Raw genomic sequence first — 72,089 nt, 5'->3', positions numbered from 1 at the left:
AGTGTAAATTAAACATAATCTCCTATCAAAAGAAAATGAAAACCGTTAACAAATAAAACTTTATAGTGAGCTATAATTGAAAAAAATATATAATATATTTGTTCCATTTTGTAAAATATACTCCGTCCGTCTTACATTTTAGGACTACTATATATAGTTCCATATTTTCTTTATAATATTTTTTGAATATAAATTTAAACCCTTTATTTTTATTTGAAAGAAAAAAATTAAAATAATTAATGAAACTATACTTTATAGTAAATTTTAAAATACGTGGCCAGACCCTAAAAACATGTATCGGTGATTAAAATATGATATCAATTTGGTGGTGAACTATTATTCTGTATAGATACTAACATATAACATGAGCGGTGCGATGCAAGGATGAGTTATACATTTATAATTTTATTATTTTATAAGAATAATTTATAAAACACGGTAATTATATATTATTGAGATTAACGGAGTTAAACTATTTACGTATTATTTTGTATGTATTATATTATTGAATGATTCAAAATTTAGATAGTTAAAATCTTAAAATGTCCTCCTGTACCTTGTACCTTATAGGTCGCTTCGCTACGCGGGTGCAAAACCTATAAGAAAATGTGAAAGTCTTGAATAGCAGTGGTGTATGTGCATGATTTGATATTACTTTTTGTAATTTTGTTTTTTATTTTTTATTATGATTTATTAATTAATTTTGTTATATTATAATTTGAATTACTAAAACTAATTTTGGAAGGTTTTTGTTTCTATACAAAAGAGATAGAATAGAAGTTGAGTGTGATTATAAATTAGTTGAATAATAATTCATGAAATTTGTAGTTATATTAAATACATGATTTAAATTTGTAAATAATTTATAAAAAATAATAATTATATATTATTGGGATTAATGAAGTTAAAATATTTACGTATTATATTGAATGTATTGTATTATTGAATACCTACAAAATGAGATAAAAAAACAAGTTAAGTGCGATTAGAAATGAAGTTGGATAATAGTTTATAGAGTTTGTGGTTATATTATATAATTTTTTTTTAACTAAATTATATTTGTATAAACTTTATTTTGGAAGGTGTTAACATATTTTAGGAAGTTGTTCACCGACCAACAAAACGAAACCATATTTCGATTATAATAGTATACTATATATGAGAGAATATTTTATCGAAATGAAAATATACCCGAAAGGAATTCCAATAATTAGAAACAAGCATGTCATGAATCGTATAGATTTTTTTAACAAAAAAAAAAGGTGATAATTTTGAACAACTTGATATGAACAAAAGAAGAAGAGCTAAAAACAAACAAATTGGGCCTGACCTGAGGGATATGGGTGCCCATTTTACTCACCATTTCATTGAAGCTCTAAAATCATAAAGAATCCCCCTGATGTTGCTTCTGCTTTATTTATAAGCCGAAACACTCGCACACATATACAATACAATACATACATGTTTTGTTGTATGAGCTTATCAGCGTCAGTCTAAATGTCCAATAACAACACACAGACTAATTATTATCAGTTAATTTGTATTTGTATTTGTATTTAGATTATTTCATAATTACTAGGGTTTTGATGGAAGCTACTGCTATTTCAACTGCAGCCTCTTTGTTTAAAGTATCCAACTTAACAGATAAACACTCATTTGCAGCTCCTCCGATTAAATCGGTGCTTTTCACTGCATCTTCATTCCCTGAAGCTGCTTCTGTTAATTGTAGCTTCACCTGTTTCACTAATAATGTTACTTCGGCGTCTCGAGTTTTCGCGATAGCTGGTGATGGCGGTGGAACAAATGAAGATGAAAGTGATGAATTACAAGGGTTAAGTCCTAATGGAACTGGATTGGCTCCTCAAAACATTGTTTCCGCCCCACAGGTGATGAAGCCATTTCCCTTTTCTATACACCTGTGTTCGTAATTAATCTCGTAAACAAACTATTTTAGCCTGTCAAGTATTTACCCAGACTCATGATTTGTAGTACTGTAATTTAGGATGCAATGTTAGCAATGGTGTACTCTTAGGTTGTGTTCAATTGGAGAGAGCTGAATGGGAATGGAATAAATAATTAGAAACAAAATTTTAGAAGAAAGGAAGGATTTAGGAGAGAATAGTGATAAACACGGGGAAGTAGACATTTTTATATGATGAAGATTATGGAAGAAATAAGGATAATGGTGCATTTCTTCCAGAATTGGCGGATTAGAGGTCTAGTTTAAATACATAGGTATTGAATGAAGGACGGAATAAAAATTATAGACATAAGAGAACAAATCCGATTTTATTCTCTCCTAATCTCAATTCATTGAAGTGAACACGAACTTATGCTCCGTTTGGTTGGGGAGAATGGAAGAAAATGGGGCGAAAGTTTTTGACTTAAGGTAAATGAGAAATAATCATGGGAAGAGTGAAAAAAATGTAGTGTTTTTTTCCCATTATGAGATTTGTGCATGAAATTAGCAGGATGGAATGAGCATTTATTCTCAATTTGTTTTGTTGGGTTTGATTTATTGTTTAGGTTGTTAGGAAATGGGATTATGGAAGGAATTAATTTACAAAATACTAGTACTAATTACATCCCATTCTCCCTCAATTCCCTTCAACCCAACCAAACACAACATATGGTTGTGAACTGGATAACAACCTTAATTTAAATGTTTCAGGTTAACTATTCGAGCTTACTGGACTTATCACTAAACAGTCATGGTTCACAACTACATGTGAATAGAGGAACACTTGCAATATGTGTCATCAAGTTTGGTGAAGACTACAGATTGTGTTGTGTTTAAATTGTTAATGTAATTGGAAAAGGAGGAGGGGATTCTATTCCTATGTATTGGTGTTTGGTTGCGGTTAACTATTCGATTTGGCTGGACATATAATTAGACAGTCATGGTTCACACCTGTATGTGATTGTGAATTAAGAAACCCTTCCGCTTATGTGTCGCTGATCATTTATAATAAATTTTACATTGTGTTCTTATGCTAATCATCTCAACAATGAAATGAGTGTGTGCTTGGCACTTTATCTTATGAAGCAAAAGTGACATACCAGTACACTAATGCAGAGTCTGTTATTAAACTTTTTTATTTACCTACTCTATATATCATGGGAAAATTGTCTTGAACTCTATAGGTTGCTTGTTTAAATGCATAGGATTTTTCGATAATGGTTTGTGCAATATGAGATAAACGTATCTTTCCTTGACAGTTTATGATTAAAATCATCAAATGGCTACTTCAGGGTTTTTCTTCTGACCATCTGTCTTATCTTCTGAAGGGCAAGTCAGATCGCAACTACTTTGAAAATGATATAGAGAGGAGATCAGATATTGTGACACCTGCAGTGGCATATGGAAGCGGAACTGGGGGAAACTCAAGGGCTGGACTCTTTAGAACTCCAATATCTGGGGGAGTGCAGAGTGCAACTTCAGCTCATGGTCTACCTAGACCAGCCTTAGCAGTTCGCAATTTGATGGAACAGGTGAACCCTTTTTCTGTTTTTGAATTTTTGTCACGACTTTAAAGCCGTGTAAGAATTGCCTTGTACTCTATTTCAATTTCAAAAGTTTTGATCTTGCTCTTGCTATTCTACAATGTAAGGCTAGGTTTGCTCACCTCTGCACTGTGATGTCTCGAATGCATCATCGGCGAGAAGGATACCCATTTGGTTCTCTAGTTGATTTTGCACCTGATTTAATGGGACGTAAGTCATTAACTTACTGGAGTTTACACATTTGTTTTCTGGTACTTGGTTCATTTTAATATATTATTAATATTATGCTATATTTAACACTTCAAGTCTCAGTTGAATATTTTGGTCTTTTAAGTTCTAGTCTTAAAAGACACCTTCGTAGTACTTTCTAAATGTTTCTCTGTTTTTAAAGATAGATGATAGATGTTAGAATTCTTGTTATACTTATTATGCTGTGACAAGTTTTGCTTGTTATACCATCTATTCAAGTTAAGTTATGGATCTCTTGACTAAACAAATGGTGACAACCGAGAAAATAACCAGTTATCCCTAAGGGTGTGCATTGGGTTCGGTTAACCGGAAACCGTAACGAATAACCAAAATAATTTCGGTTCGGTTAACCAAAATATGTAATTCGGTTCAGTTTTCGGTAGCATTTTTCCGACTATTTGGTTTTTCGGTTATTAACTGTGGTTAACCGAAAAACCGAAAAGATAACCGAATTAATATAATAATAAATATTTAATATAATATATATATATATAAGTAAATATAGTTGCAGCTCAGGGATATAACTGACTAATGTGCACCAGATGTGAATACCTCTTATGTGTTACATTTATATAAACTCTTCTTAATAATAAAATTTGTTTGATATTATTTAGTTTTATAGTTTTATTTTGTAATTATGCCTGCTGCTGTTACCTGATTCTCTGGCATTTATTTTGCTAACCCTCACTGCTTGTTTGCTCCAAAGTCTAAACCACGAGACCAAATGATGCAATGTGCTAGTAGAAACTTAACATTGATTTGTTTAAACTTAAAAATATTTATAAAATAGATTGGATTTAACAATTAGTAAATTAATTTGTAATCTATTAGTTTTTGTCTGTATTATCAAACGTCAAATATCAATTTCCAAGGATTGAACCTTTGTTAACTTAATCCTTCCAAATTAATCATTTATAATTTATTTTGAGTTTTTAAAAAATTAATTAAAAAGACTATGTTTGTTTTTTTGCAATTTTCTATAATTTGAATAAATTTCGGTTTTTCATTTCAGTTTTCGGTAACAACCACTCTTCTTACAACCACATTCTTGCCTAATGATAATCAGGACTTAATGTGCAGATCCAATATTTTCATTCTCACCATTAGCTATACACACAAGAAACTTATTAGCTGACCCAAGGTGCACACTGGTGGTTCAGGTCAGTGACTTTATAAGTTTATCCTCTTTTAATCAATGACTCAATGTTTTACCTGGCAAGCATTGTGTGTCTGCATAGCTAATGAACAATTATCTATTTTTAGATACCTGGATGGAGTGGGTTATCGAATGCAAGGGTCACTATTTTCGGTGATGTGTTTCCACTTCCAGAAGATCAACAGGTGATTATTTACTGTATATATAAAGAGGAACTAATGCGTAGTACAATCTGTTGGTTGTCTTGTCACAATGTCAAATATCCTAATTGAAACTATATATGGCATTATTTCCTGATATATCTCATCTATTGCCAGGAATGGGCTCATAAGCAATACATAGCCAAACATCACCAGGGACCTTCTCAACAGTGGGGAAACTTTTACTACTTCCGGATGCAGAATATAAGGTGTCACTTTCATCTTGGCTTGGTGAATGTTGATATATGTCTCTTTTTTTTGTATGCAAGCACAAAGATATATTAAACATACTTGAGAAAATGATATATTTTTGTGGGGATATGGGGTTTGTCACTTGGGCAGATACATGCCTATATTGGGTCAGTGGATGCACCTCTCGTAGAGCCTCACAAAGATCTTCCTAATTAATGAACTATATTTGAAAGTATAGAATGCAGGTTCAAGTAAATATCGATATATTTGTGATGTTTATTTCGATGCTTCTCAGATATTTTCTCACAATACATTGACTCAGGACTCAGGAGAAGACTAACTGGCTTTCTTGTTTTCTTTGGTCCCTTTATTCTACTTTAAAGCTACTAAACTGTTCTTTAAAAGTAGCTTCAATGTTATCTTCTTCTTCAGGGATCATATATGTAATTAGTTTTTTATAAATAATGTTTGTTCATAGTTCTCATGTGCTATCTTTTTTATATTCTTATATTCATTTTTTTTACAGTAATTCTATCTATTAAATCGTACTGGGTCTGAATTTTAATAATTGATTTTTTTACATTTACAGTTCGTATGTAGGTTACTAGGTTGTAATGTATGTTTCATTTAATTTAAACCCTTATGGGTTTAGTTTGATTTGTAATATTCTAGTCTGGTTTCTCTATTTTAATTGGTTATGACTAATGTAACATACCTTGATTTTTCATATATATGATACATAAAAATTGCCCCCACCCCCTCTTGCAACATAATGCTGGATCTGCCTCTGTATGATTCTTAATATTGTAAATAGTAGTAAATACATAGTCGATACAATGGTCATAATTGTAAAGTGATTGCCATTGTAAAAAAGTATAGGTGTGTAAATAGGAATCTTTTCAGTATAAACTTAAAAGCGAGTCAAATTGATTTCAGTGTTTTGATTTCAGTGTTTCATTAGCCACAATAGCCTCCTTTTTTTTGGAATTGAGGCAACTGGCAGATTTTAAAGTAAAGTAAGATGTCAAAGTTATGGCCTCAATGTGAAATTAAAATGATCTTGTTGCTAGTCAATTTTATATTATGTGTGGCATTCTTTTGCCTGCAGTGATTTTACTCTGATATATTTAATACTCCCTCTATACCATATTAATTGGCATCATCTTTATATTTTGTTTGTCCTGAAAATGTTACACGTTAAGCTAATATGGTAAATTACATTATAATTTATCAATTTATTTATAACGCATATATTAATATTAAGTAATTATCAGCATATTTAGTTATGAATGAATAAAACATGGAGTTTTCCCTGTGGACAATAAAATTGGGAGTATTGGCTCGCTCTTTACAATAGCATATTTTTTGGATCATTACATTTCTAATTTAAAGTTATTTAACATCAATATATCATAATTTATATGTAAAATTAAAAATGTGATTATGCATTGCGGCATTTTTGCTGTTTTCTGTTTGTTCAGGGTTGTTTTGAGATACATGTATGAGATATTAGCATCGAATAACAGAAATTAGAGGATGACAATAGAAGAATTGAGATAGAAGTAACATGAGTTGCGGAGAGAAGAATAAGATAAAGAGGCTGTTCTGATAGCAAGACCTGTACCAAACTGTTGGATACCTGGTGATTCCAAGAGAGAGACATATCCAGGAAGGATAAAATAAGTATTGAAAAACCATTGCTGTACTCAGTTTACCACAATTTGAAGTAATAAATAAGAAAGAGGGGAGAAGTGTACATCATATTACCACTATTTAGTTGTATTTTATTTAATCAAAAGCATAGCAATTATAAATATACAACTTTTGAACAAGCATCAGTAATGGACTCTCATGAAACATTCTCTGCTGCACTAATTACTGGATTGCCACTATAATCTTTACGGATCTTTAACCGGATATAACTGACAATAAAATATAGATGCTCATCTATGATCTAACCTTCTAACTAGTTATCGTTTAACCTGCAGCGATATATATTTTATTGGAGGATTTGGCACTGTTGCTTGGGTTGATGTCAATGAATATGAAACTCTTCGACCTGATAAGATTGCAGTTGATGGAGGGGAGCAAAATTTGAAGGTATGTTTTTTGATGATGGTTAATATAGCTTTTTCACTCCTTGTCTGCATAAGTTGTGTAAAAAAATTGGGTTTTTTGTCAAATATGTCCATTTAAAAAACTGATTTACAAATATGTCCCATTCTTAATGCTAATTACAAATATATCCTAAATCAATAAATTTTACTAATTCAAAATTTAACCATGATTAACTTTATAATCACACATCTTTAAAGACCTTTTTATCCATCTTTAATTTAGTAATGATATACAATTATGGCTCTGTTTGGGATTGCTGTTAAAAATTGCTGTGCTGGTAGAAAAAAGTACTGTTGAAAAAAGTGCTGTTATAAAAATTAGATGACTGTTTGGTAATTTTTTTGATATGTATATGTTTTGATGCAAAAAATTAAAAATAATAATGTTTTTGCTAAGGTTTGATCGTGAAATCAGCATCTGCTTCCCGCAAAAGCTGAAAAGCAGCTTTTTCCAAAAGTATGGGGGAACTTTCTCTAACAGCAGTTTTTAGGCCAAAAACACTTTTCCGGAAAGCAGATTTTGAATTTTACCAAACAATTTTTTAACTACTTTTCAGCGAAAAAAGCTGTTGCTGTCAGCAACAGCAATACCAAACACACCCTATTAATTTTTTTGATATGTATATGTTTTGATGCAAAAAATTAAAAATAATAATGTTTTTGGTAAGGTTTGATGGTGAAATCAGCATCTGCTTCCCGCAACTTTCTCTAACAGCAGCTTTTAGACCAAAAACACTTTTCCGAAAAGCAGCTTTTGAATTTTACCAAACAATTTTTTAACTACTTTTCAGCGGAAAAAGCTGTTGCTGTCACAGCAACAGCAATACCAAACACACCCTATAACTTATTTATAATAGCTAAATAACTTGAAAACGTTACAACAGTGTTGTTAATCAGAGTTGAAAATCATAAACACTTTAAGTATTAGTTATTTGATACTGACCATTGCAAAAATAAAAGATATAAATAAAATAATAAAGCAAGAACAACAAAACAAGTATGCCAATGTATATTAGGCATAAAACATATGTAAGGAAGAACAAACTATATTGAGCACCTTAGTTGTAGGTATTACAGCCTCAGCTCTACATTATTCTGCATTATTACCTGATGACTATACTTGTTTAAACAGAAGAAATACTTGGGCTGCTTGTTAATATAATTTTTGGATAACAGACGTCTCGTGCTAGCGCATGATTGTCTAGAATTTTATATTTTAAGAGTAAAGAAACTAAGTAAATAGTACTTGAGCTTTTGGCTATTTCAATTTTCTAGCATAAAAGATACGAGGACGAACTTACTGGTGATTTCATCATAATCTCTTAAAACTTATTTTCAATGCCAATCTATCTAACCTTACGGGCATTTTAGAAATATTTAGTAAATGTGTATCACTTTTATATCTTAAATACACGTATATGAGTTACATGTGAGTTAAATTTTAACTAGAGGACATATTTATTATTTTTAAATAAAAGAGGACATATTCATAAAGTGTCCTATTAAATTGGGACATATTTCACAAATTTCCCAAAGAATTCTCAGCAACAGTGCAACAATTATATTTTATGCGAATCAACTAATAGGTATATAGGTTGGCTTATGGAGCTTCATACTAATAATAGATGTTTATGTATGTATGCGTTTTTGAAGCTGAAGTAATTGGAAAGTTGATCTATCTCCTCTATATCTAACTTCTTTGTACAGGAACTCAATGCATTATTTTCGAAGCCCTTAAAAGAACTTTTATCTTTGGAAAACGAGGTTGATGATGTCGCTCTCATCTCAATAGACAGCAAGGGAACAGATATTCGTGTCCGGCAAGGCGCTCAGGTCCTTTGCCTTGCAGCAGCCATCGTACTATAAGTGTGTTCATTCAAATTTTAGTGCTAGTGAGTTAACCAATTATTCTTTCTCATTGCAGTTCAACATACAGAGGATACCATTTGAAGATGGGCATGCAGTTGAAACACTCGAAGAAGCCAAGGCCGCACTCTGGCAACTTATAAACAGAGGTCGAGTTCACAATTTGCAGAAATAGACTTGAATTGGTCGGACATCTTATTTCTCGAGTGATGGCACACCTAGTTAAAACAAGATGACATATTGTTGAGTTTGCCAACTCCTAAATTTGAGATATGATCATCTTTTTAGCGTTTAACTCTGGAAGGTTATACCAGACCTTAAAGTTATTACCCAGTCTATATATAGATGATGGGTAAAGTGTAACATAATCCTAGACATTGAAAAATCGGACAACAGACTGGGCTTTTACTTGAAAATGTAACTTGTGCAATAAACAAACATGTATGGTGTTGAGTGAATTATCACCGGCATATATATGCGAGTCTGTACCAAAGATATGATGGTGTAACGAGTTATGTGAAAATTAATGGAGGTTTGCTTAGATATCTCTGTTGTAAGAATTATGGATTATATATATTATTGTTATGAAAGGGCTAACCACATCAACCAGTACATTTTGATATCAGTAAATCGGACCATTGCTTGAACAAAAAGTTAATATTGAACAAATATATTATACTTATCACAAATATTAGTGTTGTGTTTTGTGGGATGATGGAATGAAATGAGTAAAAAATTTAAAATATATATATACGAGGTATGAAGCAAGACTCGTGAAAAGGCAAGTGTTAATTTATTAATTTTTATTTTTATTATGAGATTTGGTTACAAAACGGTGATAACTCGCCACTGTGGGGTGTAGCTATGATGGGGCTCCTACAAAACAACACCGGAAGGGGGTTTAAGTCTCACGCCGCCTCCGGTGTGAGAGTAAGAACTCGCTTTTGGGGAAGATGAAGATATAAAGATGGAAAGTAATGAGAGATGGTTATGTGTGTATATGGGTGTGAGAGAGTGATTAACCCCAAAACCTCACATTCTTGGGCTATTTATAACCCAAGGGTAGGGTTTTGGGGCTGTTACCTTTAGATCGTGGCCATTGATTCTGGGAGCGGAGGACACCTGGCTGGAGTGGATGCTTTACACGTGTCAGCGCAGGACTGGCCGATGAATGTTCTGAGTATCCTTTGACACGTGCCCCGATTATTCCCATGATTGATGTGTGACAGTTGTCCTCATCATGTGCTTGGGCCAGTGTCCCACGTGCTGGGATTTATCAAGGTTTGGTTTGCGGCACTGGGTCAGTCAGGACTAGTAGTGTGCAGGACTAGTACTTCCAGAAGCTGCGTGGAGTTAGGAGTCTAGGAGTAATCCTTTCAGGATATATAGTTAGGAGTCTAGGAGTAGTCCTTCTAGGAGATATATAGAGTTGGGAGTCTAGGAGTAGTCCTTCCAGGAGCTATATAGAGTTAGTAGTCTAGGAGTAGTCCTTGCAGGAGCTGTATGTACTATCATGTGCCTCCCCACTCCCTGATGCATATTTTCTGGATGGGGGAGTAAATTTGGGCTTGTTTGTAGAACATGAGCGTTTGATTGTTTTGTAATCAGGACTAAAGTGGTTGTCTTTGGAAGGAGTTGAGCTTTTCTTGTCCCCTATTCCGGATTGCTTTGAGTTCGGAGAATCAAGACTAAGGTGGTTGTCTTTGGAAGGAGTTGAGCTTTTCTTGTCCCCTATTCCGGATTGCTTTGAGTTCGGCGAATCAGGACTAAGGTGGTTGTCTTTGGAACGAGTTGAGCTTTTCTTGCCCCCTAGTCTGGATTGCGTTGAGTTCAGCGAATCAGGACTAAGGTGGTTGTGTTTAGCAGGAGTAGAGTTTTTCTCGCCCCCAGTCCGGATTTCTTTGATTGTTGTAGTCCGGACTAAGGTGGTTGTCTTTGGAAGGAGTTGAGTTTTTCTTGCCCCCAGTCCGGATTGCTTTGATTGCTGTAGTCCGGACTAAGGTGGTTGTCTTTAGCAGGAGTTGAGCTTTTCTTGCCCCCCAATCCGGATTGCGTTGAGTTCAGCGAATCAGGACTGAGGCGGTTGTGTTTAACAGGAGTTGAGTTGTTCTCGCCCCCCAGTCCGGATTGCTTTGATTGTTGTAGTCCGGACTAAGGTAGTTGTCTTTGGCAGGAGTTGAGCTTTTCTCGCCCCCAGTCCGGATTGCTTTGATTGTTGTAGTCCGGACTAAGGTGGTTGTCTTTAGCAGGAGTTGAGCTTTTCTTTCCCCCAGTCTGGATTGCGTTGAGTTCAGCGAATCAGGACTAAGGCGGTTGTGTTTAGCAGGAGTTGAGTTGTTCTCGCCCCCAGTCCGGATTGCTTTGATTGTTGTAGTCTGGACTAAGGTGGTTGTCTTTGGCAGGAGTTGAGCTTTTCTTGCCCCCCCAGTCCGGATTGCGTTGAGTGGTGTAGTCCGGACTTGGAAGATGAAACAGTTTTGGGGATTCCCCCCCCCCCCAGTGATTTGAATTTTCACAACTGTTGGTGGTTAAAAGACGTGCCGTAATTATGAATAACATTAATAACCGTGTGCGATAAGCGGTCAGGATTGTGCCACGTGGCGCGTCTCTTCAGTTTTTCACCGCCCATATAAAAGGAGGTCCTGCCTTCTTTCTTTTTCTTTTTATTGCTTCTACGATTCCTTCTCTTTTTCTCTTCTAGTTTTCTTATTTCTCCTCGTTTTTCTTGTTGTTGCTGCCGTTCGTCGCGGGAGAGTTCTTGGAGTTCACAGCTGTTGATCGAGCATCCTCAATCTCTCCGTAATCTCTAATTTATAAGCTTTCCTTTTTTCCTTTTCTGTCTTTCTTCTTTGTATTTGCTTCGATATTGTTTTGTTCGGTTGGATTCTGTTTTTGTCTCTCTAGTTTGGTTATTTTGTTGTGTTTTGGTTTTGTTGAATGTTGTATATGCGTGTATGTATATAGTTTTGGGCGTGATTTGCTTTTTGATTCTTGTTGATAGTGTTTCTGGGTTTAGGGTTTTTTGGTTGGGTCCGGACTTGGTTACCTAGTCCGGACTAATGATGTTGTTTTTGGAGTTTGTAATTGGTTACTGTTTTTTATGTTATTGTGACCTCTGGGTTCGGAGTAATAGGCTAGGTTTATTGTCCGGAGTGTTAGTCTAGTTTCAGGGTTTTATAGTTCCGAATGGTTGCTATGTTTTGGGTTTTTGTTTTGTCTTTTGGGCTTGGGTCTCCGGACTGTTTGCTTTTGACTTGAAATAAAATTGATCATAGGATAATCCGGACCATGTAGTTTCAAGATAAATAAACTGTAGGGATTTAGACTAACCTTTATCACTTGTTTTAGGTTTATGGTCCGGACTAAAGCTCGTGCCAAGGCCTACATAACTTGCTACTCGGGGCCGTCCGGTTCGGAATTGGAGTCTTCCCGTGAATCTGAGCGGGTTGAAATGAGGAAGAAGGCTTCCACCTCCGACTCTGAAGCTATAACCAAGCTTTTTGTGGCTAAGATTTCTTCTAGAAAGGTACCTTGCAGTCCGGAGGGTCTATGGGTTAAGACTTCGGGGTACTTCATTACCAAGAGTGATGAGATCGACAATAGCTTCTATTATAGGAGTATCAGGTCCGGGTACGCTAGGCAGCCGAACGCGACTCTGGGGCCTTACAATAAGGATGAGTTTGATAGGAAGTTCGTGGGTAGCATAGTGGCCAAGGAGCCCTATGAGTTGAAGGACGAGTATGCCGCTTTAGACCATGCGGCGCAGGACTCGTCGGTTCGGGCTGCTTTTCAACTGGACCCCCGGGTTGAGTGGAGGTGGCCGACTCCGGATGAACGGATTTATCACCGACCGGCCGATGGATTCGTTCCGGTGTGGTTGGAGAATCTCCGGTCCGGGTGGAATCCGCACTGGCACTTGTTCCTTAAGCACCTGTGCAAGTACGTTTACAAGATCTCTCCGATGCAGATAATGCCTAATGGCATAAAATGGATGACCTGGTTTATTGCTTCCTGCAACCAGTTCAAAGTTCAGCCGACTTTTAAATTGTGGCATCATATTTTACACTTGGACCGATCCGGCCAGACTCCTCTTTATGAGCTTCGGTTCCGGGCTACTGAGTGCGGTTACGGGGGCTCCTATAGGCCGGTGATTCAGCAGTCTTCCCTGAAGCACTGGAATGGAGAGCTTATCATGCTGAGAGGGCTGGATTTATTTTATCTTCCGTACATTGCTGCTGAAGGAGTCCAGACTAGGTTCCGAAGGGATGTTCTCCGGGGAGATGCCATCCGGATGATTTTTGCCTTTTGTAAATGCTTGGGTTTTCAGATGACCCCTGATACCTTTATGATGTATAGGACTATGCATAGAATAGGGTGTAAGTTATTTATTTCTTATCTCCGAACTGTTTGTTTATTTTCTGTCCGAACTGTCTGGGCTTCTAGTACCTTTTCTTATGTTGTATCTATTTGTAGTTTCTGAGTTGTGTTTTTATTTTGCTTTTTGGCAGGTTTGCCGCACTATAATCCGGATATGTCATCTTCCGCATACAGTGATGCACTTAAGGGTTTGGGCAAGGCCTTTAAGCTGCCAAAGAAAGCTGCAACTGGTGGGTTCGGATCCAACGCTTCGGCGGAGGAGGGGTCTCAGAGCAATGCAGTTTCGAGGCCGGAGCCCGATGTGAGTAAGCTGCTCCGGAGCCTAATGCTGAAGTGGAGATTGATGATGAATATGCTAACTTGGAGGATTTGGAGCCTCTTGGAGAGGTTCCCGATGTTGAATCCGGACGGAAGAAGAGGCTCCGGACTCTTGGCTCCAAACCTCCCCGGAGTAAGAATTTTGAAGCTGGTGGTGGTTCCGGTGCTGGTAAGGAAAAAGCTGTGGATGGTGAGAGTCTGGATGTCGGCCGTCCAGAGCTTGAAGATAACATTGCTCGTTTCTGTTGGATTTTAAACGCAGCGGGGGCATGGCAAAACACTTCTACACATACAAAATCCAAATAAAAGCATATAAATCGTGAATAAAAATTCGAGGGATCGAATCTAACCTTTTAAATTAATTCGGAGACAACGATCAGAGATCCATAGCATTTGCTCCTCAAGTGTGAAGCACTCCACCGGTATCCACCAAGAAAACGATGTTAAGGAGGAGGAAGGAGGTGGAGAAAATTGGGTTTTCCAAACTTTTTGGGTTTTCGGGTTTGATGTGGGTTGGAATAAAATAGGGTCTATAATAGTGTATTTATAGGCAAAATTTTCAGCTGAAATTTTCCCATAAATAATATTATTATTATCCCATTTATTATTCTCATTAATAATTAAAACACCTTTTAATTATTAATCCTTTTTCTAAACACTTTAGAAATAATTCTCTCTCTTGATTTAATTTCCAAAAATTAAATCCTTAATTAATAATATTAAGAACTTTTCTTAATTAATTTATAATCAATTAAATCTCATTTAATCAATTATTAAATTTGCCAATTAATTATTTATTTCATAAATAAATAATTATTAGCCATTATTAATTAATTCCTCCACCATTAAATCATTCTCTTTTTATGGTGTGACCCTGTATGTTCAATATTAAGCCGAGAGTAGAAATAAATAATAATAAAAACTATTTTATCATTATTTATATAAATTCTCTAATTTATTAAATATGATTAATTAATTAATCACATTTATTCTACATCGTGAGGGATACTTCTCAGCATATCGCGACTATCCGGATAATATGAATTCACTGCTTAGAATACCAATAACCTATTCAGTGAATAGTTACCGTACAATAAACTCCTTCTACCCTACAATGTCCCGATTAAATATAAGGCATGGATCTCGTGTCAAGCCTATCTAATTCAATCACTTGCTTACCATTTACTATGCGTAGTTCTATGCAAATTAGAAACTCCTTTCTAATTTCATTCACTCTGGCCAGAGATTCCTGAACTAGCATAAGTGGATCAGCCTTGAACATTCGCTTCCTTCACCGGAAGGGGTAGATCCTTTATTGATCATACACTATCTTCGTGTACAAATTCCTATACCCAGAAGAGCCCTAATAATTGTCCCTGGAGACTAAGAACTAAACCAAAGCATAGTTCAGTGTAAACAAGATGACTATGATGACCTCAAGTCTAAGGATACTTGTACAACTATCACTATGTGAACAACTGCTGACACGTGAGTGAACTCCATCAGTTGTTCAGCTGTGCGAGTCATGTTCAGTGAACTTATTCTATAATAAGCACCTACATACTAGTTATAGTGTCACCACACAAATGTCTATGAGAACAAACATCCTTCATAATGAAGCAAGCATAGTATGTACCGATCTTTGCGGATTATTAATTACCAGTTAGTAATCCTATGACCACGAACTATTTAAGTTTAGAGTTATCATCTTTTTAGGTCTCACTATTATGATCTCATCATCATCCATAAAAAGTTTTACTCTAAACTATGGTATATCTTATTTAAACCCTTAAATAGATAATGCCCGTAATAAAAAGAAAACAAGTCTTTTATTAATATCAATGAAATCAAAACAGATTACATAAAAGTTATTCCTAAATCCTAATACATGATTGGACTTAGGACATATTCCTTTCAATCTCCCACTTGTACTAAAGCCAATCACTCTGGTATCTAATACCCATCTCATCTTTATGACGATCAAAGTGACTTTCAAAAAGTAGCTTTGTGAGTGGGTCTACTATGTTGTTATGTGTGTCAACTCTAATTCAATACAATACAAGAAATGTTACCGCGCTCCCACCAACCCTTTTGTAGACGCATGGTTCATCTTCGTTTTTGATAAAATCAAACTCTTTGATTGTCTCATCAAAACGAATGTTCCATCTTTCGAGAAGCTTGCTTTAAACCATATATGGTTCGCAGCAGCTTACACACTAGGTTTTAATTTCTCTTGGAAATAAAACCACCTGGCTAATTGCCAGATCTCATAGTCGTAGTAAGCAACAATCGCAAGCAAAATCCGAACTGATTTTAACAGGGTTACAGGTAAAAAGTTTCATCAAAGTCAATCCATTGCCTTTGTTTGAATCCTTTTGCCACAAGCCTGGCCTTATAGGTCTCCACCTGGCCATCTGCTATAATCTATCTTTTGTATACCGTATACATAGATTCCATTCCGGATTTCATGGCACTATGTCATTTCTCTGAGTCAACACTACTCATAGTCTCATTATAGGTCACAGGGTCGTCATCATCAATGATCGACAACTCATTGTCATTCTCAATGACAAGGCCATATTACCTCTCAGGTTGGCGATACACTCTCCCTGATCTATGGATGGGCTATTCCACAAAAGGTTGTTCAGTCAGAACAGGTGTTTCCACTCGATCTGTAGTAGTTTGTGCTTCTTGAACTTCATCAAGTTCAATTTTGCTCCCACTGTTTCCTTCAAGGATAAACTCCTTTTCCAAGAAGGTAGCATGTCTGGAGACAAACACCCGATGATCGGTGCAAAAGTAATACCCTAAAGTCTCTTTAGGATATCCCACAAAACTACATTTTCCGGATCGATATTCCAGCTTATCTGTGTCAACTTTCTTGACATAAGCTGGACATCCCCAAATCTTAACGTGTTTAAGACTCGGTTTCCTTTCTTTCCATATCTCATACGAAGTTTGAGGAACAGATTTTGGAAGGCACCTTATTCAGTAAATATGCTGAGGTTTCCAATGCATAACCCCATAGGAATACTGGAAGATTTGCATAGCTCATCATGGACCGAACTATGTCTAACAAAGTTCGATTTCTCCTTTCAGATACTAATCTGGAGGAGTCCACTGGGAGACTATACCATTTACTTTGAGATAATCCAGAAACTCTCCGTTCAAGTATTCACCACCTCGATCTAATCGAAGAGTTATAATACTATGTTTGGTTGTTTCTCCACTTCATACTTATATTCTTTGAACTTTTCAAAGGCCTCAGACTTGTGTTTCATCAAACACATATCCGAATCCAGATCTATCATCTATGAAAGTAATGAAGTATGAAAATCCACCCATGGCTTGCGTAGACATTGGTCCACATACATCTGTGTGTACCATTCCTAGCAAATTTGCAGCCCTCTCTCCATGTCTACTAAATGGAGACTGCAATGCCACTATAAAGTGAGATTTTCATCATCCCTTTTTTTTATTAGTTTGTTCAATCTGAAATAAATTATGTCACATACATACAGACCATTATTTAAAGTACCACGTCCATAAAGAATATTATCTCTAAGAATAGAACATTCATTATTCTCAATAATAAATGAAAAATCCAGCCAAGTCTAACATGGGAATAATATTCCTCACAATCGAGGGAACAAAATAACAATTATTTCAAACAATAGTCTTGCCCGTAGGCCTATGTAAATGAAATGATTCTACATCTACAGCAGCAACTCTTGCTCCATTTCCATCAGTAGAATCACCTCCTCTTCCTCAAGAGTCCTACTTCTCCTTGGTCCCTGCAACAATTGCAGATATGAGAACCACAGGCGGTATCTAATACCCAAGTAGAAATTTAATTTAATGACATATTTACTTCTATCATGAACATACCCGAATCAGAAGCGGTAGTCTCACTACCCTTCTTCTCCTTCAATTCTGCAAGGTAAACCTTGCAGTTCCAGTGCCCCACCTTGTTACAGTGAAAGCAAACAACTTTGCTCTTGGGGTCTTCAGCTTTTGGTGGAACCGGCATTTTCTCACCTACTTTCTTCTTCTTGGAAGAGTTCCTCTTCCATTTCTTAGGATTGGAACCTTCACCAATTAGAAGAACATAACACTTCTCAGGGGGAAAATTCGATTCCGCAGTCTTCAACATGTTGTGGAGTTCAGGCAGGCTGACATCCAACTTATTCATGTGAAAGTTCACAACAAACTGCGAGAACGAACTCGGAAGCGATTGCAAGACCAAGTCTTGGCTCAGCTCCCCATCCATGGCAAAACCAAGTTGTCCAAGACGTTCAATCAAATTGATCATCTTAAGTACATGGTCATTCACAGATGTTCCCTCAGACATCCTACAACCGAACAACTCCTTCGATATCTCATATCGAGCTGTCCTCCCCGCCACATCATACAACTCTTGTAGATGCATGAGGATAGTGTGAGCATCCATATGCTCATGTTGCTTCTGTAGCTCAATGTTCATGGAAGCTAGCATGATGCATTGAGCAACATTTGCATCATCTATCCACTTACGATACACAACATGTTCATCATTATGTGCATCACTAGCAGGTTCAGTAGGCTTAGGTGAGTCAATCACGTATTCCAGCTTCTCAATCCTGAGAACAATTCTCAAGTTTCGGAGCCAGTCAGCATAATTAGGACCAGTCAATTTGTGAGCATCCAGTATGCTCCTGAGTGATAGTGCAGAAGACATAATGTACAAAGTAAATCTGTAAATGATTAAACACATAACAACACTTAGCAAATATTCGATTTCATTTCAAAACACTATATGAATCGGGTCTTTATTCATAAGTGGCTCCCACTAGTTTTCCAAATTTATTCAACCCCCTACGTGAAAAATTAAGCATTCATAATGCTAGTGGGAATAGGGATCCTACATTCCATTACACAACCCCGGCTGTGGCACGAAACGCCATGTAATGTTCAATAGGCAGACAACTCTTGTCAATTACATCTAATATTATTCCCTAATCAAACTTTAGCCTCTTGAATAATTGAGTCACGACTGTGGCACGACAAACTCAATATTCTAAGTCAAGTCAAACCCAACATTCCGTACAATTGAATCAGTCCCCAAAGGCCCACGGCTGTGGCACGTAACGACCTTTAGATTCTTATTCAATGTACACATCTCTATGTAATAGACAAGTATTTCTTATTTCGAAATCAAAGCCCTCGGCTGTGGCACAAAACGACAATGATTCAAAAATAAGAACTACTTTTCTATCATGTTGGAAGGCTATGACCGACACAAGCCCGTTGTGTCATTGGCCAATTACTACTTGATATTATTTAATTTTAGAGGGATTATATTACGTTACAATCATAATCATATTATAAAGAAATTCTTCCTTTTAAATTAAATATGTCAAATCAATAATCAATAATCAGATGATTCCCAGATCGGGTAGAGCATTGTCAAGAGGCGTCACTTAATAACCCTTTCTTACAGATAGAAATCTGTTGTTTACAGAATCATCCTTTCTCTCATATCAAAAATTCATATTCAATTACGTGTTTCATAAACACAAGAATCTCATGATTGTATTCATAATATTGTTCTTAAGGTTATGAAACAATTTCACTATACTAGGTTGTCTAACAAACGCCTTATGTTCATTTAAGTTCACCTAAATCTATCATCGCATGATAAACTAAGTATATATCACATATATAAACATGAATAAACATCAAGGTAGGCATGTTACATCATCTAGCATACAGGTCTAAGCATTATACATCTCTATGTATCACATGAAGCATTTAAAAGCAACTAAAACAGTTAAAAATAGCTTTAAAACACTTCATGGAAATATAAACAGTTCAAAACTTTTATATAAACTAAAAGTGATCACTCCATTAGATCCGTCTCGAAAAAACGAATCCAACGGTATATTGCACGCCTAAAACGGAGTTACGAAACTCCCAGAAAATCAATTTTAAAATCAACAGAAGGGCTGTAACGCATTACAGGAACGCGTTACAGGACCTGTAACGCATTCTGGTGATGCGTTACACCCCTTTTAAGCCATTAAAGGGTGTAACGCATCCCATGAATGCGCCACAGGTGTGTAACGCATTCCCGGAATGCGTTACACCCCTAATTTTTTTTTTGTTTTGTTTTTCTGCAGCAGCCGCCTTTTCTCGATACCCGTGCCGCCGCCTGTCCTTCCTCCTCCTTCCGTGCAACACAGCAGACAACAGGCAGATGTATTCTTTTACAGCAGTACAGCAGATGCAATATATATATATATATACTTACAATTTATATATATATGATTATTTAATTACGAATTTAATTGTAAGAACTTCAAAAATTCATAATAAAAAATCTATACATCATAAAATTATGAAAAAAATATCCAGACGATCTACAACACTTGTAGAACCCAGATCAACATTCAAAATTATTCTGAGAAACGATTTCTCATCAGACAAAATTAATCGATAATATAACTTGTAAAAATCATAATTAATTCATACAAGCACATAAAATTCTGAAATTTTTACCACAGATCTATATGCATACAACCTATGCTCTGATACCATTGTTGGATTTTAAACGCAGCGGGGGCATGGCAAAACACTTTTACACATACAAAATCCAAATAAAAGCATATACATAGTGCATAAAAATTCGAGGGATCGAATCTAACCTTTTTAATTAATTTGGAGACAACGATCAGAGATCCATAGCAGCTGCTCCTCAAGTGTGAAGCACTCTACCGGTATCCACCAAGAAAACGAAGTTAAGGAGGAGGAAGGAGGTGGAGAGAATTGGGTTTTCCAAATTTTTTGGGTTTTCGGGTTTGATATGGGTTGGAATAAAATAGGGTCTATAATAGTGTATTTATAGGCAAAATTTTCAGCTGAAATTTTCCCATAAATAATATTATTATTATCCCATTTATTATTCTCATTAATAATTAAAACACCTTTTAATTATTAATCCTTTTTCTAAACACTTTAGAAATAATTCTCTCTCTTGATTTAATTTCCAAAAATTAAATCCTTAATTAATAATATTAAGAACTTTTCTTAATTAATTTATAATTAATTAAATCTCATTTAATCAATTATTAAATTTGCCAATTAATTATTTATTTCATAAATAAATAATTATTAGCCATTATTAATTAATTCCTCCACCATTAAATCATTCTCTTTTTATGGTGTGACCATGTAGGTTCAATATTAAGCCGGTAGTAGAAATAGATAATAATAAAACTATTTTATCATTATTTATATAAATTCTCTAATTTATTAAATATGATTAATTAATTAATCACATTTATTCTACATCGTGAGGGATACTTCTCAGCATATCGCGACTATCCGGATAATATGAATTCACTGCTTAGAATACCAAGAACCTATTTAGTGAATAGTTACCGTACAATAAACTCCTTCTACCCTACAATGTCCCGATTAAATACAAGGCATGGATCTCGTGTCAAGCCTATCTAATTCAATCACTTGCTTACCATTTACTATGCGTAGTTCTATGCAAATTAGAAACTCCTTTCTAATTTCATTCACTCTGGACAGAGATTCTTGAACTAGCATAAGTGGATCAGCCTTGAACATTCGCTTCCTTCACTGGAAGGGGTAGATCCTTTATTGATCATACACTATCTTCGTGTACAAATTCCTATACCCAGAAGAGCCCTAATAATTGTCCCTGGAGACTAAGAACTAAACCAAAGTATAGTTCAGTGTACACAAGATGACTATGATGACCTCAAGTCTAAGGATACTTGTACAACTATCACTATGTGAACAACTGCTGACACGTGAGTGAACTCTATCAGTTGTTCAGCTGTGCGAGTCATGTTCAGTGAACTTATTCTATAATAAGCACCTACATACTAGCTATAGTGTCACCACACAAATGTCTATGAGAACAAACATCCTTCATAATGAAGCAAGCATAGTATGTACCGATCTTTGCGGATTATTAATTACCAGTTAGTAATCCTATGACCAGGAACTATTTAAGTTTAGAGTTATCATCTTTTTAGGTCTCACTATTATGATCTCATCATAATCCATAAAAAGCTTTACTCTAAACTATGGTATATCTTATTTAAACACTTAAATAGATAAAGCCCGTGATAAAAACAAAACAAATCTTTTATTAATATCAATGAAATCAAAACAGATTACATAAAAGTTATTCCTAAATCCTAATACATGATTGGACTTAGGACATATTCCTTTCAGTTTCATGGCTGGGATTCCTACTCAAGCTGGCTGGAGGAGGATGAACCAGGCCGGATTCGATGCAACAATGAAGGAGTGCTCCCGGGTCTGGGGCCAGGTACACTTTTCTTCTGCTTCTGTTTTGTATTTATTCTTTTGCCTTTGAATACTTTTTTAAGAAATACCTTTATCGCTTTTCAGCTTGGTTGTTATATGGCCGGCTCTGCTTCCTTGGCTTATAATGAGCTCAAGGATCTCCGGACTGCTATTGCTGACAAGAACTCTGAGATTGGTCAGCTCCGGGATCAGATTATTGTTAAAGATACTTCTTTGTCCGGACTAAACAAGCACCTTACTGATGTCACTACCCGGGATGAGAACGCTAAAAGGGAAGTTGCTGACCTGAAGTCCGAACTGTCTGAGCTCCGGAGGTAGATGTCTGCTGTTAGGCCGGAGGCTGAAGTTATTGCGGAGTTCAAGAGATCCGAGGAGTATGATAAAGCTCTTGCTAATGCTGGTGCTCCAGAGATAGCTCGTTGCTGGTTGGTTGCGGAGCGACATATCAAAACCAATCTGGAGGCCGATTGGGACAACTTCGTTAATGAGTTTATTAAGGCAAAGGAAGATATTGAGCTCGGACTAGGGGAGCCGGAGTCGTTCGACGACCCTTGCCCCAGCTTCCTGCCTCCTAGTGCTCCAAAGTCCTGATTTTTCTTTGATTTGTAACTTTGCTACTGATTTAAGACTTTTGGTAACTTTGATATTTGTAATATTGGTATTTTGCACCGGGCTTGTTATAGCACGGTGAATTCTTTAATGTTTGCTTTTATTGCTGTTATTTTGCTTCATTTTTGTAGCTTGTTTTTGCCTTAGAAAATTATCTTTAAGTTGCCTTAGTCCTGAATAATAGCTTGTCCGGACTAGTGGTGGCTTTTTAGTTAGGAGATTACTTCTAAGTACAAATGGTTGCTCTAGTCCTGACTAATAGCTTGTCCGGACTAGTGGTGACTTTTAGTCAGAAAATTAATTCTAAGTAAAAATGGTTGTTCTAGTCCTGACTAATAGCTTGTCCGGACTAGTGGTGGCTAATAGTTGCTCTAGTCCTGACTAATAGCTTGTCCGGACTAGTGGTGGCTTTTAGTTAGAAAATTAATTCTAAGTAAAAATGGTTGCTCTAGTCCTAACTAATAGCTTGTCCGGACTAGTGGTGGCATTTAGTTAGAAAATTAATTCTATGTAAAAATGGTTGTTCTAGTCCTGACTAATAGCTCTTCCGGACTAGTGGTGGCTTTTAGTTAGAAAATTAATTCTAAGTAAAAATGGTTGCTCTAGTCTTGACTAATAGGTTGTCCGGACTAGTGGTTAGCTTTTTGCTTAGAAAATTAATTTCAAGTAAAATGGTTGCACTAGTCCTGACTAACAGCTTGTCCGGACTAGTGGTTAACTTTGATAAGTATATAAAGGGGAAATGCTTTTCATTGATCATTCATACAAAACATGAGGGGAAACAAATTGGTTGCTTGCCATATTGGTTACAAGATTTTTGGTTGCTTTGTTTGTTCTCCTATTGGTAGAATTTTCTTAGCCTTAGTCCATGCCAAGTATTTGGGACTTCTGAGCCATCCATGTTCAGGAGCTTGTAGGTTCCTGGCCTCAGGACTTCTTTGACCTTGTATGGTCCTTCCCATTTGGGCATTAGCTTTCCAGTGTTTGTAGGATCTGATGCTTCAGTGTCTCGAAGGACTAAGTCTCCTAACTTGGAAGTTTTTGACTCTAGCCTTCTTACTGAAGTGCTCTCTTGTTTTTTCCTTGTATTTTTCCATCGTTTCTACAGCTTGGTCACGGACCTCATCAATTAGCTCCATATTTTTTATGAGTCCTTCTTCATTTGCTTCTTCTTCAAAGTTTATTGCTCTGTGAGAAGGAGATCCCACTTCAATAGGAAGCATTACTTCTGTTCCATAAGCTAGTTTGAATGGAGTTTCTCATGTGCTTGTCCTGGGGGTTGTCCTGTAGGACCAAAGTACACTTTGTAGTTCTTCTGGCCATTTGCTTTTGCTTCCTTTGAGTCTTTTTTCAATTCCTCGGAGCAAGATTCTGTTGGTGACTTCTACTTGGCCGTTTCCTTGGGGATATGCCACTGATGACTTTTTGTGCTTGATCCCGCGCTCTTGGAGGTAGGACTCGAATTCCGCTCCGATGAATTGAGGTCCATTGTCTGATACTAGGACCCGTGGTATCCCAAACCTCATCAAAATGTTGTCCATAAACTTTATGCAATCTTGTTGATTGATTGTTCTCATTGCTTTCGTTTCAACCCATTTGGTCATGTAGTCAATTGAGACTAACAAGTACCTGAGATCTCCTTTGGCCCGGGGAAAGGGTCCTATGATGTCGATACCCCAAACGGAGAAAAGGATAGGTGATAGGACTGAGGAGGGTAGGACTGGGCTGATCCGGGACACATTGCTGAAGAGTTGGCATTCCTTGCATTTTTTCACGAACTCCATTACATCTTGATGAATAGTCGTCCAGTAGTAATCTTGTCTTATGATCTTATGAGCTAGGGCCTTTGCAGACATGTGATCTCCGCATATTCCTTCATGCACTTCCTCCAGACAGTACTTTGCTTCTTCTGGGCCAATACACTTCAGGATAAGAGATGAGAATGTCCTGCGGTAGAGTACTCCTTCTTCGAGGAAGAATTTGGTTGCTTTTGCTTTCAGTCTTTGAGCTTTTCCTTTATCTTCTGGGAGCTCTCCTTTCTCCAAATAGTTGATGAAGGGAGTCATCCAGTTGTGGTTGCTTTCGATCTTCAAGACCTCTTCGGAATCGATAGATGGTTTGTGGAGTTCTTCGAAGTAAACTGAGTAGTCCAGATCTGATGAGTTCCACACTAATTTGGATAGAATATCCGCTTCTTCATTCTCTTCTCGAAAAATCTGAAGGACTTGATGGTTTGGTATTGAGGCTAAGTACTTTGAACCAGTGCTTGGTACTTAGCTAGGATAGGGTCTTTTGCTACATATTCTCCATTTGTTTGCTTGACCGCTATCTGGGAGTCGCTGTAGATTTTTAGGTCCTGGATCCTTAGAGTCCTGGATAGCTTTAGTCCTGCAATTAACGCCTCATATTCTGCATGGTTATTTGTTGCGGGGAAGCCGAAAGATATAGTTGTTTGAATTGTGAATCCTTCAGGACTTTTGAGTATGAGTCCGGCTCCCGACCTCTCGCTTGTTGAAGAACCATCTACTTTCAAGGTCCAGGCTCCCGGACTTGTATCCTTTTCTGGCTCCTGATCCGTGTCCATTGGTTCTGGCTCTTCTTCTGGGAAGTTGCATTCTATTATGAAATCTGCAAGTGTTTGAGCTTTGATGGAAGTCCTGGGAATGAAGCTTAAATTGAACTGGCTCAACTCCACAGCCCAATTAACAAGTCTTCCCGAGACATCTGGCTTATGAATTATTTTTCTTAGTGGTTGATTTGTCACTACTCTGATTTCTCTTCCTTGGAAGTAGTGCCTGAGCTTTCTTGAAGTTGTGACTAAGGCAAAGGCAAACTTCTCCAATCTTGGATATCTTGTTTCTGCATCTTTGAGTACTTGGCTTACATAGTAAACTGGTTGCTATCTTCCTTTTTCTTCCCTGATTAGGGCAGCTCATACGGCTTGTGCTCCTGCTAACAAGTATAAGTAGAGAGGCTCTCCTGACTGAGCTTTAGTTAGGACTGGTGGCTGAGAGAGGTAGGACTTGATTTCCTCGAATGCCTTTTGGCACTCCAGGCTCCAGTTCACCTCTTTCTTGTTACTTGATCCTTTGAGTAAATCGAAAAATGGTAGGCACCTCTTTGCTAGCTTTGAGACAAATCTCACGAGTGCTGCTAATGATCCTGCTAGCTTCTGAGCATCTTTTTGGGTCATGGGAGCCTTCATCTCCTGGATTGCTTTTATTTTCTCCGGATTGGCTTCTATGCCTCTGTTGCTGATCATGAATCCTAGGAACTTGCCTGCTCCTACTCCGAAGGTGCATTTCTCCGGATTCAGCTTGAGTTGGTTCTTCCTCAGGTTGTCAAAGCATTCCTTTAGATCTTCCACATGCCCTGGTATGGCTGTTGATTTGGAAAATATGTCATCGACATAGCACTCCAAGTTCCTCCCAATCTGGGACTTGAATATCTTGTGCATGGCTCTTTGATAAGTGGATCATGCGCTTGTGAGTCCGAAGGGTAGCATCACATAAGCATAGACCGCTCTGTGAGTTATGAATGTTGTCTTAGGTATGTCCTTCGGGTTCATCCTGATCTGGTTGTATCCGGAGAAGGCGTCCATGAAACTTAGCATGATGTGTCCGGAGGTGGCATCTATCAGTTGATCAATATTTGGGAGAGGATACGGGTCCTTCGGGCATGCATCATTCAAATCAGTGTAGTCCACACACATTCTCCATTTGCCATTGGACTTCTTTACCATAACAACATTAGCTAGCCACTCCGGATATTTGATTTCTTTGATAATTCCTGCTTTGAGTAGCTTTTCCACTTCTTCGTCGATTGCTTTTTGCCTCTCCGGGGCAAAATTTCTTCTCTTCTGTTTGACTGATTTTCTGTTGGGGTTGACATCCAAGCTGTGCATTGCTATGGACTCATGTAGTCCTGGCATGTCTCTTGGACTCCAGGCAAAAACATCTCTGTACTCCCAGAGCAGGGACACTAATCTTTCCTTGAAGGACTCTTCGAGTCCCAACCCAACTTTCACCTTTTTGCTAGAATTGCTTTCATCTACCTGGACTTCTTCTGTTTCGACTGTAGCTTTAACTTTTGCTTGCTCTTTGTTTGAAACCATTTGATGAATTCGGGCTTCAGAGTTCTTCTTCAGATAAAAGTTTGCTTGTTCAGATTCTTCGGTTGCTTGCATGGTAGGACTAGCTTGGTCTGGGACCTGATTTGCTTTGTCGACTACCCTGACTTGGTTGCTTGCCGATCCCTCCGGACTTGATACATTTCATTCTTGCTCCGGACCTGATTCAATGAGTTGTACTTCTTTTGTTGCTTCTTCCCTTGTCCGGGGTCGGTGTTTCTTCATACTTTATTGCTTGCGAAGGACTGTTGCCTTCCTTTTGTTGTCTTGATAGGTTTCTGCCATGACTAACCCCTGTGTGTAGCATGTTTCAGCAACTCCATAATCTCCTTTTATTTTCCCGACTCCTGTCGGGGTTGGGAACTTGATTTTGATATGGGAGATTGAAGTTATTGCTTGCATCATGGTTAGAGTTGATCTACCAATGATCCCGTTGTATGACAAAGGAACGTTGATCACATAAAATTTGATGACATGAGTCACTTGGTTAAGAGCAGTTCCAAAAATGACTGGAAGGTATAAAGTTCCTTGGATCGGGACTAAGTTGTGGCCGAACCCATAGAGTGGGTCCTCCCGGCACTCATTTGAGCGGACGCTTCCTAACTGCATTCAATCCACTGTGTGTTTGAAGAGAATATTTACTGAGGAACCATTGTCTATGAGCATTCTCCTTACTTCATTATCAAATATGTCCAGAGTGACAACCAAAGCTGCATTGTGATGTGGGTTGACTCCTTCGTAGTTCTTGCTGCGGAAAGATATCACTAGGTCCGGGCGTGACTGGATTGAAAGCACTTCTTCGCCGAAGTTCGGGCTCCGAGGTGGGGAGTGGGAGCCTCCTAGGACTACATTGACTATATTATTTCCTCTCTTCTGCACTTCCCCCCTTTTGTTGCTCTCCCGAACTAAGTACTTGTTCATGTTCCCCTTCTTCACTTGGTCCTCAATAAAGTACTTGAGTGATAAGCAGTTCTCAGTCTTGTGGCCATGGGTCTCATGATAATCACACTGCCTATTGTAAGGCCTGCTCTCCGGAGGAGTTTGCATTGGGTTCGGAGGATACTAGAAAGGCTTTTATTTTACCTCTTTCAAGATTTCCTCTCGGGTCATGTTGAGAGGAGTCCAGTCCGGCTCCTGCTTCGGCTCCCGGGGTTGCTTCGCGGGTCCTGGATCGCTGCTTGACTCCTACTTAGGACCAAGTCTCTGGAAAACCGGAGTAGTTTGTTTTTCTTGGCTTTGGTTGCTTTGCTTGAATTTCTTATCCTGATGGTAACCCCCTTTGGGTCGGTCATCAGTGTTTTTACTCCTGGACCCCCCATTCCGTGTCATCCCTATTGCCTGGAGCACATCTGTTTCCTTTATGAATCTGGCAGCCATGGAGTAAGCTGCTGCTAGACTTTGCGGCTCCTTATTGATTAGCTCCACTATATATCTCTCATTATGCTCTGGGTCCAAGTTTCTCCTGAAAATGCTCAAAGCTTCCCTCTCATCCAAGCTAGAAACTTTGTTGATTGCTTCCTGGAACCTGCGCATGTATGCAGAGAGGGACTCATTGTCATGCTGCCGGATTGTCTCCAGGTGACACATGTGCATTTCGTGCGTTTTATTTTCCCGAAATCTCCGAAGGAAGGAGGTCCGAAATTCCTTCCAACTATGTATGTTGCGGGAGGGGATCCTACTGAACCACCTCTGGGCCCCTCCCTTAAGAGTTGAAGCGAAGAACCTTGATTTCGTCAAGTCATTGTAGTAATATATTTGCGCTATCTGCTCAAAGTAGTTCAGGTGCTCCTCCGGGTCTCCTAGACCATCGAATGAGTCAAAGTTGTAATGCTTCAAGCTCCGCTGCCGGGGAATGGCTTCCAAGGAGTGGCTGAATGGAGTTAATGTTTCTCCAATTTCTACTCCTGAATCTCTGTCCATCTTTCTCTGCAATTCATAGATCATATCTTTCAGGTCCTTCTGGCTTTCTTCTTCTTCATCATCAGAAATCAGCTCCGGAGTAGGGTCTCTCCGGGTTCTCTTGCTCCTGGACTTGGCTAGTAGCTTCTCTTCTTCTAGCTGCATTCTCTTTTGGATCTTTAGCTCAAGCTTTGCTTCTTCTTCTTTCCTGATTTGCTCCCAGACCTCTTCCAACTTTCTCTACTTAGCAGCTTCTGCTTCTTTCCTGCTTTGATCCTTTTTGCTTTTCTTCCCCTTGGCTCTAATTCTGTCAAACACAGATCTCTTTGACTGTTGGGAGTCCCCGGACTCCTCCGGTTCCTCCTCGATTTCGGCTTCTTCTTGGAGCCGGGTCTGCTCCTGCCTGTAGAGCCTGATTGCTTCTGCTAGTTCATCACTTGTAAGGTTGGCCATGTGCTCTTCGGCTACTGGGACATTGATGTATTTGTATTGGTTAAGCTCAATAAGGCTTCTGGCATCCCTGGTGTTTACAATTCTCTCCACAACGGGAGTGTGCAGTGGTTGCTCCTGGAGTGTTTCTCTCTCGACTCCTGGGTCAAGGGCCTGGGAGTGGTCCGGCTCTTGGACCTGAGTACTAGCAGATGGTCTCCCAGAGGTGTGTTTTCCTGGTCTTGCCATTCTTTAACAATACCAACAACAACTAACAACAATATGCTACAGGATATATCGATCTAAGGTTGCTTTTTTGAAAATTGTAAAAACTACCCAGAATAACAACAAACACCAACAAATAGCTTCTTGGGAGTAGTTTAAACAATTTCCTGGGAGCACTCAACAAGGTAGCAGAACACAAATGCGATATTCAAACCAGAGCAACAACGGTTAAAACTAACAATAGCTCGCACAAACGTGGCTTAAGTCATAAAAAGGGCTCACACAAATGTGGCCTAAAATAACGAGCACACACAAACGTGGCTTAAATAAACAACATTCATGTTTATGGAAGAGGTTGGTTGTTTGGGTTCTTACAAGTTGGATAAAAGGACTCTTTCAAGAGCTTGTTGATGAAGGTGAATCCAGGGGCACCGAGACCCAAGGATGGAGAGCTCCTCCTTCTAGCGTCAAATGATAACTCCTGGTGGCGGGGCCGCTCCTTCGACGCCGTGCCTGGAACTTTCGCCGCTGTGGGGGTGTAGCTATGGTGGGGCTCCTGCAAAACAACACCGGAAGGGGGGTTTGAGTCCCGCGGCGCCTCCGGCGTGAGAGTAAGAACTCGCTTTTGGGGAAGATGAAGATATGAAGATGGAAAGTAATGAGAGATGGTTGTGTGTGTATATGGGTGTGAGAGAGTGATTAACCCCAAAATCTCACCTTCTTGGGCTATAAATAGCCCAAGGGTAGGGTCTTGGGGCTGGTGCCTTTATATCGTGGCTATTGGTTGTGGGAGCGGAGGACACCTGGCTGGAGTGGATGCTTTACACGTGTCAGCGCAGGACTGGCCGATGAATGTTCTGAGTATCCTTTGACACGTGCCCCGATTATTCCCATGATTGATGTGTGACAGTTGTCCTCATCATGTGCTTGGACCAGTGTCCCACGTGCTGGGATTTATCAAGGTTTGGTTTGCGGCACTGGGTCAGTCAGGACTGGTAGTGTGCAGGACTAGTCCTTCCAGGAGCTGCGTGGAGTTAGGAGTCTAGGAGTAATCCTTCCAGGAGCTATATATAGTTAGGAGTCTAGGAGTAGTCCTTTCAGGAGTTGTATGTACTATCAAACGGTATAAAGAAGAATGTTGCGTTCTTTATCAAACTGGTGTCTAGTTGGGATTAGGCCTGTCAATGGAGCGAAAATCCGATCCGACCGACCCGGTCTGATCCGAGGCCATTTTAGCGGATATGGATCGACCTATTAAAAATCCGATCCGGGATCCGATCCGATAAGAAATATCCGATTATAAATGGAGCGGATATGGATTTAGGCCGATCTGATCCGTTAATAACTCGATCCGGTTATATATAAATATATATATATATATAATTATAGTAAAATATTTTTTAATAATTCTAATTTTTAAACGTATTATCGTCGAGTCAAGTTCCATTATCTATATTTTTTTCGGTTCGATTTCAAGCGTACAGTCCATTTCTATAACCTCGTATAACCCTGTTTCTTTTCCTTTTCAGATCCGCATAGCCCAAAGTCTCAATTTATATAACACTTCCATTTCGCAACATCAATTTTTTCATAGTTAGCATTAAAATATTGTACAGCTCGGTATATTTATTTCAAAAAGCGAATTTTAGTTTGTAATTTATCTTTGAATTTCGTTGTATTCTACTTGTACTTTAATATTTTTCAGAATTGTTAATTTTAAATAAATTTTGTACTAAGTTAAGTTAAAAAAATAAATATACATAAATGGAGCGGATATCCGATCCGAAATCCGTGATCTGAACGGATCCGGATATGGAACGGCCTATAAAAAATCTGGAACCGATCCGATCCGAATCAGAAAAAATAAATAAATATGTATATGAATTTAGGTTGATCCGATCCAAACCCGATCCATTGACGAGCCTGGTTGGGATTATTAGAAATCATTGGTTCCAATCAGATACTACAATACAAGGTCATTAGAAATTGAAATTGATGGGTAAAATGGATTGAATTTTTTAAATAATTAGGTATACTGTAACTCTCATCTCATTCATTCCAACAGAATATAATCCAATACCACTTATCGGCCGTCGAAACATGACTGACAAGTTAGCCATGACTTTTAAAGCTCGTCAGTTTTATTTTATTTTTCTTTATTAAAATTTCAGGAATTTTTCGAAATTACAGCTTTGACCGTGATAATATCTGTATAGTCATATATTCTTGGATTGCGTTTTTAAGAGATTGAAAGTTTTATGTGCCGTTGGTATATACTCCCTACGTCCCATTCGATTGTTAACATCGTTCAAATGTGTCATTAGTTGAAAAATGGTCACAATCTAAAATTGATGGTGAACATGAACAAAGTATATGGGCGTTCCTAAGTTCAACCATTCAATTCACAATTATTTCCATAGAAAATTTCCTCTGGAATTTTACAATCGCCCCTAAATTCTATTTTACACCCATCTAGTTTTTTTTATACCATTTTCCCATCAAAAGTATGAGACAACAGCTTCATTATTAACCAGTCAGATCTGGGACTTTATTCTAAACACGAGCTTTGAGTATCACTTGGATGCACATTCATCGGCTTCTAGCATTCTCACCCGTATAAACTGTGCTATATCGAGCCGGTTTGAATAAGAGGGCCATGCCAGTTTGGTCCTCACTCTACAGTAATTGATGTTGCACTGCAAGTACTTTTTCTTCGGGGCAAGACATGTCTGCATTACTGCATTTGATTTTCTACATTTTTCTGCACAAACAAGGAATCCTTAGGAAGTAATTCACTGCACCAAAGCATACAAAAAGAAGTGATCAGCATATCCTCCTCATCTTTTTAGCCACTCGGACTCAACACACAGAAGAATGCGATTAGCCCGGCATTCAAAGCACAAGTCTTCATTCCCTATTTATATACACTGAAGCTAGATCACAAGCTCCACTAGAAAATGTTCCCCATCAAACCTCAAGCCAAAAGCTTCAGCAGGTTGTAGTAACCCATCCACCATTCCACCAAATATATACAAGTAACGACCAGAATTATCTGCACAAGCACGATGAAATGACCTGCAATTAGGTATAAAACCGTCCGACTTGAGCCTTCTCCACATATGTGTACCAGTCCTTTGACTTATACTGGTTGACTGCATTTTAATTGACCTAGCTGTAATATCTAAAACCCAAAAGTCATTTTTCCTACGCCTGAACATGTCTTCTCCACCATGAATGAGTACTCGACCTCCCAAGATGAGGGTAGCTGAGTGACCAACTCTTGGGAGAGAAAACCCGTCTGGTATATTTCCTAATTCATACAGCAGTTGTACCCATCTTAACTGACCTTCTGAAGTATCAAAGAGCCAGACATCATTAAGCACCTCATAACCCAATCCCCTCCCACCAAATAATATTGTTTGAGTTCCACCAATATAAGTTAATGTATGTCCTGAACGAGCCACAGGCAATGTATGACCCACTACTTCATGCCAAGTTCCGAAGGCAAAATTTTCTGCTATATCTAGAACCCATGTGTCACCTAGTCTCAGACCAGACAGCCCGATCCCACCATGGATAAGCATCCTATTTTTATCAACAGCACAGCCAGCATGGGCTCCACGTGGTGGAGGTGCAACAGAAAGCAAGTCAAGTAGCCTCCAAGACAATGTTACTCCCAAAGTCTCATGTAATGCTATCTCCCCTACCCAAGTATCATTTTGGCGAATTCCGTTGTCATTTATCCCTCCGAAAAGGATAAGATGATTGCAAATTACAACACAAGAATGACCAAATCGCCCACTGGGAACGCCCGTGTTCACCAGTTGCCATTTCAATATTCTTTTCAGGTCATTGCTCAAGTATCCTATCCATGTGTCATCAAGATGACGTCCTAAAAGAAAAAACACCACAAAAAAGAAACAAATAAACAACGGACCTTAGACTTCAAACAGCCAGGAAATAACTCTTTCAAATTATATTGACATCATGCTAAAACATCGGTTTTTGGAGTTCTGACCAATCGAAAATTTAATTCTGTTTCATTTCCATATTCTAATCCACTTTTACAGAGGCAAGGCAAAGGAAGATCCCAAGTCCTACCAACTCTCATATGGGTGCCTTTAGTTGCATCACTTGCACAAGCCCTTTCACTTGAAGAGGACAATATTTATTCTTTAGCAAATGTTATATGTCCTAATTGCCAACAATACTAATAATTTAATGACACAGTGCGCACATTTGACCAAGTTCCTCTTAGGATGATAGAATACCCGCATGGCCGCATCTGATGCATCATTCTTTTATGCCCTATAAATAATTACCTAAGATTAGATATCAAGATTCTGAACAACTGTATGACAGGCACCCTCCTCTCTAGGTACCATTGTAGTTATGCTTTCTCAAAACATATTTTTAAATCCTATTTACAGATTTTCTAGCTCGAAACAGAAGTCTGTGCATAACTCACATAATAACCAAACCAAGCTTACGCTCATATATGGCAATTCCTCTCGGAAGCAACAAACATATATGGTATATCCCTCTCGGAAGCGAGAAGCAGGGCCAGGTGAGGGTAAGCTTACCTCACCCTACTTCAAGCAGTAAAGAGGTCTTGGAGTAGACTAGAGAGGTTTCGTAGGTGACAATCCTGAATTAAGATACAATAAAGAAAACCTGGAAGTTATGAAATATGCTTCCGCTTTATTCAGGTCCTCTTCATAACATGGTATTTTATTTTTGTGCTTGTGTGAGATTGGGCGTGACATGTTTCCTCCTGCTTACTCCCTTATACAAACAATACAATAAAATGCCCCTCTTTTATGTAATTGCCCCCTCTTCTTTTATTTATGCTAATTCTAACACAATTTATACCATGATAAGATGCAAAGAAATTTGAAAAAGCAAAAATCTCTTCCCGTGAAGTGTAGGATTAAAACTTAAAAGCAACTATAAACGAATTGAACGGGGCAAAGTACGACATCTCCAATGAGGGATCCAAACAGACATAGGACTTGTGAATTCAACAAAATCATTTCAGACATCTTTAAAACGGGCAGTGATGATGATAGTAGTAACAAATATATATCAGCTTAGGTTATCAAACAGTAAACACAGAATTAAACAGTAGTAAAAAAAAGAAGAAGCAAGCAAGTACAAAAAGAGAGCAAACCTCCATCAGAACCGCCACCAAACAAGAAAAGGAGAGATCCAGAGAGAAAATTAAGAGAGTGAGAAGCTCTAGGCCCCGGATAAACATCAGGATCGGGAAGCGAAAGTACACGACACGACACGGATTGGAGCTGATGTAGGCGCCTGTACATCTTCTTGAACTTACTACAACTAACACCACCATCATCATCAGCTGCTGCTGCTGCTACGCCCAAATCTTGAAAGTTCCAGTCTCGAATGCAGAGTGATTCCCAGAGAGTATCCGATTGAGAAAAGATAGAGGTGAATCTCTTACAAGTAATTCCTAAGTATAAGATAGATTGAATAGGTAATAACAACAAGATTAGTAACAACTGGTCTTCAGCTAGCATAAACATTCCATTTGCCCATGTTGTTGATGAAGAAGATTGGTTATGTAGTGTGGAGTCGTCGTCGTTCTGATTATTATTCTGCTCCGCCATTATTAGAGTTTGTGTTACACACACTTGCTAGATTTGACCTACTTCTACTACAACTACTGTTGTTCTACTTCTCTCTCTTGTCTGCCCTACTCACTCATTTTATTTTACACAATTTACACCCCCCCCCCAAACCAATTTTTTATTCATCCCAATTTTTTTCCAAAAATCTTTCCGCAACAATTATTTATTTCAGGACACATATTAATGCACGAAAAAATCATTATTTTATAAAAAATTACCTAACTAGACACATGGATGTTCGGGAACAATTTTGAAAAATATTTGGGGTTTATTATCCTTTCTCAAATAATTTATGGTAATTTTAGTTGGTTGATATCGAAACTTGAACAATACGATAGCTTAGTGATCTTGTCTGTTCTAGGTATCATTCTCGTCCAACAAAAAAATATTTTCTAAAAATGGATACAAAATCAAACTCCCCCGGTGGGAATAGAATGTATAAACAATTAAATGAAAAAAATATTAGTAAAATATATGGAAAAAGAAATGATAGAGGGGAAATAATAAAAAAGAGGGAAGATTTTTATTATTATTATTTTTATGATAGAAATTAAAAGAGAAAGTAGGAGAATCGACTACTTTATTTTTAAAACCATAAATAATAATTTGAGTTTAAATTATAACAAAATTTTCCATGACCTTTCGTCTCCGTCCCATCTCAAACATCCGTCCCATCTCAAACATCCATCCAACAGATTCTTCCTTGCATAAGTGATACAGTTAAATCTTAAACCTTAATCCGATGAAGTAATAATCGATAAAATAATATATTTTTTTTCGATCCCAACATAATTGACACAATATATTTTTAATCCCGGTTAAATAATAAATCCTCTAAAATAATATTTTTTCTTGATCCGACCCTATTACTTTAAAGATAAAGAAGTTTAACTGTACACTCAATACCAACCCAACCCCCATTCCAAAGAAAAGAAATATTTTCGAAGTTATGTATTTGCTTGCATAAGAAATCAGCAAGCGTTACAGTTACAGATTAAGCATTCCCTTTAATTTTTCTTAATTTCAGAAAATCAAAATTACTAAAAATAAATATAAACAAAAACAAACGACCACAATGCATAATATATGAACACCTATCGGTTTATCCCATGTAGTACAAAAAAGACCTAGCAAGTGCAGTCATGTCATCAACAAAAATATCATTATTGCCTCGTTGGGGCTCAGCTTTCTGTAACTATAAATGATTCCCTTTTTTCCTCAAATCTTCCGTACATAAATACATACGTACATGTTTAAATATTACAAAAAACTTACAACATGATACAAATACCTTGATTTCATACTTCCCCTAACCTCTTTCATAACTCACCTTATATTAGTGAGTAAAAAGAATAATAATGTTAACATGATCTAAAAAATGGCCTAGTTAATAAAATTAATTTTAGTTACAAGCTGCAATGTGCAATTGGTTAATTAGGGAGAATACTTTAGTTAATAAGTATCACAAACTCAGTTTAGTTCTCCACACTTCCCCGATTACCTTCTTGGGTGATGGATCATCTGGCCCTTTGTCTCTTTGTCCTGATGTGAAGTACAACCACCCATTCCAAAATCCAACCAGAGTGGTTTTAACCCGGAACGGAAGTTTTCCAACCACTGACCATTTCTGAGTCGATTAAAAAGCAGCAGATTATATTAAGTATAAACTTACTAAGAACAATCACAACCCTAACAAACTAATTGTTCATATGTCGAAGCTAAAAACCCAGTAGTTATTAAAGACATAACCTAATAAGACGCACGACCTTAATTTTCAGAATTTGACAATGTATTTGGTGTAATTTGAGAGCAGCTTAATACTCAAATGGAAATTTTCGGTAGGTTGTGGGTGTAGATCACCAATTTGAAATTGAGAAGTCTACCAAAAGCTACCAGAAAAAAGATATTTTTAAGCGTTTTCATGCAAAATTTTGCAACTCCATCGACATATAGATTTTCTCTCCCTTTTATTGGAAGTTGCGGAAAAAGATAATGACATCATGAAGAAGAAGAAGTAGATGTCAAGAAATCATACCAGATCATCTAACCGGAACTGGAAAACTTCTCCAACCAGTGTCATTTTCTTCGTTTCTGGATGCTTATCTGTTGTGCCTCCAACGATGACAATCGAGTTGTTTACAATATGCCAAGCAAACTCTATGTGAGAATCAGGCTTTGGCATTGGAGGCAAAACTTTCCACTTCAACTCGTCGTCAAGCATGTATACATCACCAAACACAACCTATAAGATACAAATAATATGTTCACTAATTCCTCTAATCAGTCAGCAATACAATGTAAAAATATCATTTTTATTCATCCCATTTACAAGAATTCTCACTGGAACCAGACTATCACAGCACTCGGTCTAAATAATATTGGCTACACAACTTGTACTCGAGAAGTCACACTTCCATAGGACCTAAAATAAAACAAGACGGACTTATCAAGTAACATATATAAAGAATTTGACACTATGAGTAACTCGGGTGATACCCAATCCTAAAACCGGTTATTTGGAAAAGAAAAAACTTCAATAAAAAAACAAGGAAGACCACAATTATTAGATTGACTTGCTGACCTTTTAAAATACTGGCACAATAAACACCACCAGCAGGGTTTAATGTTGTAAAAAGTGTCTTTGGATTAGTCGATGATTTACCATTGAAATTTTCTTCATAAGTAAACAGCATTTTTTCAATCACCAAAATAATATTCATGAGATACCTCATTCCTTCTGGAGCATTTGAAGATTGGAGAACCAGGCTTTGCCATGAAATCACCCTCTTGACCACCAAGGACATATAACCGGTCATTTGCAACAACGCAAGCCCTACAAAAAAATTATATATTCAGCCTTTAGGTGTTCATTCAGTAGCACAGCCTTGCGTTAAAAAATCATATTTCATCCCAATGGTGTCCTAAATGCAGACTTTGAAACGTTCAGATTATTCGCATCAATTCGAAAGGTAAAAGATACAACAGAAGATGGAGAGATTCGACACAGAAAGGCCATATTTTAGTAAAAATAACTCTTTGCATTTGTTGGTGGGGATTGAATAGTTTGGTCAAGGAAATTAAACTATTTTATGATAGTTCTTGGCTACTTGCTCCTATATTCATTAGATACCACAGATTGACTACACTTTCTTCCTTACAATTTACACATGAAATGACTGATCATTCCTTTCAATTACTGTGTACCTCATAAATCTCATCATTTAAAATTATTAATTTCTCATATTACTCAGTCTGGCCTCTATTCAGGTCCTTTATGCTCTATTTCACCACTTTCTATCTTCATAAATTTTATCATGTTTCCACACTACATTCTGTTATCACCTCTTTCCATGTCGTTTCTTCCTCTCTTTTACCTGTATTATTGTTCATAATTTCATTACTTATTCACCTACATGATGTTCCAAACCCACCAAAGGCATTAAAAAAACTTTTTCACTTTGTAGAATAGGGACAAATGTAATTTACCATCACTTTATATCCTTTAATATCTTTGTAACTAGTAAGTGGCAAAAGCTGAGCCAACATAAATTATTAAATCATAGTGAAACTGTTAGATAGAGATTTTCTCCAAATACTCATAAAGCATCACTAGAAACCAGAAATATACCTATGGGGGCCACCGCGAGGAATTGGAATTTCAGTGCGCCATTCCTTCTCTAAAGCTTTTCCATCCTTCACTGCCAGGCTCCAATGCTCTAATCCTGGGGTATGTCTATTTTCTTTGCTTCCACCCATCACATGAAGTCTACCTCTCCAAAGTTGAGTAGCTGGTGCATATCTGACATCACCATGTGTAGCATGATCAAGCTCATTGACCGTACTCAAAGACAGACAAACTCTCTCTCTCTCACACACACACACATTTATTAAACTCATTCACATGATACTTTTCAAAGCTAGATCTGCCACGATAATTGACACATAGATCATGACACTCAACAGCAGGAAAATTGGCACTGAAGTTTCCAGGATCAGTCAAGATAATCTTAGGGTAATAACAAGACTTCAAAGACCAGTTTAGCTAGCACACTTATCATAGTGTTACATCTACAAGTGTAAACCACTTCAAAGTTACTTTTTCATTTTTAATAAATTAGAAATATAGGTACTACTTTCACTTTCTAAATCAATATACATGACTAACTTAAAAAAAAGGAACTCTTTTGGATGTAAACAGATATTCATATGTCGACTGTGCAACTTTATTGAAATGATATAACACTGCAGCAGTGCCCTTCATTGTCATTTGTGTTGAACTTTTCAAGTATATAAACACCTTGATGTAGGACAATGGGTTAATAAGCCCAAAGAGAGTATTTGGCAACAATATAATAGGCTTTGGAGGCCCAATTAGTTATATAGTATTTATTATCTTTTAATATAGGATATTAGCTAATTAGGATTTGAGTTTGTTTAGGAAAGTAGTTTATTATATATAGGACTTCTTTATTGTAATTCATCAGATTATTATGATTGGATTTTGACATTGAGTTGTTCTCTTGCGAGAGTTTTCTGTGAAACCCCCCCCTACACCCTAATTAATCCCTGCCTCCCCTATCAAAGTGGTATCAGAGCCAATTTATCCCTCTTCCGTCGCCTAATCAAACCCATAAACCTGAAACCAACCTTCATCCATCTGCAAACCCTAGCCACACCAGAAAATACGTATATTCCAGCCCATATATATACCTGTCTCTTTTAGAATTTTAATCAAACACCTTCCAGCATACACAGAGCAGTAAACCAACACCATCCATCCTATTGTGAAGCAAGCAGACGAGAAGAAAGCCAGAGAAAATCTGTCAAAGGATCGTATATAAATACATATACATACACGTATATTAGCGTGTATTAAATCCAATTCTAGAACCATTTCTGCCCTTCTAGAATATTACAAAATTGTCCGCAATCTTCGAGAGGACTCCAGAACAGCCTCTACTCCAGAACAGCCCCTGGACTTTTTCAGAATTTCATAAAAGTTCTGAACTTTCTGAAAACTGCTAGTCAGCACTTAAGTTTACGGTTACAGAATGGTTAACGCTGGAGAAGTAAACAACCGTCTTGATGCGCATATCGAGGAAAACAATACGAGATTACAGAATCTCGAGGAAACAGTTGCAGGTCTGAGTTTGCAAGTGCAAGATGTACAAGCGACGCTCAAACTAATCAGTGACCGCCTTGGTGTACAGCCTCAACCTAAACCTAATGTTCCTGAACAGAAAATTAATACAGTGAAACTTGAAGTTGCTGAGTTTCGTGGGGATCAAGAACCAGATGTATTCCTAGATTGGCTACATAGTGTTGATAATTTTTTTCAATGGTACAATCTTGCCGAGGATAAGAAGGTTGTTTTCATTGCTGCAAAATTGAGAGGAATTGCTCGTATTTGGTGGGAGCAACATCAAAGATCTGGGTATCATCATGTGGCAAGATGGGAAGACATGAGAGCTGCTTTGGTTCGTCAGTTTAAGCCTGCAGATTATAAACAACATGCTTCACTTCAGTTCACTGAGCTTGTGCAAGGAAGTAAGACCGTAGCAGATTACACTCGGCAATTCTATAGTTTGGCAGCACAATCTAAATTTCCTTGGGATGAAGATGTTCTAATTTCTTTGTATCGTCGAGGCTTAAATCATGATATTTCAGGTAAAGTAGCTGGTAGTAGATGCTTTCTTTTGAAGGATGCTATTCAGATTGCACACTCTGTTGAGGATGATTTGAAGAGAAGGAGCATCGGGAGGAGTTCATTCTCTAGCCCGTCGAGGAATGAATATGTTATTCCAGATTCCATTCAAGGCCAACAAACAGTTAATAGCAAAGTTAACCGCGCTCCAGTCTCATCACAAGGTAGTAACACTAGTAGATGCTTTAATTGTCAAGGAATTGGGCATAAAACTTTCGAGTGCCCTTCTCCTAAAATGAACACTTCGAAAAGAGTCAATATGATGGAAAAAGAAAATTATGATGATTTATATGTTGAGATGACTAAAGAAGATTTAGAGGCCGAAGATCATTTAGAGAAGGTAGCAAATCTTGGAGTTATTCAAGAGGGTGCGAGTAATCTCCGCCTACGACGCCAACAAATCTTTCAAACTAGAGTTACATGTGCTCGTAAGTTGTGTTCTCTTATCATTGATACTGGAAGTTGTACTAATGTTATATCTAAGGAGGCAATTTGTAGGTTGGGTTTAAAGGTGGAATTGCATCCTGAACCTTATGATATAACATGGATCGATGATACAAAGTTGCGCGTTCGGGAAAGGTGTTTGGTGACATTTTCAATTGGGAGATTTAATGATACAGTGATGTGTGACGTTCTTCCGTTGAAGCTTTGTGATGTCATTTTAGGACGTCCATGGCTTGTTGATCGAGATGCTCATCATATCGCACGTGCTAACACTTATACGATTGTTAAGGGTGGTCGTCGATATACTCTTACGGGTGATCGTTCTCATGTACCACTTATGCAAGGTTCTTTGGTGCTCTATCGTTCTTCTTGTGATTTTATTAACTCGACGGAGTCGAGTTCTTTTCAGCGGAGGAGAGTTGATGTAGGACATTGGGTTAATAAGCCCAAAGAGAGTATTTGGCAACAATATAATAGGCTTTGGAAGCCCAATTAGTTATATAGTATTTATTATCTTTTAATATAGGATATTAGCTAATTAGGATTTGAGTTTGTTTAGGAAAGTAGTTTATTATATATAGGACTTCTTTATTGTAATTCATCAGATTATTATGATTGGATTTTGATATTGAGTTGTTCTCTTGCGAGAGTTTTCTGTGAAACCCCCCGTAAACCCTAATTAATCCCTGCCTCCCCTATCACACCTCCAATAGGTTATGCTGTTATGCATGATTAGAAAATCCACAATAGTGAGGCAACACTCCAAATTACAACAGAAGATACAGCACAGTCATGAAACAATTTAATTAAATACACTAATGCACAGAAAGCTAAATTGAAGTCAGGTTAGCCCTCTTTACTACACTTACCTAGGAACCGGTAAAGAAGGCAAATCCTGCCATTGCTTCGTCTGAGTATCCAGCACAAAATTGCGTGCCGTAGGCCCTCTACATTGCGGACCATATTGTCCGGTGACAACGTAAATGTATCTTCCATCCGTTACCATGCCAAGATGCGAATGTGCCATTTCTTTGGGCATATCAAACCTTCCACCCCATGTGTTGTCAGTAAAGTTGTAAATATCGACATGAGAATGCACCTAAATCATAATACAAAATAATAAAACACAACATTGAGTAGGAAAACACTATGAAAGACGAAAACATGAGTCCGAGAATATACAAGATCAATGGTGCCATAACCAGCAAACACGAAAAGAAGATGATTAATCTGTATCGCGGCTCCATCGAGACGGGGGACAGGAGAAGTAGCCATCTTCTCCCAATAAAGTAGAGGGGCAGGCAAGTCAGCATAAGTAGCAGACAACAGTCTATCCTTTTTGGGGTTTTCGAAAACCCCATCCCCACTAACCTATCATAAACATACACAACAACAAGTAGGTAAGAGTATGTGGTAATGAAATATATACAAGTGAATTGTTGTAATAAAGAACTTGATACATACCTTTAGAGAAGCATTATTGTTATGAAGATTAGGGTTGAGATGAGGAGAAGAAGTGGATATGTAAGAAGTAGAAGAAGCCCAGAGAAGATCTGCAAGTAAAAAGGTAGCAAAGAGGCCCAAGCACACGAATAAGAGATATAAAATTGTGGATCGATGCTTGGTCGACCTCACCATTGATGTTTAGTTTAGTATGAGTTTGTTTTGTGTGTGTATGAATGAGAGAGATCTAAGAGATCAAATGTAAACATTACAGTGAGTGGGTGTTTGTTTTAGGACGAGTTGATTGTGTTTGCAGGTAATAAATAAATAATAATAATTATTATTATATCCTCTGTGTCCCCCCCCCCCCCCCATGCTCTCTGCGTCGGTGCACTGTTTATTTTTGTATCCTTGAACGTTCTGCAGATCGATCAACCTCAGGAAAAATTAATACGTTCTGTATTAACATATAACAATAATTTTTGGAATAGCTATGATCTGTGTTCTTAGAATCTTAGATTTGTTTTGAATATTTGGCACTTAAATAAAGACCTCTTTTCAATATTTGGCGTGCTCCAGTCATAGGAAAAAAATATATATGAAAAATAGTATTTCCAGAGCACTTTTTTAAATTTCCCCAGCAACATATTCTCCTGCATTTTATAATTTGTGGCATATCCTCGTACAATATGCTACAAATAACTCTGGAAATAAAAATTGTGCTGTGGAAATTCCGCAGGCTACTAAAGAAACACACATTCATGTCATTGCAACAAGCATTCATGTCTTTGCAAGTACCAAGTACTAGTTGTGTGTTCTTCCTCATAATATTTCCAACTACATGATCAACCCACCACCTGATTTCAAACCTTTACAATCATCAACTAATAAACAAAACCCAAAACCTATTAACAAACAAACTAAAAAATTTCACCACCCTAAACTCACCATCTTTGGTGCTACAGCAACAAACTACTTCCCAGGAACATACCCACAAACACTCTTTACCAAACAAATTATGCCTATACTGGTATAACATCAACCTTTGATGCGTCCTCGCATCTCAAAACAATGCCCTCCAGGCTAGCTGGAAGAATACATCTGCCCCATTGGCATCCTGTTGTCAACGGCTCTGGTGGAGGAACAATCATTAGCACGTTCTCATTCCGCTGAACAACTCCCATCACACTCACTGTGCTTCCCTCTTTGATATACCTGCAAAATCCAAAACTCAAGTAACTAAGGATGTATATTCCCATTACTCCGACTATATTTCTCAAAATCAAATATAAACTATGTCTATCTATATATAGAGTAGAGGCCAGGGCGGGGGAGACTAGCCACAACTGGAATTAAAAATACACATTAATTAGGATGTAATGACTAAAATACGCTATCCAATAACACTTAGTATTTCATAGATACACAATCTATGATAACAAAACAATAATTCAAAATCTTTTCTGTATACAACATACTACAATCTTGCCTTAGAACCTCAGTAATGCAAAAACAAGCCAGTAAAAAAAGGATTAGAGTGTAACACTATAGTATATAATGGAAAAATGAAAAAACATACCCTTCTTCCAATCGCATTACACGGTCATCACTTGAAAGATTCCTTTCTCTCATCCATCTGATAAAATCAGGAGACATGTCTTTGTCTAAAGCAGTGACATCAACAACAACAGACCCCTCCACATATGGAGTAACTTTTGCACCAAACCCAGTCTTAACCAATGCTCTTAAACCAGACTGGAAGTCAGAAATGTAGAAGTCAACTACGTGCCTCTGTCAAATAACACACATCACATATCAATATTAAGAAATCTAAGCATATCAAACAAAAAAAAAATTAGAACTTCTGATTATTATTGGACATTATTGAGGTGTTCAACAATTGTGAAGCACCACAATTTGAATAGTTGGAGATTTCTATTTCCATTCATCGCAAATCAAAATAGTAGGACAGAAAAGCTTCGGCAACCATCTACTTCTTCAAGTATATATATAACAAGTTCGTGAATTAGAAAGAATTGGATGATGAACATGTTAATATAGTTGCTTTCACATATCGGCTACTCACTTCGGATGATCGTAGTCCCCACGTAAATCGACGATGAGTTGGGTTGGCAGCTTTTGAGTCCCACCCACGATACTCGTACAAACATGATGATGTGTAGACACATCTTGGAACTCTCTGAAACGATGATTCAAGGGGAACATTACCACAGGTCACCACCTTCACAGAAAAATGCACCACAATCAAAAGCTGAAGTAATTCCAATCATCGCATAGAAGAATGGTATCACAAGAACTTGAGGAAATAAAATACTGTAACATTCTGTTGACAACATCTGATTGGCGTAATACGGTGCAGTAACTTTTTTCTCATGCACATTTTGTAGCTATAACTATTCACGGATGTATTCAACTGCAAGAGATACTTGGCTACCTGGTTGTAAATAAAGATGCAATTCATCTCATAGATTGTACAATTAATATGACGTGCATACAGACCAAAAGGATGGAAGAACCACATCCGCTTTCTATATAGTATATATATATAGATATTCGAAATCACATCCAAAGAAATGTAAATTATTTAAAGATGCAATCAATTATGTTCAGACAGAATGGGAATTCATTCATACAAGCTACTGTATGTAGTAACGACCTACAAGCTACTGTATATGTAGTAACGACCCATTTTACCTTTTTCTCTTTTTAAGTACCAGTCTCTAGGGAGGACCAAGTCAAGTCATCCTATTCCAGTTCTATATATATATATATATATATATATATATATATATATATATATATATATATATTCGAGATCACATCCTAAGATATGTAAAATACTTTAAAATGCAATCATTTAAGTTCAGACCGAACAGGAATTCATCCACAAAAGTTACTGTATGTAGTAATGACCCCTTTACACTTTTTCTCCTTTTAAGTGCCAGTCTCCGGGGAGGACCAAGCCAAGTCATTCTATTCCAGTTCTATTACACTTTAATTGCCTCTTTTCTCATTCTGAGACAAGTAAGCTCTATGAGTTTTTTTTATCACCCAATTATGCAATGGTATAGAACTGGGGCTACTTTGTAACTCATCACACCTGGAATAACAGTGAATAGATATCATAACTCTACAATGTTTGTGTTTTGTTATTAAGGTTCCATTTCAATCTTTTGCTTATTATATTATAAAGAGTGGCAGTCTGTCTTCTTCGACTTTATCCTTATAGCTAGCTATTGACATGATTCATATTTAATAGCAGCTTTTGACAAATGAGGATAAGAAATAAATAATTCCGATAGAGGTATGGATATGTAAGTATGTACCCTGTCTGCTAGTTCCCGACTTTGGAGTGAGGTCTCCCTGCTTATGCAGTGAAATTAACGTATAAGACGAATACTGCAGTGTCGTATTCGGTATGCATATACATGCACCATTCATACACGGAAGTAGCTAAGAGCCATAACCCAATTTTAATGTGACATTAGGGTTTAAGATAACCGGTTCAATTAAAGTAAACAATAAATAAATTCATGACCAAAATATATAGTGGCATATACTATATTTTTTTTTGCAGGTTGATAGCCGTTACATATAACTTAACAATTTAATGACCAAACAAAATATTATTCAGCATTATATGGACTTCCGTCAAAAACCTCCAATTCCGTCAATTATGGGAGTGGTATTTCTGTGTCTACATATTTATAGCCCGCAAGATGTTTGTGTATCTGTCTATATTTATACATTATCTTCCTTCACAGATGCCACAGGCCCACAACCCGCAGGAAAACTCATTAGTGGCGGCATCCCATTTCCCCAACTAAAAATCAGTCAATTCCATCTACTTTACAAATCCATTCATATAAACACAAGATCTCACATGTACATACACATGTCAGGTAACTTATAAAACACCCAAAATCATCATGACCTACCTGAAAATCTAAACATTTGGCTTCCAACACACAACCAATCATTTAAATTTCTTTCCATCACATCCTCCATTTCACCCAATAAACAATAATACAAGATACATACACAATTCATGGGTTCCATCGAAACCCCAGGAAATTATCACATCATCTATGTCTCAAAAATCAAAACCAATCATACTCAATTTCAATTAAACCTCAAAGCTACTAATTAAGACATTTAATAACACCCCTAGTTGAGAACTTGACTCGAGAAATAATTTCTTTGATTTTGAAATAGAGAGGAGAAAGAAACCTTTTGTATATTACTAAATGATAATTTTGTATTAATATTAATGTAGGATATGGATACACCACAAAGTTTTGATTTAAATTTAAGGTTTGTTTTCAATGGATTAGGTTAGGAATATACACATTTATATAGATACAGTATAGATGTTGTAAATATGAACAGACAATAAAACCATTCCTTTAACTGACGACGTTGAAGATTTTTGACCAGAGCCCTTAAAGTGTTTTAAAATATATTTTTCAGTAACCAAAATGCTTAGTTGAATATCAGCCATCAAGCAGCAAAAATCTTAGTTCACGCCAATTAAACTGTAATTTACTCCCCAACTTTATTGTCATATAACATTGGTAAAAGATTGGTATACTACTACGATAAGTCGATAATGCAAGTTCATCGGGCCGTAATGCTGTAAGGAACTTGTTTATTTTAACTGTTTTAATTAATGCATTGGAGCTTGGAATGATATATCCTGATTCATTGATTGTTAGCAAGGAAACATGAACTTTTTGTTAGCTTGTATTTTGTGGCCGGCAGCAATCTAAGAATTACTTATAAAACTCAAAGTAGAAAAAAAGGAAAAAAGTAAAAAACAAATACAGGTACTAACATCAATATGATTTAGGAAACACACGTCGGCAAAGAGAACAGACCAGCTCTACCTAAAAATTGCCAAATACTCAGCACTTTATTTCGCATTAACCAACAAAAAAATTCTTTCGTAAGTATTTTCCATATCATAAAATAATTATAGACACCGGATTGATAGGGAAAGGTACTAATCCACACAGCAGCCACAAATCTACTTAAACAAGGTTCAACTGTTTGGTCATCCCAAAATTACCAATTATAAGGTTCTTAAAGGTCAACTTGAAGCTTCTAAATTTATACTGTCAATATGCATTTAGTAACATTCATTGGTCCATATTTTTCAGAGAAATTAATACGCACAATGCTCAACAACACCTTCCAATTCCCTCACAAGAGCTAACACATATTTGGTCATTAATTTCATGTGCAATTGCATCTAACAAATTCATAATATTTACTAATTCACAACAACTGATCTAATAAGGAACGATGTTCTAGTCTTTTTATTTGCAAGTCCAGAACATGGTTGTGCACACATTAAAATTATTTGATAATGTAATTTGTTATTGAAAAGGAAACATACCCCGGAGACTTTCACATACTGCCCATCTTTTGCTTCTCTAAGCTCAGCATCTGGGTAGCGGTCGATGAAGTCAATGATCGATCTTCTTCCACAGCAAGTATTCCAGGCAAATATTGTGGCAACAATTCCCAAAAGAACCAATATAACAATGAGAAGAACAGCATTATGGACAGCCCCAAGGATAAAACCGCCAGCAATGAATCCCATTACAAAGAGCAGAATCATCGCCCATAGAATTGGCTTTGGGAAACTGCACTTAAATGAATGGTCTTCGTCCTGGCTTAAAGTTGTCACAGCTTGGTTAATAGTAGTTGAGCCATGCAGTTTCATCGAACTCTTGGAATCTAAAGGACCAGAAAATTTCCTTGGTGCACCGGATGAATTTAATGGACCGGACGTAATGGGACCAGATGTAATAAGTCCCGTGGCAGGAAGAATTGGTGGTAAAGGACCTGAGTTTTGACGGGTAGCTGGTGTTACTCCACCAGATTGGGGGCCAGACGACTTCTTTAAAGGTTCCCCGTGTTTACTCAACGGCCCGGAGTTCGATTTCTTTACAGAAACTGAACCAGATATCCCAGCAGATGACACAGGACCGGAAGTGGAGTAGCTAGCCCTAGATGCTGCATTAGGCATCATTGGTCCTGAATGTGAAGCGCTGCCCGCAAAAGATCCAGTTCTCGAAGGAGCAGCGGATATCGGTCCAGATTTCCTGACCTTGGAGCCATCCACAGGTAAATCAAACATCTTTCCCAGCTCTCCGGATTTCTTGATGTCACCGCCCGTATAAGGCATAGCCGTCGAGGTCATTGTAGGGGTTCTTTCTTTGGGCTGTTCAGGGCGGCCAGAGACATAAAGGCCATTGCTCAGCTGGTGAGACGGAAACCGTGAACCCATGAAGGTGTTGTGGGACAAGCACAGCTTCTATCAAACTGTAAAAACCTAAAAGAAAAAACACAATAACATTAATTATTGTTCAAAGACCAAGACTTAAGATAAACACATAGAGAATATACAGAAGAAGCAATGTGTGATCAAAGATAAGGCATTACTACTTAACAAAAAGAAAAGAGGGAAAAAGGATAAAAGCATTACTTAAAAGATACAAGTTAATTATGAATGTGATGACATATAGTTTCAGTAGGAAACAAAAATATTTATAAAATTGGAAATAAATAAATAAAATAAATAACTGAGGATGTAGAAATGTTGATACGAAAACAATTACACATAATAAAAAAATCATAGCCATAAAGGGGAATGAAACTTAAGATGAAATAAAACAATTAATGAAGATAACAAAAAAAAAAGACAAAAGGAAAGCAGATCTGGGAACATGAGAAAAGCATATTTTTAATTAAGACAATAATAATCCAATTAACAATATGAAGAAACAAAAGAAATGAAGAGCATAGACGAGAAAATAGAGAAGTGGGGGGAAGAGTAGTGTGTGTTGTGTCAAGTATAAACCTAAAAAAAAGGATGTAAGGAAGAAGAGAGGGAAGAGCGAGTGAGCATATAATCGAATTAAGTGAAACAAATTAGTAGGGATGATGAAAGAGACAATGATAATGATAAAAATATATGTGTGTGTATGATAATTGTATAAGGCCGGGGGCACTTACTGGGTTGGTTAGGAGGAGGGGATGAATGAATATGGTATGGGACTATTGGCTATTGGGTGTGTAGTATACTGTGTACTAGTATGTATGTATATATGTATCTAAATGTAAGGAGTAGTTGCTACACTAGTAGGCACTTCTACTTGAAAGCCGGTTTGGGTTGGTTGGGGGTGATCATATCCGCCGCTTGCCCCCAATCTTTTTTTCTTTTCTTTTTTTACTTAGCTCCTACTACTACACACACTAATAATGTTTTAACTCCCCTCATTTTCTAGATTTTTTTAAATCATATAATTATATTACTAAAATTCTTGATATTTTCCTATTTATAAAGATTATATAATATCTAAAATATATCAAATACAAGTTGAATATCTATCAATGTGCATAATTTTCATTTAAAACATAAATAATGTTCATAATGTTTTTAATATATCTCATTAATCATAATACATATTTTCTTGTTTGTGTCGTGTAATTTATATTTACTAAATAAATACAAACAATGTAAAAGGAAAATATTGAAGTTAATCAATCAAATATTATCAATGTGTTCATAAAAAAATTAAAAATTAACATATATATATATTGTAGAGTAGAGTAAATTTTTTGAGTTTTGGTCAAATAAACCCAGAGTAATTAGATATTTTATTACTAAAGTCATTACTCATTTATAATTACCTTGCTTAATTTAAAAGGATTAGTAATGCATAATTAAAGTACTCAAGACTTGCAATCGTAATATTCAACAAAGTATAATTTACACTACAATTAATATAAGTTTATTTTTTTAGAAAAATGTTATTTTTCTAATTCAACGTTTATGTTGATTTAATATCATTGATAATGTCTTAATTCACTAACTAAAGTTGATCTGGGCCGTGTACTTAGCTTTTAATCATCTCCGTTATACAAAGTTAATTTTATAGGATGTTAGATAATTGTCAATTCATAAATTAAAATTGACATAATCTATTTAGTTTTTAACACATTGAAAAAAACTTAAATTTAATTGATCATTCTTATTTTCAGAACATAAAAGACCTTTGTTATTTTCTTCTAGTATATATATTTAATAACTCTGAAATACACTATTAAAATTAAATATTTTAATATTGGTAAAGATAAAGTCACATGTGTGTGTATATATGTAAATTATTATTTATTATATTTTCGAGTAAATTATGTTGGTCTCGTTCATTTATATTCTAGATATCTTGGTCATGTACATATTTAATTGTTATTCAGTATATTACTCAAATAACATGTATTTATGATTATTCAAAAATTATAATTATTTGATAAATAAATTATAATTATTCATATATCGTAGTCATAGTAGCACTATGGACGTGACATAAAAATAATTCATATATCGTAAAGATTAACTACTGATATTCAGAAGTCTTTTTTTCAAGAATCTGAAAATAAATTTGTATTAATATCATCATTCAAATCATTCTGAAGTTTCTTTCATATATGATTATAATATTTCTTTTTATAGTAACTTGATAAAATTGTATATTATTGTTCTAAAATTAAATATTTTCAATTTTATTAATTTTTTAAAATATTACTTGAACTTGTTAATCCTTTCAAAATATCGATTAATATTAAAATTTTATTTAGATAACATAACATGAATTAAATCAAATAGTACAACACATTATAGTTTTAACCTTTTTTCAAATAATTCAAAACAATTGTACAATATTTTCCAACACTAAATATTTTTTTATAAATTTATTATTGCTAATTTAAATATATATTTTTTTCAAAATATTGAATTCTATAATTTTTCAAATTCTTATATATATATGAGTTAAGTTCTATTGAGTCCTTGTTTTTAGTTGAGTACGGGAGTCCATATATATTTTGCAAGTACAATAGTATAATTTTTTTTGTAAAACGTATTATAATGTGAATCATGTTCTATAAATATCACTATTTTAATAAATATCTCGCAAATCTCATACATTTGACAAGTTCAACATTGCAGAACATATAATTTTATAGAACATGATCAGTTTGAATAACATATGTATACACGCGTTTATATTGTGTAGTTTATTATTTTAGTTTTTTAAATTATTAGAAACATAAAACCTGAACCATTAGATTGGATACAAAACTCCACAAAAAATAGGGATTTTATGTATATGATTATTTATAATAACCATATCAAATTGAATAATATAAAATTTAGGATTTGTCTCACAAATATTTGAATATATATATATAGTAAAGTTCTATGAAGTACACCTTTTAATTGGAGTCATCGGAGTCCATCAATGTCCTGTAAATAAAATATGTTCTAAAACGTGTTATCTTGTGTTATAGATAAAAAACTAAGGTTATTAATTGCTGTATTTAATACTAAGATTCGGGAGCTCAAGGCCTTTAATGGCTGCTCTCGTGTTTCGTGACTCAATCTGCCTTTACGAGATGCCTACGTATCTCTGTGAATTAGAGAATCAAGCCAAAAAACGTAGTTCTAATTGGTGGGGGTGAGACCCCTTATATAGATGTTGGGAGTCCTTGAATTGGACTTGGTATAGGAGACTTGGTGGGCAAGTCTCATAATTGGAATGGACTTTGGAGTCCTAGATAGTAGGAAACTGATTCCTTATCCTTTTAGGTCCCCTTGAGGCTAATCTCCAAGGATTTATATCCTTATCAGGACTCTTTTCAATATCTGATTTGTCCCTTATTAATTAATTACGAAATTAATTAATAATCAGGGCTTTTGGGCCTTTTTTATTCCATCAGGCCTGATCTGGTCCATCAGGCTTAACCTTTCTGGTCTGAGTATCATATATCTTTTTATTGGGCCTGGCAGCCCACAGTTTGTACAATTAATGCAGTATTTAATTATACAAACATAATTTATTTATCCCTATCATTTGCCCCCCAACTTTTGGGAAACATTGATTAGGTTTCGCAGAAGTTAAGTCTATTTGTTCCCTTACAGGGTTTCGTTTTTCCGTAAAGTGTGGAGCGACCTACACATTTACAACGAATTTTTCCTTTTATTCAGGAATTATCTTAATTTCCAGGAATTTTTCCCTTATTTCCGGAATTTTTTCCTAATTTTCTGGGATTTTCCCTAATTTTCTGGGATTTTTCCCTAATTTTCTGGAATTTTCTGGGATTTTTCCTTATTTTCTGGAATTTTCCCTAATTTTCTGGAATTTTCTGGGATTTTTCCTTATTTTCTGGAATTTTCCCTAATTTTCTGGAATTTTTCCTTATTTTCTGGAATTTTTTGGGATTTTCAAATTTCCAGCCCTTTTTTCGACCAGGATCCAGGTCGAAATTTCGACCAGGATCCTAGTCGAAAAATGGGGCCAGCCTTGTCATCCTGGTCGAAGGAATTCGACTAGGATCCACGACCTGGAATTCGACCAGGATCCTAGTCGAAATTTCGACCTGGATCTAGGACCTGGAATTCGACCAGGATCCTAGTCGAAAATTCGACCTGGATCGAGGTCGAAAATTCAACCCCTTTTTTTTTTTTTTATTAGGCCTATCGACTAGGATTTCGACTAGGATTCTAGTCGATATTTCGACCTGAATCCTGTTCGAAAATTCTTTGGTTTTCTTGCTTCCTGGTCGAAGGATTTCGACTAGGATCCACGACCTGGAATTCGACCAGGATCTTAGTCGAACTTTGACCTGGGTTTTTAATCCCTATTTTTTGAAAGATGCTTGGTTTTATTCGACCTCATTCCTGATCGAAACTTCGACCTCAATTCAGTTCCTTTATTCCAGCTTTTTTCGGGTGTCTGTTCGAAAGATTTCGGGCAGGATTCACGACCTGGAATTCGACCTGGATTCTGGTCTTTTTTACCCGCTATTTTCGGGTGTCTGCTCGAAAGATTTCGGGCAGGATTCACGACCTGGATTTCGACTTGGATTCTGGTCTTTTTTACCCGCTATTTTCGGGTGTCTGCTCGAAAGATTTCGGGCAGGATTCACGACCTGGATTTCGACCTGGTTCCTGGTCTTCCACTAGCCTTCTTTATTTAGCTTTAATTTAGGGTATTGTATTTTCCAAATCCTAATTGGATTTGGGCCTAGCCTTTTTTGTTGGGCCATATTAAATTTTTCTGAGTCTCTATTATTGGGCTTTTCCAAATCTTATTGGGCCTCTTTTATTGGGCCTTTTCAAATCTTATTGGGCCTCTTTTATTGGGCCTTTTCAAATCTTATTGGGCCTCTTTTATTGATCTGGGCTTAATACACCCTGTTAAGAATGCTCTAGAATTCCTTGGAATATTCTGGAATATTCTTTTTTCTGGGCCTTTTTTTATGGGCTTTTGTCCTCAATGGGCTTTTCGTCCCTTCAACTTCCTTTTCCTCTTATATAAAGGAATGAGGAAAGGCTATTACTCCTCACTTTCTCATTTCTTAGTTTTCTTCTTTATCTTCCTGCTAAGATTCTCAGAGGAATAACAGCAAGTCGGAGCTCAAAGCCTTTTTTAGGAGCGCTTCTTCAGGTAAGATTCCTCCCTTTGCTTTTCATTATTTTTCCATTGTGTGTCATTTTAAGATAGCCTATTTACGTGCCTCATACTTTTTTTTTTTTTTTTAGATGGCTGACAAAAGAATGACTCGTTTGGTCAAGATGAACGTGGCTAGAAAGTCCAACGATTTTCCTATTCGATCGAGGTATACTTCCTTAATCGACATGATCAACACTCGAGGGGACGAGTATCCGTCTGATGCGCATCTGGACGCGCACGATCATATCAGTGCTTTACGGGATCCCAAGGAGCTGGAAAAGTTGAGCAGCTGCTTCAAAATCAAGGAGCCTTTTAAGCTGGTTCTTGCGGGTCCGGCCGACAGGGCCTGTCAGTGGAAGAAGGACGCGCTATGCGTCTATAGGGATACTCTGAGGGCAGGTATTAGACTCCCTTTTCATCCATTCATTCCTTTGCTATTGGCTGATGTGGGCATCAGCCCTTGCCAACTTCCCCCTAATTCCTGGAGGTTGATTCTGTGTTATCTGTCGCAATGCGCCAAGCACAACGTCCCCACATCTGTTACTGTTTTCAGGAAGATTTTTCAGTTTAAAAACAGCCCTGATAAAAGTCCGGGTTGGGTTTCTATCAACCAGCGCCCCACTATCCCCCATATCGTAAATGGGAAGTCCATCCCTGACAACAACTTGGGGTGGAAGAAAGATTTTTTGTTTGTTATTTGGGAAGGTGGAGATTGGGGCTCCCTGTTTCGATCATCCTTTGGGCTGGCCGTAGACGGGAGCCCGAATGACATAACTTTGTCTGAGGAGGAAGCTAGAGGTTTCAACCTCCTTACGCAAGACAACGGCACTTCCCATTGTTGGGACCTTATCCGGGAGACCGTCCTGGTAGAACGCGGCCTTTCGCCCGTTAATAAGAAAAGTAAGTTCCCTTTCTTATCTCCTTTATTTCCTGCACTTTTATTTCATTGATTTTCAACTGACTTTGTTTGTTGCAGTGGCTGAGAAGATTGAGGAGGCTACCAAGCCGAAGGACCTGGAGACAACCAGGATGAAGAGGGCCGGGAAGATCTTTAAGGACCCTCGACTGGGTGACCGCTTCCCGGAGTTCCTTCTTCAGGCGACGGAGCCAGATGAGGAAGGCCCCAGCCAAGTTCTGCGCTCCAAGCAGAGGCCAGGTGCCTACTTTCAACCTGCTTGGGGGATCCGGGGCAAGGACTCAATTGTGGGCAGCACCGCCCTGTCCAAGGAATGGTCTAAGCATTCCATTTCCCCGGTGGATTATCAAGATTTTGTCCTTCAACAGGACTTGGAGGGGAATGAGCTGTTTGGAGCCCAAGCTCTGGCGACGGTATGTACTTTACTTATGCTTTTTACAATTCTCTTTTCTTTCTTTTCTAAACCTTTGCTGTTTTCTCCTGCAGGCTAACGCCCATTTTCAAGGGGCTATTCACCAAGCCAAGGCTTGGAAGGTTGGCCTGGAAGATGCCAACAAGAAGTTGGAGGAGGCCAATCAAAAAATTGAGGCCCTTGAAGCTCAATTGGCCTCTTCCACTTCTGACCTGGAGACGGCCCGGGCTGAAAATGTCATCTTGAAGGCGCAGAAGGAAAAAGCCTTTGATGGCTGGATGGACACTCAAGAATTCAAAGACTTGATGGTGGAGCATGACGCCCTTCTCCATCCTGTTAGCTATAAGGAAGGCTGGGACGCTGCTGTGGAGGCCATCCAGGATGAGTTTCCCGAGGTCCTTGAGCAGTTGCCCTTTCCTTGCCCAGTGCGGGTTCCAGAGCTTGGAGGTGTTACTGAAAAGCTTGCTGGTATGATCAAGGATGGAGAGGAGGAAGATTCCCCCGAGGAGGAATTCGAGCCTGTTGCTAAGAAGGCCAGGGTGGAAGAATCTCCCAAAGAAGCACCTCAACAGCCATCATCTTCTGCCGAGGGAACTTCTACAGGGACTTCGGAGGGGACGACCGAGACGTCCGAAGAAACGACTGAAACTTCCGAAGAGACTTCGGATAGTGGTTCTGAGGAATCTCATCCTTCCAAGGCCTAGCTTTTTGTATATCTTCTTTTTGAACTTTATTTGTATCAGAACTTGTTACCCTTCGGGGTTATGTTTTATACGTTGCTTTTCTTGCCTTTTTCTGTTTTATCTTTACAATCTTAATATGCATTTGAACCTTAAACATCCTTAGATAGAAATAATTTCAAACTCTTTAATATGAAGTCTGGGTTTCCAAAACCTTACATAGCATGGGTTCGACCCTAATCAACAATAACTAGACAATGTAAATTCTACTGGAATATAAAATCCTATGCAAGCAAAGCTTCAAGGTGCTTTTAAACCTACTTGTCAATGACAAGTGAGAATCGTACTTCTCCTATCTTACACATAGTAAACCTTCAGGTTTTGTGCGTGCCAGGTCCTCGGGACTTCAAAACCTTCCATAGTTTCCAGCTTGTAGGTTCCTCTACCTTGAACGCTCTTGACTCTGTACGGCCCTTCCCAATTTGGGGCAAGCTTTCCTTTCTGTCCAACACCAGAAGCCTCTATTTTTCTCAAGACTAGATCTCCTTGTTTAAAAAATCTCTCTTTAACCCTTAGGTTATAATAGAATGAAGCCTTTTTCTGATATTCTACTATCTTTGCATGTGCCTCATCTCGCACTTCATCAATTAGATCCAGGGCTAACCTCTGCCCTTCCTCATTTTCTACAGCATTGAAAGTCTGAATCCTTGGAGAGGAATGCGATATCTCCACGGGAACTACTGCTTCTGCCCCATATGCCAACATGAAAGGAGTTGCTCCTGTCGTGACTCTACAGGTAGTCCTATAGGCCCATAATATTGGAAGTATCTCATCCACCCAATTATTTCTTGACTTTTCGATCCTCTTTTTTAGTCCATCCAGGATTATCCGATTTGCTACCTCTGCTTGCCCATTGGCTTGCGGGTGAGCCACAGAGGTGAATCGTAACTCAATTTCATTTTCTTCACAATACTTCTTGAATTCCTCATTGTTGAATTGTGTTCCATTGTCAGTGACGAGGATACGGGGAATTCCATATCGGCACATAATGTTTTCCCACAGGAATTGTGCAACCTGCTTAGTTGTGATTTTGGCCAAGGGTTTGGCTTCGATCCACTTGGTGAAATAATCAATGGCTACAATCAGAAATTTCCTTTGTGCCGTGGCCATATGAAAAGGCCCTAGAATATCCATCCCCCACATGGCAAAGGGAATAGGCGAGTTGATAGAGGTCAGCATCTCGGGGGGTTGTCTAACAACTGGTGCATGCTTCTGACAACGATCACACTTCTTCACATATTCTTTGGCATCAGCCATCATTTCTGGCCAATAGAAGCCTAAACGGGTTATTTTATGAGCCAAGGCCCTGCCCCCCAGGTGTTGTCCACAAATACCTTCATGCACTTCTTCAAGAGCCAAGCGTGCCTCATCGGGCCTGAGACACCTCAGGTAAGGAACCACGAAAGATCTTTTATATAGAATCCCATCTATCAAAGAGTACCTTAGTGCTCGAACAGTTAACTTCCGTGCCTCAATTGCATCGCTTGGCAACCAACCGGTCTGAATGTGAGCCTTGATGGGATCAATCCATGACGTCCCCAAGCCTACGGGAGCCACAAGCTTAACATCTATGCTTCGTGTCTTCAAAACACGGAAGTACACACTTCCTGAACTTTCTTCAATCTCAGATGAAGCAAACTTTGATAGCGCATCTGCTTTAGCATTTTCTTCCCTTGGAATGTGTTCAACATGGCATTCATTAAATTGGGTCATCACAGCCCTTACTAGGCGAACATACTTAGCCATCGTATCATCCCTTGCCTCAAATTCTCCCTTTACCTGGGATATGATCAGCTTCGAGTCTCCACGGACCTTTAAGTTTTTGACTCTAAGTGTCCCAGCTAGACCAAGGCCAGCAATCAGGGCTTCATACTCTGCCTCATTGTTTGTTGTTGGGAAGTCTAGCTTCATGGCATACTCAATTAAGAATCCATCAGGGCTTTGCAAAACCAACCCTGCTCCACTGGAATTTGTTTTTGATGCTCCATCAAAATAGAGAACCCAATATTCTTTCTCCTTGTCCCCATTGTCGACTCCCTTGTCTTGAGGTATGGTATCTTCCTGCCCCCCGACTTCTTGGTTGGGTATGGTACATTCCACCAGGAAGTCAGCTAGTGCCTGGGCTTTTATGGCCGTACGTGGCTTATACTTGAGATCGAACTCTCCCAACTCTATTGCCCACTTAATCAGTCTCCCACTTGCCTTGGGACTGTGAATGATATTTCTCAGTGGCTGATTTGTTAGCACTTCAATTTGGTGAGCTTGAAAATAAGGACGCAGCTTTCTTGAAGCCATTACCAAGGCTAAAGCGAATTTCTCAATGGCTGAATAATTCAACTCAGCACCATGCAAAATTTTGCTGACATAGTATACGGGTTTCTGGACTTTCAGTTCCTCCTTAACCAACACGGCGCTCAAGGCGCTCTCTGAAACAGCCAAGTACAAAAATAAAACTTCATTCAGAACTGGCTTGGCCAACAACGGGGCCTGGCCCATATACTTCTTTAACTCTTCAAATGCCTTCTGATTTTCCTCATTCCATACAAAGTCTTTGATGTTCTTCAGTGACTTGAAAAATGACAAGCACTTGTCTCCTGACTTGGAGATGAATCGTCCTAACGCAGCAACCCTTCCTGTGAGCTTCTGAACATCCTTGACAGTTTTGGGGGGTTCCATGTCCAGGATCGCCTTTATTTTATCGGGATTTGCCTCAATTCCCCTCTTCGAGACCATCAATCCCAAGAATTTTCCAGATCCTACTCCGAAAGCACACTTCGTCGGATTCAACATCATCTTGTGGTACCTCAGGACCTCAAAAGCTTCCCTTAAATGGGCTATATGATCAGTCTTTACTAGACTCTTGACTAACATGTCATCAACATAGACTTCCATAGTCTTACCAATAAGATCCTTAAAAATTCTATTCACCAACCTTTGATAGGTGGATCCTGCATTCTTGAGACCAAACGCCATAACAAGATAACAATAAACACCAAAGTCAGTGATAAATGATACCTTTGGAATGTCATCCTTATGCATTTTGATCTGGTTGTATCCGCTAAACCCATCCATGAAACTCAGCATCTCATGTCCAGCGGTAGCATCAATCAAAGTATCAATTTTAGGCAGCGGAAAACAGTCTTTGGGGCATGCATCATTCAGATCGGTGAAGTCTATACACATCCTCCACTTTCCACTAGCCTTCTTCACCATTACAGGGTTTGCTAACCACTCCGGAAATTGAATCTCCTCAATGAATCCAGCCTCTAAGAGCTTTTCCACTTCCTGCTTTATAGCCTCTTGTCTTTCCGGGGCAAAATTTCTTTTCTTTTGTTTCACTGTCTTTCGGCTTGGATCTACGTTTAGCTTGTGAGTAATTAACTCCGGGTCTATGCCTGGCATATCAGCTGCTGACCATGCAAACACATCACTATTTTCTTGCAAAAATTTCACTAACTTCCCTTTAAGGGGCTCCTCTAATGTGGCTCCAATGAAAGTCGTCCTCTCAGGATTCTCGGGGTATAAAGGAACCGAGACCAATTCTTCTGCTGGCCTTCCTCTATTCTCATCATTTTCTCGAACATCCATATCTTCAATAGGAAGAACCTGCCCCCCGACTCCATATGCCCTCAAAGAGGCCACATAACAGCTTCTAGCCATTTTTTGATCTCCTCTCTCTTCTCCAATCCCGTTGCGGGTGGGAAACTTCATGACTGAATGGTAGGAAGAGGGGACTGCCTTGAAGGCATGTATCCCTGTTCTCCCCATGATAGCATTATAAGTTGAACTAGCCTTTACCACTACGAAATCCAGCATCTGCGTCGCTTGCCTTGGCTCCGTACCTATGGTGGTTGGCAACTTGATTATCCCTTCCACATGACATTCTACTCCAGCAAATCCATATATCGGCATGTCGGTTGGTGTTAACTGGGAGTCGTTATACCCCATCCTTAGAAAGGTGTCGTGGAGCAAGATATCCACAGAAGCACCATTATCCACAAGGACCCTCTTAACCGGGCTATTTCCTATTATTGGTGTTATGACCAGCGGGTCGTCATGGGGAAACTTCACACCCTCCAGGTCGGAATCATCAAAAGCCAATGTTACCTCTGTCCTGGCCCTCTTCGGGGCTTCTCCAACAATATGCATAACCTCTCTAGTATATGCCTTTCTGGAATTTTTGGACAATCCAGCAGCAGTTGGACCTCCAAAGATCGTGTTTATCACAGGCCCTCGAGGTCTCGGCCCTCCATAAATGGTGTTTATAACTGGTCCTCTAGGCTGGGGGTTTCGCCCCTGATCGTCTTGGTCCCTCCTACGATCTTCAAAGTTCTTCCTTCCATTATTATTTCTGTCCCCTCCATCTCCAGTATACTTGTTCAATCTTCCTTTTCGAATCAAAAACTCAATTTCATCTTTCAATTGCCTACACTCATCGGTGTCATGGACAACATCTTTGTGAAATCTGCAATACTTGCCCTTATCTAGCTTGGCGGGATCAGCCTTCAAGGGCTTAGGCCAGCGAATATCTCTGTCTTTCTCAATCTCCATCAAAATCTGACTTCTGGGAGCATTCAACTTAGCGTATTCAGTGAACTTTTGCCCAGGTCCTCCCTTCTTGGGGGTTGAATCAGGGTTTTGTTCGGTTCTAGGATATTTGTCCTTAGCGATATACTCCAAATCAGTTTTTCGTTTCTTGCCTCCAGTGGGCTCATTACTTACTACGGTCTTCCTCATACTTTCTTCAACCTTGATATACTTCCCTGCCCTCTCTTGGAGCTGCAACATGCTCTCAGGGGGTCGTTTGGCCAAAGACATCTCGAAAAACTCATCCCTAGTTCCTTGTTGCAGTGCTATCATGGCTACCTTATCATCAAGGTCTGGGACTTTTAAAGCCTCCTTTGTAAAACGATTCAGGTAATCTCTTAAGGATTCCTTAGCTCCCTGCACAAGACTCATAAGAGATGCTGAACTTTTCTCATGGACTCTTCCACTGATGAATTGCTTAATAAAAGCCTGACTTAATTCTCTGAATGATCCAATAGAATTTGGGGGTAGGCGACTGTACCATCTTTGAGCCATACCCGACAGGGTTTGAGGGAAGGCCCGACATTTTATAGCATCATTCACGGGTTGCAGCAGCAGTGCATTAGAGAATGTCCTAACATGATTAGCGGGGTCTCCCGTGCCATCATAGGCTTTGATAGTGGGTATCTTGAATTTCCTTGAGATATGGGCATTCATTATCTCTTCTGTGAAGGGTGGAGTTGGATCATCAGGATCTCCAAGGGGAAGGAGATTGCTTGGATCAGTTCTTGGGACAGCAGCCCTTCTTCTTACCGGACCATCCAGGTCTATGATAGGAGAAGGATTTCTCCCCCTAGGAGGTATGTGGGGTCTGGTGGCTTGGTGAGCCTCCAAATCACGCCTCAGCCTTTGGATTTCAGCCTCATGAGCCCTGATCTTTTCCTGCACTTCTTGGGGATTCGCCCCTGGGGTGCTTTGGGGGCGTTGCCTTCCATCGGCCATTGGCTCTTTTCCAGGACGCCTCCTTCTCGGGGCCACTTCATCATCCGAAGATTCGGAGTCTCTCTCAGTGTATGGACCAGAAAATTCCCGATCCTCAGGGATAGGATCCAAACCTCGTATATAGGGGGGCGACCGCCCTCGTGCTTCGCTTCGCCCAGCATATCCGCTTCCTCCAACCTCAGGGTGAAGGGGCATCCCATAAGGGGGGTTAGTAGTAACAATAGTTGAATATTCATACCCGACGGGTCGAGAATTCACAGGTATATGTATTTGTTGAACTTGAGGATTCGTACCTTGAATAGTCGGGGGAGTTGTCCCTTGTGGCTGAGGATGAGTTGCCCCTGTCTGGGCTTCCCCCTGAGTAGATGCATAAGTTGAATGGGGAGGAACCTCCACGGTTGATGAAATCACCTGGGTTGCCTCTAATGGTGTTCCTTCCTCTAGAGCTCCAATTGTTCTTCGTGTTCTCGCCATGGTTGTTGTTGTGTTTCCCACAGACGGCGCCAAATGTTATAGATAAAAAACCAAGGTTATTACTTGCTGTATTTAATACTAAGATTCGGGAGCTCAAGGCCTTTAATGGCTGCTCTCGTGTTTCGTGACTCAATCTGCCTTTACGAGATGCCTACGTATCTCTGTGAATTAGAGAATCAAGCCAAAAAACGTAGTTCTAATTGGTGGGGGTGAGACCCCTTATATAGATGTTGGGAGTCCTTGAATTGGACTTGGTATAGGAGACTTGGTGGGCAAGTCTCATAATTGGAATGGACTTTGGAGTCCTAGATAGTAGGAAACTGATTCCTTATCCTTTTAGGTCCCCTTGAGGCTAATCTCCAAGGATTTATATCCTTATCAGGACTCTTTTCAATATCTGATTTGTCCCTTATTAATTAATTACGAAATTAATTAATAATCAGGGCTTTTGGGCCTTTTTTATTCCATCAGGCCTGATCTGGTCCATCAGGCTTAACCTTTCTGGTCTGAGTATCATATATCTTTTTATTGGGCCTGGCAGCCCACAGTTTGTACAATTAATGCAGTATTTAATTATACAAACATAATTTATTTATCCCTATCATCTTGCAAAACATGTTTCATACATATCATTACTTCAATAAAATCATGCAAATCTCATATATTTACAAGTACAATATGTATGTTCTGCAACATGAACATGTATGTTCTGTAAACTAAGCATGTTTTGTAGAATAATATATTTTGCAACGTTCTACTTGTAAAATCTATGCGATCTGCAAGATTTTCAATAAAATTGTGATATATGTAGAATATCATTCGAAAAATAATACGTTTTGCAACAATTTAAGCTATATTTTACTTGCAGAACGTATATGGACTCTAGGGACTCCAATGAAATATGGGACTCCATAGAACCCATATATATCTTTAATTAAATAATGCAATAAATAAACTATTTTTTTTATGAAGAAGCATCAAATGTCTTACCATTTTTCAAATAACATGTTAATGAAAATTATTAATGTTACTTTATAGTTGTAGTTTAATTATTTCTAAAGAGAATTGAAAAAACAGGACTTTAGGAGCACCTCTTTATAGGTTCACTATCATTGAATAATATTTTAGACCTAATTCTTTTAAAGTGAAACATTAATAAATAAATCGATTTAGTATATCTTCGTAGTTTTAACGGAGTTTGTGACATCTCATGTCAAATTTTGAATATATTTAAATATTAGGTCAAGTTCCAGATGTAATAATGTAAAACCAGTCAGTTAGTAATTTTGATATATAATAACAATTGACTTGATTGTATACAGACCTTAAAAAATATTAATTTTTATTAATATAAGATATTATAAAATTTATACTTATTGGTAATATATTCTCGTCGAGCTCGTAATTTAAATTTATTAAACCTATATAGCGATGATGTATTTTCGGCTAGGTCATGTAGCCAATTTCGAGAATTTTTTGAAAATGGGTAAATTTCTGATTTTGAAGCTAGTAATTTTGATACATATTATCAATTGACTTGATTATATAAAGACCTCAGAGATATTAATTTTTACCAATATAAGATATCACAGAACTTTTCTTTGTTGGTAAGATTTTCTAGTCGAACTCGTAATTTAAATTAAACCTAGGTAGTGACGTGGTATTTACGGGCAGATTATTTAGTCAAATTTCGAGTATTTTTTAAAAAAGGGTCAAGTTCTAATTCTGAATTCGAAATAAATTGAAATACGCTAATTATAACTTATCTAAATATGTAATACACATATATATTATTTATATAAGTGTATATCTTTTCAACATATAAAAAAATTAATTATGTTGTGAATATGTTGTGTACTTGATGATTACCTAAACAAAACATCTAAGTAGATTTTACTTAGTGAAATAATGTAGCACTCGACGGATAAGAATTATAGTCCCGACGGATAACTCATTATAGTCCCGACGGATGATTAACTTATTATCTATCGAGTGAGTAGCTTATGTAATAATAAGTTTGTAGCACAGTGTTGTATGCACCTTTGTATAGAATCTGGAGTAGCATATAAGTCATGTTGACTTTAACTAGATATGCAGAATAGGTTGATTAACTGTACATAAGCAATGTCTTGTAATTATGTATAAGTGAAATGAAGTCAAGAGCCAAAATAGCTACCAACGGATGATTAACAAAGTTTCGACGGATGACCAAAATAGCTACCAACAGATGCTTAACAAAGCTTCGACGGATGATCAAATGACTATCAACGGATGTTTAACATAGCAGTCGACGGATGATCAATTAAGTCATCGACGGATGATCTGAAAGTCGACAGATGATCCTATCAAGATTCAAACATCAGTTGAACAGTGAAAGCTGACACACAGCCGTTGAGTTGGATACAAGTACACTGTGGAAGCCCATTAACTGGGTAATAGAGGACGAAAAAGCAGCAAAGATCAAGACTGTTAGATTTTATATTTGTTCAGTTCTTTTGACTTTGTAATCTTGGTAATATATAAACCAAGAGAGTAGCAAATAGAAAAATAATTGAGATAGCTAAGAAACAACAACAGAGAAATCTTTGTAAGCACTATCTTTAGCATTTCCTGTGTTCTTAGCAGTTCTATTTTGTAAGCAGCTGTGAGCATTTCTGCACACAGAGTCCTCTAGATATATTAAATATATCTCTGGTGGAATTATTTAAATCCACCAGAAAGTTTTTAAAGACTCTTGTTTTTAATTACTTATGTTTTGATTCATTCAAGTTTACATTCCGCATTGTGCTAATCAAAACAAATATATCCATAATCGAGTTGAACATTTTTATTTCAAGAAAAAGGTTCAAGAATTCCATTCAACCCCCCTTCTGTAATTCTTGCTATATTGTTAAGGGACTAACAATTGGTATCAGAGCAAGCTCTTAATCTACAAAGAGTTTAAAGATCAAAACAATTCAGCAAGATGAACAAGAAAGATGTTGGAGTCAAGATTCTTTTTCTTGATAAAGATAATTACCATCATTGGAAGGTAAAGATGCATCTTCATATGCTTTCTCAAGATGAGGCCTATGTGGACTGCATAGAAAGAGGCCCTCATGTTCCTATGAGAGCTGCAACAGGAAATGAACCATATGTTCCAAAGTCAAGGCATGAATGGTCTGATCCTGATATTGAACAAGTCAGGAAAGATAAAAAGGCCATGAACATTCTATTCAATGGTGTTGATGCAGACATGTTTGATAACATCATCAACTGCAAGACTGCCAAGGAAGTTTGGGACACAATACAGATAATCTGTGATGGTACTGAGCAAGTAAGAGAAAATAAAATGCAGCTCCTGATTCAGCAATATAAGCATTTTCACAATGAAGAAAGTGAGTCACTCACTGACATTTTTAGTAGATTCCAAAAGCTACTAAATGCTCTTAAATTGCATGGAAGAGTCTATCAGACTAAAGACTCCAATCTGAAATTTCTCAGATCTCTTCCAAAGGAATGGAAACCAATGACAGTCTCATTGAGAAACTCACAAGATTATAAGGAGTTTACTTTGGAGAGACTGTATGGCATTCTGAAGACCTATGAGCTTGAGATAGAGCAAGATGAAAGAATGGAGAGAGGAAAGAAGAAAGGAGGATCCATTGCACTAGTGGCTGAACTGGAAGAGGAGAAGGAAGTGAAGATGGAAGCTGTGGAATCAACTTCAAAGGCCTGTGAAAGCAAGGGTAAAGAGCTAGCTGTAGAAAGTGAAGATTCATTGAGTCAAGATGACATGGAGGACATTGATGAGCACCTAGCATTCCTTTCAAGAAGATTTGCCAAGCTCAAGTTCAAGAAGAACTTTGGAGCTGCCAAGCCAAATAGAAACATGGTGGATAAATCAAAATTCAAGTGCTTCAAATGTGGCTTGGCAGGGCATTTTGCAAATGAGTGTAGAAAGTCAGATTCCAGTAAGAAAAGATTTGAGTCTGTGGATTATAAGCAAAAATACTTTGATCTACTCAAACAGAAGGAAAGGGCTTTTATTACATAAGAGAATGACTGGGCAGCTGATGGTTTGGATGAAGATGAGGATGTCAGCTATGTCAATCTAGCCCTTATGGCCAAGTCTGATGAAACAGAGACAAGTTCCTTAAGCAATCAGGGAAACAGAAGGAATCTTTGGTACTTGGATAGTGGTTGTTCAAGACACATGACTGGTGATTCTACCCTGCTCACAGAGTTTGAAGAGAGAGCTGGCCCAAGTATCACTTTGGGAGATGACAGCAAAGGTTATACTGTGGGATATGGCTTAATTTCAAAGGACAATGTCATCATTGAAGAGGTTGCCTTAGTGGATGGTCTCAAACACAATCTGTTGAGTATCAGCCAGCTTTGTGATAAAGGCAACTCAGTAACCTTCAACAAAGAAACCTGTGTTGTGATTAATAATCAAAACAACAAAGTGGTTCTCACTGGTGTGAGAAGAGGAAATGTGTATCTAGCTGACTTCAACTCAACTAAAGCAGAATCTGTAACTTGTCTTCTTAGTAAAGCAAGTCAAGATGAAAGTTGGCTATGACACAAGAAGCTATCCCATTTGAACTTCAAGACCATGAATGAGGTGGTAAAGAAAGAGCTAGTTAGAAGCATTCCTATGGTGGAGTTTACAAAGGATGGACTGTGTGATGCCTGCCAAAAAGGGAAGCAGATTAAAGCATCATTCAGGAAGAAACTTGACTCAGCAATTGAAGAGCCTCTACAACTGCTTCACATGAATTTGTTTGGACCAGTCAATATATTGTCAATCTCAAAGAAAAGATTTTGCCTAGTAATTGTAGATGATTTCTCAAAGTTCTCTTGGACATATTTCCTAAAGTCCAAAGATGAGGCTAGTGAAATCATCATCAATCACATAAGGCAAGTTAACAATCATCCTGATTTCAAAGTTAGAAGAATCAGGAGTGATAATGGAACTGAGTTCAAGAACTATGTCATGAGAGCATTTTGTGAGGAAAATGGAATCTTGCATGAATTTTCAGCAGCAAGGACTCCACAACAGAATGGAGTAGTGTAAAGAAAGAATAGATCTCTTATTGAAGCTGCAAGGACAATGCTTGAAGAATCAAAACTACCAACATACTTCTGGGCTGAAGCTGTAAACACTGCATGCTACACTCAGAACATCTCTCTGATTAATCAAGCAAGATGCATGTCACCTTATCAATTGTTCAAGAACAAGAAGCCAACTCTAAACTTTTTTCATATCTTTGGCTGTAAATGCTATATTCTGAGAAATCAAACTGATCAAAATGGGAAGTTTGATGCTAAAGCAGATGAAGGAATTTTTGTTGGATATACTGTTGGTAAAGCATATAGAGTCTACAATCTAAGAACCAACATTGGTGTTGAATCTATACATGTTGTGTTTGATGATAAAAGGATTGAAGGACTAATAGATGGAGATTACCATGAGAGCCTCAAATTCGACAATGTTGAGATGGTCAGTGATGAAAGTGATGATGAGAGTGATCAAGAAACGGTGTCTAAGGACAATGCAGACAAATCTACTACAAATGAAGCATAAAACTCAACATCCATCTAGTTACATAACGCTTCATCCGTCGGAAGACAACCTGCCTCATCCGTCGGTAATCAAAATTTACCATCCGTCGGGTTATCAAAAGGAGCAGGAAGTCAAGGCAGATCACCCATAGAAAGCACCCCAATCTCAAATCAAAGATCCACAAACTCAGGGGGAGTTTCTAGCAATTAAAACTCAATCACACATCAAGACAACATTGAGGTCTCTTCATCTAGGGCTAATCTACCTCATCCAAGAAAATGGACAAAAGATTACCCCTTTGAACTGATTATTGGGGATGTTTCTTCCAGAGTTCAAACCAGGAGAGCAACTCAAGAAGAATGTCTATACAGTAGCTTCTTGTCTAAGGAAGAACCAAATAAGGTAGAAAAAGCCTTGTTAGATCCTAATTGAATTTTAGCTATGCAGGAGGAGCTAAACCAATTTGAAAGGAATAAAGTATGGAAGCTGGTACCCAAGCCTACAGGAAAGAATCCAATAGACACCAAATGGGTATTCAGAAATAAGATGGATGAAAATGGCATAGTAGTAAGAAACAAAGCAAGATTGGTTGCTAAAGGCTATTATCAGCAAGAATGAATAGATTTTGATGAAACATTTGCTCCTGTTGCAAGACTTGAAGCCATCAGAATCTTCTTAGCCTATGCAGCCCATGCCAATTTCAAGGTCTATCAAATGGATGTCGAAAGTGCCTTTCTGAATGGAGATTTGGAGGAAGAAGTGTATGTAAGTCAACCTCCTGGCTTTGAAGATCCAAATTTCCCAGAGTATGTCTATTATCTACTGAAAGCACTTTATGGACTGAAGCAAGCACCTAGAGCCTGGTATGACACTTTATCAAAGTTCATTTTGGAAAATCACTTCACAAGAGGTACTGTAGATAAAACTTTATTTTTCAGAAATGTGAATGGCTCTAGCATACTTGTTCAAATTTATGTAGATGATATTATTTTTGGCTCTACAGATTAGAAACTTTGTAAAAAGTTTGCCAAACTGTTGCAAAGCAAGTATGAAATGAGTATGATGGGAGAACTAACTTACTTTCTTGGTTTACAAGTTAAGCAAGTTAGTGATGGAATATTCATTAGTCAAACTAAATATATTTTTGATCTTTTAAAGAAGTTTGATCTAATGGATTGCACATCTGCAAAAACTCCCATGGCCACTGCAACTAAGCTTGAACTAAACACTACTGAAAAGTCTGTGGATATTTCAAGTTATAGAGGCATGGTTGGCTCACTTCTCTACTTAACAGCTAGTAGGCCAGATATAATATTTGCTATATGTTTGTGTGCTAGATTTCAGGCTGATCCTAGAGAGTCTCATTTAATAGCTATTAAGAGAATCTTCAGATATCTTAAAGGAACACCAAACCTTGGCATTTGGTATCCTAGAGATTCTGGCTTTGATCTAACTGGTTATTCAGATACAGATTATGCAGGTTGCAGAATTGATAGAAAAAGCACAACAGGAACCTGTCAATTTTTAGGAGACAAGCTTGTGTCCTGGTTCAGTAAAAAGCAAAATTCAGTTTCTACTTCTACAGCTAAAGCTGAATATATTGCTGCTGGCAGTTGTTGTGCACATATTTTATGGATGAAAAATGAATTGCTAGACTATGGTTTGCAAGTTGAAAGGATTCCTATTTTCTGTGACAACACAAGTGCAATTACCATCACTGAAAATCCAGTGCAACATTCAAGGACAAAGCATATAGACATCAAGTACCATTTCATAAGGGAACATGTAATGAATGGTACTGTAGAGTTACATTTTGTTCCAAGTGAGAAGCAACTTGCAGATATTTTTACCAAGCCACTGGATGAATCCACCTTTTCTAGGTTGGTAAGTGAGTTAGGTATGCTTAATTACTCTTGAATTTATCTGAATTATTTTGCAAGTTGAAAAGTAGCCAGAAATTTAACTGATTTTTAGTCTTGGATGAAAATTTTGGCTAAGTCAAAATTTGCATCTCGACGGATGACCATTATCCATCGAGTTGAGTCATCCGTCGATATACAAATTGTAAATAAAAATCAATTACTTTTCTGGAGTATTTTAAAGCTCGACGGATATCAACTTATCCTCATCCGTCGAAGTGTCTAAATCTTAACCGTTAATTCCCTGAACATTATCCATCGAATATACTTACAGTTTGTAAGCATTACACGACGGATAATGGATGGAATTTTTACAGTTTATTTTAAAACGGCTATTTTAGACAATTTCTATTGGGTAATTTACTTCTCTTTATTATTTTTATCAGTTGATTTTGAGTAAAGTATAAAAGCTTATTTCATTCTAATCATTTTCTTTTATCATTCTCAAATTCAATTGTGTTACTTCATTCTCTCTCAAGCAAAAATCCTCTTTCTCTTCAAGCTTTTCTTCTCTAATAATGACACCCGTAGTTAAGATCATGTCACAGACTGGGTTCATCTATGAGAAGAACAACCTCACTGCCTTGGTCAATAAGGGGATTCAGCAATCTGAAGACTATCATAAGATGATGGACTTTGTGAACAACTGCAAGTTAAGTTTTGCCATGCTGGAATCACCCACAATTTATTGTGAAGTTGTTGAGGAGATGTGGACAACAACAATCTATAACTCTACTGACAAAACCATCACTCTAACCATCAAAGGTAATGATTTCTGTATCAATAGTGATGTCATAAAAGCATGTTTCAAGATTCCTGACGATAATGTAACTGCACCACACACTGACACTGATATTGTCAATATGCTCAATTCCATTCATTATGCACTTCCTACTACAAAACTAAGTGAAATTAGAAGACTAGGTCTTAGGAAGGAATGGAGTTACTTGTGTGATGTAGTAACTAAAGTCTTTTCTGGAAAAATCAGTAATTTTGATTCCGTGAACATTTCCATGCTTAACATGCTATACATGCTAGTTACAGACAAATATTACAATTTCAGTGACCTTGTTGTGTATGAGTTAGGTTTTAAACTAGGTGACTTATCCAAAAGAGGAAAGAATATTTACTATGCTAGATTTTTTATGCTTTTGGCTAACCATCTTTGTCAAGAGATTGAACTTGAGAACCCAAACAACAAATTAGCTTGTTGGGTTCAAGAGAGAAGAATCATTGCAGACTTGAACAGAGCCAACCATCACAAGGATGTGCCAATGTTCTATTTTCCTGTAATGCCGACACCTCAGGTAAGTGAGGTAAGTTCATCCAGACCCTCAACTATTCCAATCTCTTCTATTTCTTTGACTTCAGGCATAGCTATGACAACTGTGACAATGACCAAACAGTTGCCTACCAAAGCTGCCAAAATAACTGCAATTTCTAAATCCAAATCAAAGAAAACCCCCTCTGGTATCTCTCAAAAGGTACCAGTTCAAAAATCTACCAAAACCAAAGAGGGGAGTGTGAAGGAGGGTAAGATAGGTGAGGGAAGGGGTGAACATCAAAGAAACCCCAAGGATAAGGTTGGAGAGTTGAGTGAATCCCAGCCTAGCCACACTGCAGCTTCCCCAACAAACTGTAGTGCTTAAAAAGGACAAAAGCTCACTTCTAGCTGCATCCTCCCAAAAGGATGAGGCTATTGAACAAAGCTCTCATCCAAGAGCACAGGCCAAGAGGGTTAGGGACACAAGCTCACACCAAACCTACACTAGAAAGAAGAAATCCAAAACAACTGGGGATGCACAGGGCACACACTTAGTGCAAACTGGTGCTAAAGACACAGTCCATGCACCTTCTCAAATTCAGATTGATGTGGCTCCAATAAATGTGGAGTCACAGCCAAAATCTCTCATAATAGAAGCCACAGAAACACAATACTCACCAACTAACTCACTGGAAGTGGACATGATAAACACTTCAATTCCTAATTCCCTTTCTTTAACTCTGTTGGGGAAGCCAAAATCTAGTGCAAGTGAGCATCATCTTTTAGATGATTTGTTGGCTCACTTGCCAATTCTTTCTGATTCTATTATGACATCTGTGCCTCAAATAACTTCAATCAACACAGAGTCAACAATAGTTTCTCT

General features: G+C 37.7%; 3 protein-coding genes across 7 annotated transcripts; 1 reads left to right on the top strand and 2 right to left on the bottom strand.

Moving 5' to 3' along the window:
* The first annotated feature begins 1,318 nt into the window (after positions 1 to 1,318).
* Positions 1,319 to 9,829, top strand: LOC141683454 (non-canonical heme oxygenase HOZ, chloroplastic-like). Of its 3 annotated transcripts, none has more exons than XM_074488185.1 (9): positions 1,319 to 1,886; positions 3,220 to 3,492; positions 3,612 to 3,714; positions 4,834 to 4,913; positions 5,017 to 5,094; positions 5,227 to 5,318; positions 7,290 to 7,401; positions 9,126 to 9,251; positions 9,343 to 9,829. In XM_074488185.1, the coding sequence occupies exons 1-9, from the start codon at positions 1,587 to 1,589 to the stop codon at positions 9,457 to 9,459; spliced, it is 1,281 nt and encodes a 426-aa protein (XP_074344286.1). In that variant the 5' UTR covers positions 1,319 to 1,586; the 3' UTR covers positions 9,460 to 9,829. The 3 variants fall into 3 exon arrangements, with proteins under 3 accessions (XP_074344286.1, XP_074344287.1, XP_074344288.1); XM_074488186.1 differs by having other exon boundaries at positions 1,320 to 1,886; positions 3,253 to 3,492; XM_074488187.1 differs by having other exon boundaries at positions 1,322 to 1,886; positions 3,289 to 3,492.
* Positions 9,830 to 31,940: 22,111 nt separating this feature from the next.
* On the bottom strand, positions 31,941 to 43,341 carry LOC141683570 (kelch repeat-containing protein At3g27220-like). 2 transcript variants are annotated; one of them, XM_074488316.1, is made up of 7 exons: positions 42,880 to 43,235; positions 42,598 to 42,786; positions 42,285 to 42,514; positions 38,896 to 39,066; positions 37,995 to 38,100; positions 37,303 to 37,509; positions 36,323 to 36,894 (listed from the first exon to the last, which is right to left on the bottom strand). In XM_074488316.1, the coding sequence occupies exons 1-7, from the start codon at positions 43,051 to 43,053 to the stop codon at positions 36,730 to 36,732; spliced, it is 1,242 nt and encodes a 413-aa protein (XP_074344417.1). In that variant the 5' UTR covers positions 43,054 to 43,235; the 3' UTR covers positions 36,323 to 36,729. The 2 variants fall into 2 exon arrangements, with proteins under 2 accessions (XP_074344418.1, XP_074344417.1); XM_074488317.1 differs by lacking the exons at positions 36,323 to 36,894; positions 37,303 to 37,509; positions 37,995 to 38,100; ... (1 more) ...; positions 42,285 to 42,514; positions 42,598 to 42,786 and adding exons at positions 31,941 to 33,508; positions 34,787 to 35,154 and having other exon boundaries at positions 42,914 to 43,341.
* A 258-nt stretch (positions 43,342 to 43,599) lies between these two features.
* LOC141683569 (putative membrane protein At1g16860) lies at positions 43,600 to 50,108 on the bottom strand. Of its 2 annotated transcripts, none has more exons than XM_074488314.1 (5): positions 49,903 to 50,108; positions 48,278 to 49,219; positions 44,945 to 45,100; positions 44,438 to 44,649; positions 43,600 to 44,073 (listed from the first exon to the last, which is right to left on the bottom strand). In XM_074488314.1, exons 2-5 carry the CDS (start codon positions 49,172 to 49,174, stop codon positions 43,881 to 43,883), a joined length of 1,458 nt encoding a protein of 485 aa, XP_074344415.1. In that variant the 5' UTR covers positions 49,175 to 49,219; positions 49,903 to 50,108; the 3' UTR covers positions 43,600 to 43,880. The 2 variants fall into 2 exon arrangements, with proteins under 2 accessions (XP_074344415.1, XP_074344416.1); XM_074488315.1 differs by lacking the exon at positions 49,903 to 50,108 and adding an exon at positions 49,748 to 49,886.
* Positions 50,109 to 72,089: the final 21,981 nt, after the last annotated feature.

The sequence above is a fragment of the Apium graveolens genome, chromosome 9 (assembly GCF_009905375.1).
Source record: "Apium graveolens cultivar Ventura chromosome 9, ASM990537v1, whole genome shotgun sequence".
NCBI lineage: Eukaryota > Viridiplantae > Streptophyta > Magnoliopsida > Apiales > Apiaceae > Apium > Apium graveolens.
The sequence above is the reverse complement of the archived record's forward strand: the minus strand, read 5'-3'. Positions and strand labels throughout refer to the sequence as shown.

Coding starts and splice junctions, on each gene's coding strand:
- LOC141683570 (XM_074488317.1), bottom strand. CDS start 43,053: ATGGTGAGGTCGACCAAGCATCGATCCACAATTTTATATCTCTTATTC. Junction 35,155..42,913: donor ACTTCTTCTCCTCATCTCAA/CCCTAATCTTCA, acceptor TGGAATGTTTAT/GCTAGCTGAAGACCAGTTGT. Junction 33,509..34,786: donor TGGTGGCGGTTCTGATGGAG/GTTTGCTCTCTT, acceptor TTTTTCTTTTAG/GACGTCATCTTGATGACACA.
- LOC141683454 (XM_074488185.1), top strand. CDS start 1,587: ATGGAAGCTACTGCTATTTCAACTGCAGCCTCTTTGTTTAAAGTATCC. Junction 5,319..7,289: donor TTCCGGATGCAGAATATAAG/GTGTCACTTTCA, acceptor TTTAACCTGCAG/CGATATATATTTTATTGGAG. Junction 9,252..9,342: donor GTGTCCGGCAAGGCGCTCAG/GTCCTTTGCCTT, acceptor TTCTCATTGCAG/TTCAACATACAGAGGATACC.
- LOC141683569 (XM_074488314.1), bottom strand. CDS start 49,174: ATGGGTTCACGGTTTCCGTCTCACCAGCTGAGCAATGGCCTTTATGTC. Junction 45,101..48,277: donor AGTATGTGAAAGTCTCCGGG/GTATGTTTCCTT, acceptor TTTTCTGTGAAG/GTGGTGACCTGTGGTAATGT. Junction 44,650..44,944: donor GGGGACTACGATCATCCGAA/GTGAGTAGCCGA, acceptor GTTATTTGACAG/AGGCACGTAGTTGACTTCTA.